We start from the raw sequence: 72,089 nt of genomic DNA, 5'->3' as shown, positions 1-72,089 counted from the left end.
TTTACCCACCTCTCCCCCTGTTCTTGAATGATCATGACCACAACTGAGCAAGTATTATTTTTGAACTGGTACTGGAGTATTAGACACACCTTGCCTGTTTTAAAAACTCAAAACAGCAACTCTTTGATCCACCTGAACCAACACAGCACACACTAACACACCATATCAGTGTCACTGCAGATCTAGGAATGATTAACCACCCAATAATAATGTCTATAATACCTGCTGTGTGGTGCTCATTTTGGGGGCCTCACCATTGCAGAATAGGGTGAAATGTGGCAGAAGGCATATGCAGAGAAACCGATATACAGCAGCTTTTTTTTTTTTGACTGATCTGTCTCTTTTTAAGCAGGAAGTTATGGAATTTGATGAACTTCATCTATACAATTTGTTGTACTGTTGGAATTTGTTGAACTTCAAGTTATACAAATGTAAAAAAAATAAAATAATTAGACACTTATCATGTTAATTTATTTATTTTATTTAATTGCAGGCTGCAGTGATAATAGACAAGGTGTCGTCAGGCTTAAATGTAAGTTTTTTGTGTCAATGAATAACACTTGTAGCTAGTTAATGTAAGGACATTCCACTATGATGTGCTTTAGTGAACCATAAGTTGTTCTACTATGTGACTGCACACTTGAATAATTGCTAATTTTTTTGATTTGCAGTTGATTCCTAAGAAATGAAAAGGTTTATGACAGAGATCTCAGCAGTTTACTTAATATTTTATTATATTTAATACACTATTTAATTAGTTTCTAACTCCTAAACACATTGTTATATATGAGAATTTCAATTTTGGAAATCATCATTGTGTGTTATTATTTTGATATGCTGTCACTGTCTTAAAAATACCATGACACTGAACTGGAGAAGCGGTTACAGATAATGAATGAATGAATGAATGTCTTAAAAATTAAAACACCATTTATTCATCATTATATCTCTCCTTCCTTAATTATATATTATAAAAAACCTTTTCAGTCATTTACTCCATTGTTACCTTTGTTTTTAGGATAATGTGAGATTACACCAGAGGAAAAGTATCTCCTGTTTTTAGTCCTTGTCTAATGGACCATTTTAATAATATAAAGGAAACCTTGAATTATTTAGTGAGGAGGATAGTAAAACGTCATTCTTTCTCTTGTTAACTGCTTTCTCATGAAGTATTCGCAAAATGCCACAAGTCCAGTTTTACATATGTTTCACTGTAAAATATTTGTTTCAAAACCCAAGAAAATTTCAATCAAGAGTGAGTTTCCAATGTCCGTTGTCTAGTAATTGTAATTTTTATGGCTGTGAAAAGTTGTTCTTAAAAATGTTAAATATAGTATTGTACTGAATATATGTGTTGTATGTGTATGTGTGTTGTGGCAGCTTTCTGAGCCTGAATCTGGAGCTGTGTCTCAGCTGAGGTTTCTGGCGAGTGGCGTCAGTGTGGAGTCTCTGTGGGGTTTGCCCTCTGATTCCTTGTTGAGGGCCCTGTCTAACTTCAGCCAGTTCACACCCCAGCTGACCCCTGCACAGCTCAATGCCATTTCTAAAAAACTATGGGTGAGCAACAAATCCTTCCCAGCTCTCCAAAACCCATCTTTCACACCCTGAACCCCTACCCCAATACATCCAGCCCAGAAAAAAAAATGCACACACTTACATCCCTTTTTGTATCGCCATTTACCATGTAAATCAGGAATGTGGAACTTTGAAATCTGTTAAACTCTGGTCTGTCACGTTTCCTCTATTTTTAATTCATTTTAAGCCGTCTGTTATTATGCAAATAAAATTTGTGCTTTTCAAATGATCCAATGAGCTGCAAGACACATGACTGTAGTTTCATCTAGTAGCTGTGTGTCTGGAATCAACTAGGTCTACTTTTGAAAAAAAGGCATAATTAATGAAAGCAGATAACATGTAGTGTCTTCAAAGAAATATGAGCAAATGTTAAAAATATATTACAAATGTGTAGAGTAATCATGTCTAAATAAATCAGCTGCACTTACGGTAATTTAATTTGCCAATAAATTATTTTCATAGGTTGGCCCCTACAGTGAGACAAATTCAGATCAGGGGCTCAAACTCAGTGAGACAAACTCAGACCAGTTATAAAACATTAACATATTCTTTAAAATTTCACATTTAAAAAAATTTATTTACGAATTAAAGGTCATGCAAATTGTTGTTTCCCACACCCTGACACTGTCATTACACACTAGCATGTGGAAGAGTGTGGAACAATGCCAGGTAAAGGCTGGAACACCTGAACTGCACCTCACACATGATTGTCTTACAAGTCATGATGTTTAGCTCTGGACTACAATTACACTCACTTGTGTGTAAATTCATTGTTTAAAAACAGACAAATTAGATAGGTGTAGTAAATTAGTGTTTTGTATATATTCATCCATTTTAATCAAAGCTTGTTCTAAAATAGGGTTGAAAACAACATTTTCAGAGTAAAAAAAAATAATGTTTCTACTCTCTGGCCGCTTTATTAAATACATCTACCTTGTAACCCCACCTTGCTGCTGAACAGATTGTAATTCATATGTGGATCCACAATTTGTGTAAGTCATACTGTAGTCCTTCATCAACTTAAAGCCATATTTGATTGGATACAGCAATAAACAGGCTTATAAAGCTTATAAAGTGGACACTTAGAAGAAGGACAAGGGATGTCTAATAATGTATGAATGTCACATAAATAAGATTTGTTCTGGATTTTTAAGATCTTGGTCTGGTGGATTCGCATTGGGTTTTTGGTAAGCTACAAATTGGCTCTCAGATGAGACATGCAAAAATCTGACTAAACTGTATTTGCAGTTTGAGATCTTGTTAATTATTTTGTTTTCAGGCCGTTCCAGCAGTAGTCACTTGGTTGAATGAGGTGGAGCCCCTGCTGTCTAGCACACCACTGCTGTGTGTGCAAGCCCACGCTCGTCGCTTGCTGACTGTAGGTTCTGCTCCATACACACGCACCTGGAACACACAACAGGTACACGCACACATACACACAGAGAAAATGTATACTGTACACAGTGACCCAAGTTGTATATAATCACTGTATCTCCAAAGATAAAATTCTTAACCTTAAGTGTCGCTTTTGGAGCATTTCTATTGGTCCATTCATCATGAAATTTTCACACAATATAAATACTTCTATTTGTTTTCTCAGGTAACGTTACCTGTCAAAGTTTGGCAAAGCATCCTTACATTCCACAGCCTCACCTGTTTAATATAAATGTTATTTGCATAATTTGCTTTACTGTATTCCCAGCATAGAATATACAATACCTGTGAAGGAACTGGACAAAAAATCTAGATTCTTACTTGATATAAAAATGCAAGATTTGCCTAAATACTTCAGGGAGGTGTTTGTTTGTTTTTTAGTATACTGTAGCATTTAATTCCCTGTCTTTTTTCCTCTGTATTGAACAGCTGTAGTATGTATTTTGAGTAATAAAGGTTTTATTTTTCAGTTTAATGCTTCTTAATTGATTGTACATTATAGATGGAGCATATATTGTTTAATTTGCAAAGCACTGAATTATTATTTTAAAATCACATTTTTCACAATAGTAACCCTATTAAGTCAAGTTTAATTATTTTCAGTTTTCACCACTATATAATCTTGACTGCAAGCATTTATTTAGCATTTTCATTTTCCATGTTTGAGAAATGTGTACACAGTACATTTCTTATCATGTCTCAGTGTCACATGGGTGTTTTAACCCTGCTAATTAAGACTTCAATAATTAATGTAGAAAGGAGCTTGCTTGTTTAGTCTCTGACAAATACACTCTCCCACTCTATCATCTCTGACATTTTGTCTCTAGCTCAGACCTAAAAAAAATGGTATTGAATTTATCCTTCAGACCTGTGTTCTGGGACACTGAGCATATCAACTTATAATATTCCCCTTTTGCATTTAGCAGAAGGTACAGAACTGCTAAATTTAGCCTGCCAGGCTTTGATTCTCACACAATAAACACTACATTTATATGTTTACCATGCAATGATCTATTTATTTAATTGTCAAAAATAGCCATTAAGTACCACCTGGATTATGGAGTCCTGGAGTGCAAAATTTGTTTCATTAAAGACACAAGGTGGGTGGCACTCACTGAGAGGCTATTGTCCTGCTACAACTAATAACTGGGCAGGAAGTTTGGAAAAGCCAAGAAAACATATAAAGAAAAGGGAACTTCTAACAAACCAACCTGGCAGATCACTGAAACATTTGCCATCAGATGAACAGTACTTAAAGCTTTCACTACTTTTGAGAGAATGCATCAAATAATGCCCTGCTTCTGCTTTAGATCTAAAAAATCCACTGTTGTGTCTGTCTGTACTTCCATTGTGAGAAGACATTGCAGTACTTCATTTTCATTTGAGCTAGTCTCGCATTGCCAGACTCTCTAGGGAGAGTCTGGTGCCTTTTATCATTTAACGTGGCCAAGAACCGCCTACTACTGCATGAAAACAAATTTGACTAACACACAAAAAAGGACCAATCACAAGTCTGTTATTTTGTACAGATGTACAGCGAGCCAGTCAGAATGCGACGGGCAGAATCCTGAGAGGGAGTCCAAATTAGTGCACTGAAAGTATCAGACACTCCATCTACTTGTGGGCAGAGCGTCTGTGGCTGAGACTACATTTGAGCTGATCTAAAATGTTTAATATTTTTTTAATTGTTTGCTGTTCTCTAGGCCAAAACCTTATTCAGTGAAGCTATGACTTCAATAAAACACCTGTCAACACAACAGTTCACGTGAGTCTTGTTGAATACCATTTTATTTCATGTTAATTCAATCAAAAATGAATTGAATTCAAATTCAGTTTTTGATTGTAATAACTCTCTAGACTAGGATTCAATGATAACACCATTGTTACTTCTTTCCCTTATTTGATGTGTTCCACTGGTGGCTGATCAATTTTTTTGTGTATGCTCAAAACTGAAAGTGTAGATACAATTTATCAGGTACACTTACCATACAGGCACAATTTGTACAGTCATAACCAAAGGTTTTGAGAATGGCCCAAATTTTGGTTTTCACAAAGTTTGCAATAAGCATTCCATACATTTGTTTTAGTTTTATTGACAAATACATCCAGTTTAAACAAAGACTTAATAATTAGTGTTGAGCCTTTTTTAAAACTTCTGCAATTTACCTCAGCATGCTGAATATCAGCTTCTGGGCAAAATCTTGAGTAATGGCAACACATTCTTGCCTGATCAGTGCTTGGAGTTGATAGAGCTTCTGGGTTTTTGTTTGTCCACCCTCTTTTTGAGGACTGACTACAGGTTCTCAGTGGGATTGAGATCTGGGGAGTTTCCTGGCATGAACCCAATATTGGCACTTGGATATCAGTTTTGCCTTGTGACATGGTGATCCATCATGTTAGAAAAGTCATTGTTCATCTTAAAATTGCTCCTGGATCGTTGGGAGAAGTTGCTCTTGGAGGATGGTTTGATACCATTCCTTATTCATGGCAGTGTTCTTAGGTAGTTTTGAGTGAACCCACTCCCTTGAATAAGAAGCAACCCCACACACGAATCTCAGTCTCAGGATGCTTCACTGTTGGCATTACACAGGACTCGTGGTAGCGCTCACCTTTTCTTCTCCGGACATTCATTTTTCCAGATGTCCCAAAATGTCTGAAGGGGGCTTCATCAGAGAAAACAACTTTATACTAGGCCTCTGAAATCCAATCCTTATAATTTTTGCAGAATATCAGTCTTTTCTTGATGTTTTTCTTGGAGAGAAGTGGTTTCTTTGCCCCCCTTCTGGATACCAAGCCATCCTCCAAAAGCCTTCATCTCACTGTGCGTTCAGATGCACTCTGCGATTCCTGAACAGGCTCTGAACTGGTGGTGACCTGATCTCGTAGCTGCATCCTCTTTAGGAGACGTTCCTGCCACTTGCTTGACTTTCTTGGGTGCCCTGAAGCCTCCTTCACTGCAGTTGAACCACTCTCCGTGAATTTCTTGATGATTCGAATAATGGTTGATTGGGGTGCTATCTTACAAGCAGCAGTGTCCTTGCCTGTGAAACCCTTTGATGCAATGCAGTGATGACTGCATGAGGTAACCATGGTTAACAGAAGAAAATTTAAAAGCACAAATACCCTTTCAAAGCAACCCATCTGCTCTTCTAATCAGCATGACAGAGTGATATCAGCTGTCTTATCCTCATTAACCTTTTCTACTGAGCTAAGTAGATCATCACTGAAACCATTTTCATGGTTTCAGTCACAAATGCAGTGGCTGCAATTCAGTAATTTTTGTGATTTTCATTGTTATTTTCATGACAGGGAATGACTTTTCAATTCATCCAATTACTATTCACACCATAAAAACTGAGGCAGCAAACTAAAATTTGTGCCATGCTCAAATCCTTTGGCCACGACTGTAGTTTTGCAATAACAGATTGTAGTTCATTATTATTAGTCTTTCTAATAATTAATCAGCTGTAGAAACTCTTTTGTACCAAGACATAATAGACTGAGAATGATCAAATAATGCAAACTAAGTTGTGGGTATATGGGTTTCCTGGCCATTGGGTAGAAAAATCTTTATTAATGCCTGTGGTATATTAATGGATTTATACATGTGTGATACTCAGTATCCATAGACTGGCCAACAAGTTTAACATGTATAGAGACATAAAACTCATCATAAAAAACAACAGCTGTCATATCTGACATCCATCTTCCATTGTATGTTGTACTGAATGAAAATATATATTAAATATTAATGTTAAAGTCTTAATGTAGTTTTCCTGATCTAGAAATGTAGGCATCTTAATGTTTGTGACAGTTCTGTTTGTAAAACAAAATAACTATATGTAAAATTAATTAGATAAAGCTGTTTTTTTTTCCAGTGTACTCATCATTTCAATTTCTGTGTAGTAAAGTTCAGTATTTTTGAATGTTACTCTTCTGTTTCTGTTATTGTAATTGTATAATTACATTGTATAATCAACATAATCATATTGTGGCTTGAGTATTGTGATAATATTGTACTGTAGTTCAGCACTGACACTCACCCCTTTTCTTTGGTGCATTGGGCAGGTCTCTGGGGACAGTTGCTCAGGGCATGAGTTGCCAAGTTTTAACGCTACTAATCAAAAGCAGTCCCACGGCATCATCCATGCGTGACATTCTGAAAGTTCTGAGAGAGCAACCCATGCCACTTCACCCATCACTGGTATATTCACTAAAAGCAATATAGCGTCTTTTACAGCAAACTGTAGACATGAGTTACATTACATTTCTAAACATGCTAAAACAGTTTATTCTATAACATCTAGAAAAACTGTGTGATTGAGGAACTTTCCAAGTTTGCATTCTTCTCCAACTTGCTTCAGGACATGGGTGCAGAGATTGCTTTGTCAATCCCGTGAGTCTATCATCTGATTAATTATTGTGTGTTTGTTCTTGATCATTAGTGATCGTTATAATTTAATTTTAATATTCTATTCTGGTCTGCAAATGAGATAGTCATGTTTTTTTGTATGTGCCTTTGTGGGTAATTATGTTATAACTGTGCAATATCACTGCTTTGTAGGATGAGTACCATTAAAAGGTTTCCCGTGCGGATGATGGACATACTGAGGAGTATGATTGTGCAGGAGCCACAGTACTTTCTGCTCATTCCCAGCAACAAACAGACAATTCTTGTGGACAAGATAGTTCAGAGACTGGTCAGCCCACTTTTTAATCATCAACTTGAATGTCACCAATCTCTCTGATAGAAACATAAAATTGCATTTAAAAAGTCCTATACCTGCTTATTCTTGGGAAAATCTTCAATACATTCTTATGCTGCAACACAGAAAATGAAAAATGGTGATTGCATATTGAAATTGACAACAGGCCTTATGATTTTAATGTTATCATTTTAACTTTAATTTTTTTTTTAAATTAGGGTACTCACATAATTAGTAACCGGAAAGGGGCTACAAAAAGATAAGTAGCATCATTCTTTGTATTTCAGGGCATGTATACTGGAACATACACAGAGGAGGAGTTCCGTTCGCTGGGTATTATGGCGTCATTTGTGATAGACGAAGTATTCGTGCAGCTGGACAGGAACTTCTTTTTGAACAGTCTAGAATTCCTTCGAGGTTTCTGTTATGATAGCAGCAAAAGAGACATAGTGGCTTCCATTCTACTAGAACCAAGAATATTTGGGTACGCATATTATGACTCCCTTAAATTTGCAATATTTTTGTCTTATGTCAGAAGTCTTGAAACAGTTAATTATTAATGTAGAAAAAATGGATTAAATCTCTTTCTGTTCTGAAAACATGTTCCTAGCAATTCCACTTATGTGTCATTTTAAATTTTAGTTGAGGTCTCCCTGAAGTTAAGATTTATCTAATAACATTTTTTAGGATTGTTCATGAAATTCTTTATGAAGCTGGTAGAATATTTCATTTTTATTTTTTTATTGTGAAAAAGGCATAGAATCCAAATCGATTTTATGTTAATCATCCTTTTGGTGGCTGTAACATATAGCTCCCTATAACTCACTGTGAATGTTAGTTCACCGGGATGCCAGGATATGGCCAGTACAGTAGGACTAGTTTTAAACAGTGTTACAACTGAGCTCTTCAGAATGAAGACAATGAAAGGTGTCATATACCCCTATATATAAAACAATTTATCTTTTGTAATTATTCATCAAAAAATATAATTTAGATTTCATGCAAATAAAATGTACAAAATCATCAATCATCTCACATTCACTTTTAATTTAATACTACAGTTTCATCCCTTTAAATAGTTTCATCCAGTTCATTTAACGGAGTTTTATGCAAATATAATGTTACCAAGTGTTGGAAAAATGCCATTTGCTAAACATTCATGTGTCTAATAATGTTGTGTTGTTTCTTGTTAACCATTGCACTAGCTCTTCTGTAGAACTTTGAACTTTCTTAGAAAAGATGCTCAGATTAACCACAATATGAGAACTTAAGTTGCATAAATTTGTGCCTTTTTTGTTCTTCTCAAAGCCCAGTTCGAAACTGGACTTCAACAACCCTCAATCAGGTCGGCAGGTTCCTGTTTTACCTGCCGGGAGAGACAATACGGCTGATTCCTCCGGTAGGCTATTATATCAGTCCTTTCAGTACCAACACCAGTCTTGCAGTGTGCATTAAACTTGTTAATTAATTAAGAATTAATACACATTTTCATCATACATACAGTAATGTTTTGTGAAAAACACATTTGCATCATGCATGTATATATGCTATTGTTTATTATCAAAATCTCAGTTATTTGTATTTGCAAATAACAGAACATATTATGAATAAAAAAATCTAAAGAATATATTTAATTAAGAATTGACTTGTAATATTAACGTCAGTGGTAACTTTAACCTCATTACTCCATCCTCAGCTAAATTTGTTGCACTAAACATCTCTTGGTGATCATCTACACCTGGAATGTACATAATGTTTTTGCCAACACCTTTTTATTGCTTTGAAAATGTCAAATATAACCAAGTAATTCATTTTCATGTACCAACAATGTGCAAAAATTTAATCTGTTTAGGGCATTTTTGATGGTTATGCTATAGAACATTTATGTAATTTGGGCATTTATATTAATGCGTTTTTTACCTATTTTTACAGTACATATATTAATATATTTGCATCTTAATATCACAGCATGTTGTTACTGATGTAATTGCGACCATTTTATTCTGACGATGTCCTCAGGATTAATTCGATAGTGGTCATGACTCATTCAGTGGCCTCCACCATTTCCTGGTGCAATGTGATTCCTGGGTTCAGGAGCAAGTGGAGATGGTGAAGGAAAAAATACTCCAAACTGTGTCAAGCTAATAAGGGTTGCAGTTTACCTATATCCATTCACACATGCATACCTTGTGTGTACGTGTGTGTGTGTGTGTGTGTGTGTGTGTGTGTGTAAATACAGGATCTGATGAGTCAGGAGCGGATCGAGCAGTTGATTGACAGCCAGCAGCAGTGGGAGAGTGGGGATGTGGGCTCACGGTGTGTACAGGAGCGTACTATGCTTTTCACCAAACAGCAGATTGTGCTTCAGTATTTCTTGGGATTCCTCAATTCTGGACGCAGTGAGTGATAATATCTCATCCAGCACTGTAAAAAAACACTTCCAGACACTATACCTGATGTATAAAATTAAAAGAAATGAGTTACCCTGCTCTCGTTAAAATGACAGTTGGCTGGAGGTAGGTAGTCTCAGACTGTAGGACTTTTTTAAAATAATGATGTAAACACAAATAAAACAAATAAATTAAAAAACAGGGCAATACTGTGGTGCAGCAGGTAGTCTGTGAGGAGTTGGTGTGTTCCCCCTCTGCTCCAGTTTACTTCCATGGTCCAAAAACACATTGGTAGGTGGATTGGCGACCCAAAATTATTACCTTTAGAGTGACCCTTAATTGTGAGTGAATGTGTGAGTGTGTGTCACAGTGTGAAAGACTGTTGCCCCTTCGAGGGTGTGGTCCAACCATGTGCCCATTGATTCAGGGTAGGCTTCGGACATACCTGGAAAAGTGGTTACAGACAATGAATGAATGAATAAAAAATTAAAAAACAAGCTGAAGAGGATTTAACATATCAGGTCCATAAAAATAATTGCTGTCACAGTTTTGCTGCAATGGAGCTTATTAGCACATCCAGCAGTCTGTTTGTTTATCAGTTTAGTCTGTCACTACATGTCAGTTTAAAAAATGAAGTTTGTAGTGCTATTAACTTTTCTTTACAAATAAGAAATAATAAATAAATAAACGTGGAAAGCACCCAAGTTGCTGAGCAAAAATAATTAAACAAAAGTATTTTTGTGAATTGGAATTGAATAAAAATGTGTTTCTTTACACTTCCAGTTACACACAAATAAAAATATATGCTTTTGAAAATATTGTAGTCAGCCAGTCACAATTGGACTTGCATGTGCTGTCTTTTAATACTAAGAATTATCTAAATATTGAGTCATTGTGTTTAAATATGTCAGTCATTTCAGTCCACTGTTCACAGATTGCCATTTTATAAATTTGTGAATATAAAATGCTTCATTTTAAGTATAAATCTGTCCTTAATTTACAGCCTTAAAATGAACTTCTTTAAAGCCTTTGTCACATTTGTTCCTGGTCATATTCCTTGAATTTCTTTTAATCTTCTATCAGAGATTGTCACCATTCACAGCAAGTGGAAAGTGATCAAAATTATAAGATCATATTTCAACTTTCAACTCCCACCTATTCTCAAGTGTAATGCATCTGAAAAATGTTAAAGTATGAAAGGGAAAAATGTCATTCTAATTCAAATTGTTCTAAGTTTCAATAACTCCTAAGCCACAGTCATTTTTCACAAAAGATTATTTCACTCAAAAAATATTTACATTTTTTTTCCTGTTTCTCTCAGCTGTCAGCCCAGTTCCAACCTGTGAGAGTTTGCATGTGATGCAGCCCTCTGTCTGGCCTATAAACAGCCTGACAGAAATGTCTTCAACCTCTTTCCGGAGGTGCCTGGAGCTCATCGGCCAGGATCCTTTCTTCAGCATCTTTCAGCTGTCTTTGCTGCTTCGCAAAACCAAACAGGTATGATTCTGACATGATGGTTTTCTCAGAAGTATTTCCTAAATGGCTAAAATATTTTCAAATAGTTTACACTGCACATACAGATATAGATTTTGCCAAAGTTCAGGACCAACCAGGCTTTCTCTAGCTTTCTTATAAACATGGCAGCAGTTAGTCTTGCTAGAGTTGGTCTCTGGAATTTGTGAATAACTCCTTACGTGGGGTCATGAAATAAGTTTGGGTAAAGTACCATGGCCAAAACTTATCCTCCTACACATTACAGACTGTGTATATCCTCCCTTGTCTCTTATGTTTCCTGTGATGAAAAACTTTGTGTCACACCACCACTCCATTACACTGTTCCATGACTCCTTTCCCCTTCTGAGTGATGGGGTTCCAGCTTCCTTGCCAACAGAGAAGACGCACAGAATTCCTCCCCAGACTTCTCCACATTCTCCTTCCCTCAGCATTCTCCTTCTCCTTAACAAAACTCATGTTAAGGGGGAATGTAGGCATTTCTGACTGTAACGGATCCAGATTCACACTAGGAATGTCTGGGAAGGCCAGCATTAAATGAGTTAGGACCATTTTTAAAACATTTCATGTAATTACTTTTTTGTGTGGCGCTTTTTGTCTGTAGAATGGAGAACCATATACTTATCAGACTGCACTGAATTTATTTTCTGCTTTAATGCAGGTGTTTGGTGCAGTCTCCTACTTGAATCCATATATAACTGCTGAGCTGGGTAACATTGCCACGCAACTGTCAGCTGACGAACTAGCCTCACTCAAACTGTCTGATATCCGTACTATCTCACCTCTGGGAGCTGTGAGTAAATGGACAAAGAAGCAGGTAATTATCAAATAGATAAATATAAGCTCTACATTTGAACAGTTTTAAGTGATTATTGGTTTACAAGTGTTCAGTGGAAGCCTTACGACAAAGAACTTTATTTTATTTTATACATTTTGGTGTCTTCATTTTTAAATAGTGTTTGGTTTATAAGGCTTTCTTTTTTTTCATTTTAACATTATCAGCATTAGGCGGCACGGTGGTGCAGCAGGTAGTGTCGCAGTCACACAGCTCCAGGGACCTGGAGGTTGTGGGTTCGATTCCCGCTCTGGGTGACTGTCTGTGAGCAGTTGGTGTGTTCTCCCCGTGTCCGCGTGGGTTTCCTCCAGGTGCTCTGGTTTCCTCCCACAGTCCAAAAACACACGTTGGTAGGTGGATTGGCGACTCAAAAGTGTCCGTAGGTGTGAGTGTGTGAGTGAATATGTGTGTGTCTGTGTTGCCCTGTGAAGGACTGGTGCCCCCTCCAGGGTGTATTCCCGCCTTGCGCCCAATGATTCCAGGTAGGCTCTGAACCCACCGCGACCCTGATTTGGATAAGTGGTTACAGATAATGAATGAATTATCAGCATTAGCAGTTTATCTCCACTGCTAAAACTGGCCAAGCAGTGCTACTAAAAAGGGGGAATGGCTGATGCATTTTGATCAGTGACATTACGGCCACCTCCCTGTTTCTGCTCTCACTGTCTATTCTCTGATCTCTACTGACCGTACAGGAGCACTTTGTATTTCAACAATTACAGGCTGGAGTTCATCTGTTGCTCTGTATACTTTTTAGTTCATGATGAGTGTAGACACAAGATGGTGGTCATTATATTTTGGTTGTTTGGTGTATGTTTTTTGTTAAAATGGCTCAGTCTTGCTTAACTAATTGTTTTGATATCTATTATGTGTATTATGCGCTTTGAAAAGCACAGGAAAACACACTTCATGTATTGCCTAAATTAAAGATTTCAGTCTTTTCAAGTGGTTTCGGTCCAGTGTTTCAATGAAATCTGTACAGATATGACAGTTCTAAAGCACTGTCACAGATGTTGTTAGCATCTGCTTCTCGCAATCTAGACATATTAATTGATTTTGTGGTGTGAGCTCTGGGGTGATCTGTCAGTTGTTTAACACTAGCATCTTGACTGATGTTTTATTTTGACTTTTTTTTCATTTTCTCAACTGTAATTTGTGGTTATCAAGATGAACAAAGTTTGTTGGTCTTTTTTTAAATTCCGTTACCTAATCCCTACTTCTAATCGAAACTGAAATATCAGTATCTTCTTGTTTGCATTTAATGGCTGATTTTAAAAGAAATGAAATCAATTTATTCGAATGTGGTCTTTTGCATTTGGGTGCTGATTTATTTATCAGACTTAAAATGGTGCTTCTGTGTCACAGTTGGGAGTGTTGTTCTCTGCTGTCCTTAACGCCACCAAACAAACCCCAAGCCAGCTGGACTCCAGCACTTTTGTCGCTCTGGGATACATAATTTGTGGAATTGATGTTGCTGTCATCCGCAGTCTCAGTCCTGTAGAGTTTAGGTGAGAAAGTCTAGCATTTTTAAAGGGCATAATTTTCAGTAAGTATTCACCTTGTTTAATGTACTTTTCACCTTCCACATCCATGTGTGATTTTTCATCTTACTTGATACTGTCACTTTTTTAAAGCTATAATTTTGAAATTTGGCCTCTAGTTCTGGGTTTAATGAATGCTCTTTTCACATATATAACACCTCAAATGTCTCGTAGAGAAATATATAAGGGCCTTCAATAAACAGGAATAATTAAATTAACTTCCATGTTGCTAGTTAGTGCAATTTAGATTTTGTTCATTTTTAGGAACAAGCTGACTTTAAAGACCAAGGTCCCCAAAAGTGACCTTTTTCTATGTTTCCAATTAGTTGCTATTAAAATTATATTAATTAAGAACTAATTTAGCTACACATTTGAAGCACACTGCACCAAAATCTCTGTAAACAATATGTTTCTGTTCGTTTTGGTAGTAAGGCAGTGCTCTCATTGGGGCATCTGAACTTATCCTGCACTGAGGACCAACTGCAGGCCATGGTCACACTGCTGAGTAACAGTCTGGCGTTTGGGCCAATCAGCTCCTGGGGTCCGGAGGTCTTCATTGAGATTGGAGTATTTGCTGGTATTATTTTTACTCACCGTCTTATGTCTTGCTGCTTTGCCCCCACCACTTTACAACATCCTTCTGATAAATGGTTTGCTGTACACTTTTCATATCTTATTTCTTGTAACCTGTTGTAAATAATGTGTCTTTTCTTGTCTTACTTCTCCCCTTCTTAGCTGGGATTCCAGATATGGCCATGTCTGCCCTGGTGAGGGAGCAAATTGAAGGAATCTCCCCACTTGCTATTTCTCTTATTCCAGCCAAAAAGTTTGTGGTGAGTACCTTAAACATTTACATTTACAACATGTGTAAGAAGCTCTTATCCAGTGCGACAAGAATATTTAACAAGTTAAGGAGGTACAGAAAAGAAGTATTTTGTCATTGTTATTCTAAGTAGGCAGGGTATTTAACCTCAGTCTAAATTATTTTAATTATAGACAGGCTAAGATGAAACAATATCCTATGCCAGTCCATTAGAGCTTCACATAGGGCCCAGCCCAGTCACTTTCTACCAGCAAACACAACATTAAAGTTATCATCTATCATTGAACATTATATCTTTGAAATGAAACTAACCATTAACCACTATCCATTTAGGTTGTTGTGGCCATTAATGATCCAATCAGCAACACATCCGTTATCATTTATTTTTTATTATTTAGCTGTTTAAAGTGAAATATTAAATCATATGCTTAACAATTAAGTTTTCTGTGGAGAATAGCAATGTTACCCACTTTCCAACACTGGAAAATGTGGAGTACTATAGAACACAGAAGATTTTAAAGCAAACAATGGAACCGTGTCTTATACTAATGTTACCAGATCATTTAAAGAGTACAATGGATATATGGATGGACTATGTTTTTGGATACTGTTGGAAACAGACATAAAAGAGAAATAGCACACTTTGAGGATGAATAGGCCATAGTTCTTTACACAGTCACACTCAAACCCTGTAACCTTGTAAACCTTGTTGAAACTTGATGTCCTCTTCTGTAGGTGGTATTTAATCAGGCACAGATCAGCCTGTTTTCCTATGAACAGGCTATAGCCGTCACAGCGGCCCAGCGTTCAGCACTGAGTTCTTTGCAAGAGACAGCACTGTCCATGGTCCTCAACCCCTGGGAAGACAAACCTGTGGATTTCAGGGGTAAATATTCCATTTACATATAAGGAGTGTGAACAAGTATACAGATGCTGTTGTATTTGTTATTTATGTATTTTTTATAAGCATGAAAAGGAAAGCATGTTTTAATATGCTTTAAAACAGTGATAGTGAAATATTTATTTGTACATAACATTTTATTAAAAGCACATAATTTTGCATAGGGTTTGTGATCTGAATACTTATTTTCATAAACATTTTGTAATTATTTTTAAACCAACTGAGGTTTTCCTGGTCTGGATATTTTATAAGGAATGGACGCAGAGAAATGTTCCAAATTTCCATTAATATATATTAAGGTTGAAGTCTTCTGATTACAAATCCTTTTAGATTATAACTAAAGGGCTTTGTTTTAACATTATATGGAATACACAGTAATGTTAAGGTAAAAAAGGCGAAGAAAAAAAGGTTTTAGGTTTATGTGTATTATTTTATTCTTTTTTTTTCTTACACTATTACAGATAAAGTGTTTCTTATTGAATTCATGTCCATTGTTTGTGTCCACAGGTAGGTCATTTGGAATAGCAACACACGTCTGTCCCATCCGCCACCTGTGCTGTCTGCTGCTGCTGATATTGACACTTCTCTGCCCTCTCTTTTGAAATGTCTCTTCAGCTCTTGGGAAGAGACCTATAAGAGACATGGACATTTTTTGCACAGTTGGCATCTGTTTAGAAGTGCAATAATCTGGTACATATTTTTTTAACAGCACTTTAAGCTGATAACTGAAGTGGATTATACTTAAATGAAAATTATACTTACATTGTCTTGTATTTGTTCTGGGTATAAGAATTGACCTATAACCTAAAAGAGTCTATGTTTGATTAATTTACTTTATCTGTGAGATTATATTTTAAATATATTTACATTCTTAGTTATAGTACAGTAGAATTCATATAATATAATTATTGCTATAAAAATTTTATATTTACATTTAAATTTATAGTTAAAAAAGATATATATATTGGGCTTATGAAAGGGATACACAAAAAACAATATAATTTGTTATTGTTAATGTAAATTATGAGTGTTGGAACACCATGTTCTGTAGAGTTAAGCTCCTTATATTTCATAACTACAGTACTCAAATGCTTGGATGCGATGCTTATTTTCCAACAGCAGGCTATTTGCTGTGACTTGTTATTACTAAGGTTTCATTTTGTTGACCACAGTGCTTTAAGCTTGTCTATTTATGTGCATTTTTATGTGCAAGTTGTAGTCATAGCTCTGAATGGGCAATATGAACTGTTCAGAAGTCAGATCTTTCACAAATTCATTTTTCAGAGTGCACATATATCACAGAAAATGACACAAAAACCTCAAACTATATTCACTAAATATTTTTTTCAGTTTCTTTGTATTTAACATTTATTTTGATATTGGCTTTTATATTTTCAGAAGACTTGCTTTATATTTTTTTAAAGTAATCTGTATTGATGTCTCTCACAATTTCAAAGTTCAGTTTGCACTGAGTGATGATGTTGAGGTCTTCTTTTAAAATACACATAGTTTAGAAGGATGGACACAAACGACTGGGATTTTTGAATCTGAAGCAAGAGAACCATTTTATTTCCTTCTGACTCTTAAAGATGAAAGCTTTAAGCATTGTTTTACTGATGATGAGAGTTTTGGAGATCTACAAGGTCTTGGATGATCTTTCCTATTTTCTCTGCATCTTTATTGCTTTTTGGAAGTAGATTATTTTATATTTAATCTAGCCAAATATCTCCTGAAAATGAGTTCATACTTAGTGGCTTATTTGGCTGGAAATTAAATAAATGAGTGTGGTATCTTCCATTTGCACAGCACTGTATGTAATGATGTAGTAGAAGTCATTCACTGTCTGTAACCGCTTATCCAGTTCCAGGTCACGGTGGGTCCGGAGCCCACCCGGAATCACTGGGTGCAATGTGGGAACACACCCTGGAGTGAGCGAGAGTCCATCAAAATACAACACACACTCACACTCACACATTAACTCACACACTCACACCTATGGACACTTTTGAGTAGTCAATTCAACTACCAATGTGTGTTTTTTTGGACTGTGGAGGGTAAATCCAGAACATCTGGAGGCAACCCACACGGACATGGCGGCAACACACCAAACTCCCCACCGACAGGGGCTCCAGGAACCTAGAGCTGTGTGATAGTGACACTACCTGTTGGACCACATTGCCGCCCTTAGTAGAAGTCATTCAAAGTTTATAAATGCTGTAGGGAGTTACTTTCAGTATGACAGTGGCATGAAAACTTTTATTCATTGACCTCAATAAGTCAGTATTAGTTCAAGCCTGATACAGTGCTTGTTGTTAAGCAGATGAATACAGTCATGTGTTGGGAGGTCAGCAATAAAATATCCACTAGTCTAGGCATTGGGTGATAAAGTAAATGTGTAATTTTCACTTTGTATATTTTCAGAAATAATTTCAGATGTGATCTATGCAAATGGTATTGTTGTGAATTTACTATGGTTTTCTGGATCATTAATAAATAAAAGGGTGCATAAAAATGTGGCATGATTACTAATAACTTATGCAGAATTAATATTTCCATTATATATTTATGAAGATGAAGGTGCAGAGATACAAGTGCATCTCAATAAATTAGAATATCATCAAAAAGCTGCTTTATTTGAGTAATTCAAATAAAAAAGTAAAACTCATAGATTCATTACAAATAGAGTGATCTATATCAAGTGTTTATTTCTTTTAATGTTGATGTTTATGACTTACAGCCAATGAAAACCCAAGAGTCATTGTCTTGGAAAATTAGAATAATTAACACAAAACCTTTGAAAAAAGCCTTTAAAATGCTCCTTTAGTCTTGCTCAGTAGGCTACACAATCACGGGGAAGACTGCTGACTTGACAGATGTCCAGAAGGCAGTCATTGACACCCTCCTGCTGTATCCAAGCTTATTAATGGAAGGTTGACTGGAAGGAAAAAGTGTGGTTGAAAAAGGTGCACAGGCAACAGGGATAACCACAGCCTTGAAAGGATTGTCAAGAAAAGCCCATTCAAAAATTTGGGGGAGATTCACAAGGAGTGGACTGCTGCTGTGACTCGCCTAACCTAAATCCCCAAGAGGAAGATGAGAGACACCAGACCCAACAATGCAGACGAGTTCTTATACTGTACATTCTTTTCACTAGGCCAACATTTCTGTATTAAAAATCATTTTTATATTGGTCTAATATAATATATATTAGCTGTAATCCATAAACATCAACATTAAAAGAAATAAATGCTTGAAATAGATCACTCTGTTTGTAATTTCTCTCTCTCTCTCTCATATATATATATATATATATATATATATATATATATATATCATTAATAATTACTGAAATCAATTAACTTTATGATGATATTCTAATTTATTGAGATTCACCTGTAAATCTAAGCCACTTTTAAAGCATCATATGATTTTTGGAGAGAATATCTTCTATATTGTCGCTCACCAGTCGCTCTGTCAGTATTTAGTTTACTACATCATTTGAACATAGAAGAGACGTGTTTCTAGGGGTTAGATCTATGTCCAGATGGGGCCTTTTGTTCTTACCTAGTGTACTAGGTAGGGAGAACGCAGCAGTGGTGAGATTGTTATGGTGTAGTAGAGCTCCACACGGGGGCGTTGTGTTTTTGAAGGTGCTGGGCTCTGCTCGGTTTCAGTTCACTGAGAGCAGGCTGCCCGAGTGAAGCGCACATGTTTTGTATGAGCCCTCACTAAAACCGCGCTGTGCTACTCCCGCACACCAGCAAGATGGCGGACTCAGACTCATGGGGTAAGAACTACACGTTCACTTCTTTTTAATAGATACGTCTTATGCTGTTCTTCATTACATACCTGGCGTATCTGTTGTTTTAACGATAGACGCGGACAACTTCGAGCCGAGCGAGCCGGTGAAGAATACTGTGGGTCTTAAGGACCGATGGGAGGGCGAGGACGAGGAAGACGACGTGAAGGTAAAGACAAGTTAGTTGGACTTGTCTTGAACTAACCTACGGCAACTGACGGAAAGTTAAACCGGCCTCCGCATGTGAGGCAAGCGTGTGAATGCAGTTTAATTTAAGGTGGAACGGAGAAATACAATCGTAGCTAACTTCAACCCCAGTGGATTACTTTTAGTCTTTAGAGAACCTACAATTGTAGAGCTGATGTATCTCACTCGCTAATGTTAGCTTAATCCGTGCTCTGCTTAAGTTTCTGCTTGAAGTTACCGTTAGCTAGGGGAGCTAAAAGACGGTGCTGTAACGTTAGTTCGGACCGGCACATTAACGTTACACAGCCGGCGCCAGTGGCTGTGTCTCAAACCACATGATACTGCATTATTCACACGTTGCTAATAAATGCGCTACCGACAGCGGTGTAGTATTTAACGGTGTAGTGCGGCTTTGAGAAATAGCCTGTATAAAGTTGGTCAGTGAGAGTTGCTCGTTAGTTCCCGAGCTTTACAGTGTGTATGGTGGTTGTCACGCAGAAACAAAATGTAATATCCTTTAAATAATATTCATACTTCGACAGTCAATCCTAACAAGTCTCATTAGATTTATATTTGACATGTTTTACCCGCACACGAAGCTGAGCTAGTGACAGGCCACGAAGCGTGTTAGCAGAGCGGCTAACTGAGTTACAGCTACCAGCAGTGTCTCTTCTGGTGGCTGATACAGTATATTTTCAAACGTTAAATAGGTTCATGCAAAGCGATAGTATCTGAAATGTAACGTTACAGAAAGTGACATGTAAATACAAAATGCCTCTTGTGTATTAAGTTGATATAAGTACAATCTATTGTCAATAAACGATAGCCTGTAACGTCAAAATAATTTTAAAACCAGTACGATAGCTAAATTCTTCCGTCTCTATTTAAGTCCGTCGAAAGGATAAAGCTTAACGTGGTTTAAATTTAAAAGCTGTGTCAGCTTTCTAGGGACACCGCTTTTCTCTCACATAGTACTGGTAATAAAAACTCAGGAAATATGCCATATGAGAGATATTTAGCAATTTTGAGCTAGTATTTTCATTTTTATCGGCTATAAAACACTGAATATTTAACTTGGCTACAGAAACTCAAGGCTAGTAGCTAAGGTTCTATCGCGGATAAATTAGTGTAAGGTGATTCTAGTCACTTTTTATGTACTTAAAGCAATTTAAAGTTTTAACATATTTTACATTACCGACGATACCAAGTACGTGAATGCCTTGCGTTTGAAGTGTTTCGTTGGTTTTTTTTAATTTACACTATCGCTTGAACACTCGCTGCTAACGTTATTTGTCACAGCTTGGCTGGTAAATGCTGACCGTTTTCTAACAGGCCTCAGTGAGGCAGATGGAGCATTTCATTCACAGCTTTAAACATGTGCTTTGTCTCATTGTCTCTCAGCTGTATAGCACAGTCAAGCTCGGTGTATTTAAACCTAATAAATAACCATGTATCGGTCTCTCAGGCTCCATGTGTAAGAGCAACTGTTAGTGTTATCTTGACTGTCAGTATCCTATGACTGAACTGAGTCATGCTGCGTCTTGCAAATTTTGCCGCTCTCTGATACTTCAGATTTATCTAGAACTCTCTCCAGTGACAGTTTCACTTCCCCCCATGTGGCTTGACTCTTTTCTGTGTTATGAATGAATAGTATTTCTATGTTTTTAAAAAATCATTTCTAGAACGGGCTGGCTGACTGGCTGTTGTCTATCACTAGGTTTTTAAAAAGCTAACATGTTGACACCACTGAACTCGAATATATGGGAACACCATTACACCACTTAAAAGATATAAACCCCCAGTATAAAGCCAGCATCTCAATGGTTTTTCATTGCTGTGGGAATGAGAGAATGCCTTTTTTATGTTGTGGCATATATTGTTTTAACATCAGGAAAAAAATTGTGTGTTTAATTTATTACATATTTTAATATTACTTTATCTTTCCTACCTCCAGCGTCAATGATACTGAGGTGTAGATAAAGACTTCATGGCAGTTTATTTCCTTGTAATTTCCCTTCAGTAATTTTTCAGAGACAGTCAATCAATGTAAACTTTTAAACATGTCAGTGTTCATGTCAGTAGTTTTAACCAATGATTAATACCAAGATTTATGTTAATTAAAACCACAAAGTAACGCTACTGCTGTTGAAAACTCGAGAAACCTACCAGTAGAAATGGTTCAAAAACAGATTCCTCAAAATAAATTCTTTATGGCTACAAAAAAGATTTAAAAAAGATTTTTTTTAGGCGGGTTTTGGCTTTTTATACTTCAGCACCGTGATCAGTGAATAAAAATAGTATTTCCCCTTACCTTGTTTACATCTGAACAAGGATACATGAGCTTTCTTTACTGAATAATTGCATTATTTGCAAGTGGTCTTATTTATATTTTACTTTTAGTGATTTATTGTTGATATGCCCTGAATTCTATTTTCTCATACAGGACAACTGGGATGACGATGAAGAGGAAGAACAGAAAGTGGTGGAGGAGGAACAAAAAACAGGTGCTATCATTTATTGAATTATTGAGATAATATGCAAAAATCTCAAGTAATTGTTAAAATAAACTGTTTTTGTAAAATGTACGGTGGTGGATTAAAATATATAATAATAATAACTATGTGGTAGATTAATCCTGGTGCAATGTATTTTTCTGATGACTAACCAGTAGGAGTGCTGCCCACAGTTTGAGCATGTTCCAGTATGTTATACTGTTGTTAAAAAAAAAAAAAAAACAGAATCAGGATGTTTTTGATTTCTGATTTGTGAATTTGGCCATGCAAGTTGACAGCTTACAAAAAAAGCCCTCTTTCCTCCAACATAAATGTTTATCCTCTCACAGAGGTGAAAGCTCCAGAGAAGAAAAAGCTCAGTGCTAAACTCAAAGAGAAAGAAAATGAGAAAGCAAGGAAACAAGAAGAACTTAAGAAAAGGGTGAGTGTCAAATCAACAGATGGAGGTCTTGCTTTCCAGATAAAACAATGTGTGTAGTGGTGTCAGAAAAAAATTGTAATCATAACATTCTGGGATTAATCGTGGTTACAATGCTAGTATTTGCTTGTTTTTTTGTTTTTTGGAAGGGAGATAAATCTGTGTAGACTGGTCTCCATGACAATCTGCTTAAAAGAAAATGTTCTTTTTATTGAATTATAACATTCAGAGTAGTTTTTTGATATTTGTAATAGAAACCCTACATTTTGGTGCCTATAAGTTTCATGGAGAGAGTTCAGATCAAACACAACAAAGCTCAGACACAAGCATAAATTGAGAAAATCGCAGCTTAAAGTTAAACATCTCCATACTCCAACTTTAAAAGAGATAAATGTGAGGAGTGGGGTGTGTTCAGATATCATTTGTGAAATCAGGTATGTTGTCTATGAAATGGATATCTGATCTACTGATGTGTGTGTGTATTTATTTATGTATGTATGTGTATATATAATATGCCCCAACTGTAAGCTTTCATCGGGTGCATTTATCATGTTTTGCTTAAGAATATAAATGTTTTCTAATGCTTTCATTGTTATGTAAATCTTTGACATTTCTAATGTTCAAATAGTTACAAGAGTCCCAGGCTGTGAATCTCACCCCTGAGGAGGAGGCAGCAGAGAAACTGCGTTTGCAGAAGCTACAGGAGGAATCAGACATGGCGCTTGCATGTGAAGCTTTTGGTACGTGCTTATCCATGCATGATCATGCAAGAGTAAATATATACACTCTGTATAAGGATGGCCTGTCTTTGACTTGTAACTCTATTAAAAAAAATACAGTATATAAACATTTCTTTATATTCTCACATCTTACTTTTTCTTTTTATTAAAGAACTATGTATTTTATGGAGTAACAAATTAGAGCTGCTCCATTAAAATATTTTTTGACTCCTTTGTTTTTGATCTTGTAAAATTGAGAATTTACTATTTTTGTTTCAATTCTGTGAATCATTGCAGCTAATTATTCTTGTTGAATGGAAAAAACCCTAACTGTGGATTATATTTTTCAATGCTTTCGTTTGTTTTCCCAGTTCTTTAAATAACTTCTGCTTTTAAATGTTTCCCTCCTGTTGAATGGATGCTATGCTGTTGATTAGAGATGAAATTGCTTGAGAGTCTCATTGATCCTGTAATTGCAGGTGTTGACGCTACTGTTACTACAAATAGTGCCTCTGGAATTGAAGCCATGTGTCCATCAACAAAAGATGACTTCATAGCTTTTGAGAAGGCACTGAAAGACAAAATATCACAGTTTGAAAAGTCTGTGCATTATTCCAGCTTTTTGGAATCACTGTTTCGGGAGCTCTGCATTACATGTGAGTGGAGTTCTTTTCCCTGTTGTTTAATAGGAAATACATTTGGGTCCATAAGTGTTTTGGCAGTGACTAATTTTTCATAATGGGAAACAAAGAAGGCAAGATTAAATTGAAGTGTAGTATTGAATTTACTATTTTGGAATTACAGCAGTTTGTGCTCTTTTAATTTTCATAGGCTCGGAACCCGTTGAAATAAAGCTGAATGTCTACATTTCAGTCATTTTGACTTTACTACCTGATCAAATACCTGTTTATTATATTTATGCCAAGTTGATTGTGGATCATGGAATTTGGATAATGGGCATGTTTTTATCCAGTAGAGGACACCGTTGAGCAATGACAATTGTAGAGTATTTACTGCAGATTTCTAAATGGATGAATTCTAATGAACAATATGGTGGAATATATAGATAGATAGATAGATAGATAGATAGATAGATGGTATTTATTTATTTTTACCAAATGTAATCAAAGTGTAGGGGAACAGTGACTAATCGTGTAGTGTACAGATTTTGCAAATTAGAAATATCTTTCAACTTTTTCATATATAAATACCACTATTAATTATTTGGGAATTTATTCATTGTGTTAATTGACAATCAATGCTGCGTTTTTCACAGTGGAAGTAGACGACTTAAAGAAAATCAGCAATTCACTCTCAGCCCTTCTGAGTGAGAAACAAAAGCAGGAAAAGGTGAGTATTACTATTAAAACAATTGTTAATACGATTTAATAATACGATAATATATTTCTAAGATTTTAGTAGACATTATGCAAAAGGCAAACGTGTAATGGTACATCTCTGCAGTAGGGGGAGCCGTTTGTCTTTTGTTTACTTTTATCCGTCAGTGCCCAGTCTTTTCTGCAAAGGGTCAGTGAGGCCACAACTTGTCATTCCATAAAAGCAGGGACTGAGGCTGGCTGACTGAACATGTAGAGTCAGGTGTGCTCCATTTTGATGGATTAAAAAAACAATTACATTCACTAATCAGCCAAAATATTAAAACTTAATACTGGTGTGGTCAAAGTAATTATGGCACCTGCAGAGAGGAGGGATATATTGGGCCACAAGTGAACAGTGCTTGAAGCTGATGTTAGAAAGAGCAGAAATGGGTAAGCCCTTAAAAAAGGTGTGTGGGGGGGGCAATCAAGGGTCCATTGTTTATGGCTAGAAGACAGTGGTAGGTGTCTACCAAAATGACAACTATTATCTGGTAAAAGTAGATGGCTCACTGATGTGTTTGGGGAGTGAAGGCCAACCTATTTGGTCCGTTCCCAGTTAAAAATGTATTGCTGACTCTGATGGAAATATATCAGAATGTATGTAATATATAAATAGGTTGCCAACAGGCTGGGGGTTGAGAATTGGTATTTTAAATCTCACTTTTTATTGTAGCGATAATGGACAGTTCCTTCTTTAAATGTGTCATGTAATGTTTTTCCACAGGAAAAAGCCAAAGGAATCAAGAAGAAAAAGAAAACTGTTCTTGCTGGAGGAGGTCTGAAAGCCAAACAGAAAGATGACTTTGACGCTTATGGAGAGTTTGATGGCGGCTACAATGAATATGATGACTTCATGTGACGAAGGCTAAACTCCACCCCCTCTCCTTTCCTAAACTTCCTGTTGGCCTCTGTATCCAGTTCGCCCCTCAGACACACACACAGCACCCCCCCTCATATTTATCAGTGCCATCCTGGAGTAAACTGAACACTGTGTCAACCCTCTACTTTTTTTGCTTCAGTGTCAAAACAATTCTTAGTGAAGCTGCTATCACCAACATTGCCCTTTGGTGACAAGGAAAAAAATATCAAATTGCCTTGCATTTTACAACTCTGCCTCCAACAAAGACTTTAGAACATGAGACATCTTTGCACAAGTGTCTTCTCTGATTGGCCTAGGTAGAATTGCAGTGTGTTTTAGAACACAATGTAAAAACCTCTGTTTGAGGTTGAACTGAAATGGATTATGGTGTTAACTTCTGAGCAATTTTATTTACATAGAATCAAATGTGCAATTCTATGCAAAAATGGTATACAGAATGTGTTGACAGTTTGGATATATTCCTTTTCTTGTGGGTGTATCTACAGAATAGTGTAAGGTATCTATACTTGCCACTCGTCAGCAACAACAGATGCACATAATTCAGTTTTCTTTCTATTGAAATTAGTGCTTTTACAGTAGACACTACACAAGATGCAGTGGTGGTACACTGAATAAAAAAGGGATGGAAAATAAGAAAATGCATTTTGAATATCTAGGATTTTCAGTTCTAATGTCAATAGGTTTTTGGATGAATCATTGGAGAATGTTTTACCGTGAGCAGTTTTTTTTTTCTTTTGGCTCATTTAAAAGTTTACTTTGCTCTCATGCTGGTAGATTTTAAATTACTACTAATGCAGGAATGTGGGGCTCAGTCTTTTATTATAGCTTCTGCAAGCTTGTATCAAGTAAGAGAAGGAGCAAGCTCTCTGGCTGAACAGATGAAATATCTGCTTATCGTCAAAAAACATTTGACATGAGGTTTTTCCTTTTTTTCTAACAGTTTGAAAAGATTTGCTTTACAAAATATATATAAAAAAACTGGTCAATGATAGAGAAATGACAAGACTCCAGCAGTGTTTTTTTGTTTTTTTTAAATATCTAATTTAATAAAATCATTGGTCGAAAGGAACTACTTGATTATATAATTTTTTTACAATGATTTTGACAACTGTTATATTTCAAGAAAATGAATCAAATACACAACATTGGTATAATTTGCATTCTGGGTGATGTAAATCTTAGGTGACAGCTAATCTTGTGTTAGCTGTGAAATAAATATCCTGTTATTTACAAATTCAAGTAGTATAATATAATCACAGTACAGGTGAATAGAATATATGATTAAAAAAAAGCAGTAAATTTGCTTTTTCTAGAAAATGTCTTCTCAAAAAATTACAAAACGTTAACAATGTTCCTGAACATATTGTATTTAAACTGAAACTTCTTGCTTTCTTCTTGACTCAAAAGTGATATTGGTGTTCTTGAGAGGTGCACCACTGAAGTACTGAGTACAGTTTAACTTTGACTTCACTGAGAGGAGTAGAATATGCTCCAATCCAATTTACACTGCTCTTCTGAAGTAATTGTGGCTGGGTCACCTCAGCGTTGTATGTTGTTTGATCGACCTTCAGCCGATTGTTTGGGATCGTTTGTTGTGATTGCGAGTGCTTCTCCTCCGACTGCTTCGCGGTGCTCCTGAGGAGTCCCCTCTCTGTCTTCTGTTGCCACGTCCTGGACGAGTGCTCCCTGCTACGGCTCTGCCAGGTGAATTCTGGAGCTGTTGGAACACACTCTGGCGGGTGACTTCTTTGTCACCACAGGTGAAGGTTAGAGCCACACCTTCATTGCCCTTCATAACTCTTGAGGTGCCATCTGATGTCCCATCAAAGCAACGTCCAAGTGCGATCTCCTTAGCTGTGCGAGGATCTTGGTCAGTCACTGTGTAGATGCCGTAGTTATGGCCAAGTGGGTCCAGTGGTGCCAGCATGGTGAATTCATTGGTGTCGTTGTTAACAGCCAGTGGTAGATGGTTTACCAAGTATTCTTGAAGCATGCTGTTTACATTGTCTCGCTTGCAGCTGCCCTGAGGGATCACCTTCACAAGGGTGCGATCAACTCTGTCCTGGTCATAGAGCATGCCGCTGCATTTGAACTCTAAACACACAGCCGAAACAGTGGACAGGTCCATGTCTCGGATGCTGCGGATGTCACGAATGCCATACAACTTACCGACAGTCCTTGGATGGGTGCCTCCCATATTTCGAGATCGTACGTTAATTTCATGTGGGCTGTTGATTTTCACTTTGATGTAGCAAGCTCTGTATTCCATTGGTTTAGGCCACCAGCTCAGGAAATCTTCTGTCCAGCTCATGGGATCATCCTCATTGAAGGGGACGGTGTTATAGTCATAGCGATCTCCTTCAACTCTTGAGAAGCGGAAGTGAGGGGCACTAAATGGAGCCTCCTCACATTCCTTCAGTTTGTCGAACGGATAAATAGGGCCGTTTGCTTCCTCAGCTGTGTTCGGACTGGGCTTGGCTACATTGATGCTGAATGCTGTCTTCTTGATCCTGAGGTCCTCGTGGTCTGTCCTCCTATAATTTAGTTTATTCAGATAGGGTTGTGGAACACCAATGCTGTTGGGATTTAATTTTGGAGCCGATGCAACTGCTTCCAGTTCTTCACCACCAAGATTGGCCATGACATAAGCGGAATATGCATCCGCTTTCTGTTCATCACAGAAGGCAGGAAGACAAGCTCCATTGGGGCCAGTTATTACACTGTCAAACCTTCCCCAAGCACGAGGATTGGTTGAGAAACCAGCCACTGGCTCCATATTGATCAGGGTCATCACAACACCCTCAACTTGCTCACTTGACATGAAGCGTTCACTGCGGAAAGCACGTGCCTTAACGTAACATCTCCTGTTTTCAGGTACGTCCAAGTTAAACAGTCGTCTTTCCCTGATTTCCATATTCCCAACGAGGAAGGTCCTCTCCTCTCGTTTTCCTCGTTGCTTCTTCTCTAGCTGGAACTGGCCCTCTTCTTCCCAAAGACCAGTCTCAGGATTGAGGGACCATAGCTTCATTGTCTTCAAGTGTTCAGACATCTTCACTTGGGATGAATCGAGACGTACTTTAACTTCCCCTGCATTTAGTGATTCCCTGCTCTCCTTGTCCCGGAAGTCAACAGAGAACATGCCATACGTTCTCAAGGGAAGTGTGTCACCTTCTGCTCCAATAAAGTTGAGGTCACTCTGAGCAGCAGCTGCTGTGGACACATCTCTCGGGTCTAAGAAGGTAATGCTGGCCTGCACATCACCTACAAACACCTCGCCATTCTCTTTGTAGAAAACGTTGGGTGGAATTTCAATCTCAGCCATAGGCTCCTCTCCCTCTACCTCTCCAAGTTCCAGTTTGTTGGTGTCTGTTGAGCGAATGGTGACTGGAGGCTTCTTCCTTAGCAATTTTATTTCATGGTACACAGCCCCACCTTTGGTATTGAACAGAAGTACTTTGGTGGTATTCACAAACTTATCCATATTGTCCACAAATGTGAGAACTAGCCTTTCAGTGCCTGTGGGTACCTGGATGGAGAATGTGCCCTTGTATCCTGTTCGACTAATCCTGGTACCGTCCATGTAGATGTGTCCAAATCGCATTGGTTCTCCAGTATCTGCAGCAATGGCGCGTCCTCGAACTATAACTTTTGTATCAACGCATTTTTTGCAGCCACACTGGGTAACCACCATTGTGGGTAACTGATAGCCTTGACATGATATCTGTCTCTCCTCCATTTTGGACACTCCACAGCAGAAGGATATGGAATCTTTGCATCGAATACCATTGTCCAGCTGGCCAGTGCATGTCCCTACTGGACATTTTCCTACATCATAATACAGTGAGTTTGTCTTGTTCTGGAAGCAATCATGAGGAAGACGGATCAAGTGGGGTTCAGGTTTTGGGTTGCAGGATGGTTCATCTTGACCTTAAATGGAAAGAGGTAAATAAAGATGAAAAGAGTCATAAGATGCACTGCAAATATATACAGCATAAAAATGGTAAATTAGAATTTATTTTTGTACTCACCTATAACGGTGAGAGTAGCAGGCTTTGATTTAATTGCTCCATTCTCGTTACTTGCTCTGCAGTAATACTCTCCAGCCTGATCTATCCGCAGATTCCTCAAAACCAGAGTATCATAGTACTGATATCTACTCTTCTCAAGCAGGCTTCCATTGTGAAACCTGAGGAAATAATTAATAATTTAATTATCAATATATAATTTGCACAGAAATAATATGTTGGCTGATAGTGGTGCATAAGGTGTCAAGCTGATATTATAATGTTCTATAATGTCTAAGATACATTTATTACACCTGGATAGATGGATAAAGAAACTGTGTGTATGTATTGCTCTGTATGAAAATTATGAAAAGACGTGACACCGAAAGATATTGTGATGCTTGAATGTGGTATCTGATTTACTCAGACACTTATGGCTTACCACGTTTATCACTTATCTTACCACTGATACTCTTCAGGTTCAGGTGACCCAGAAATCTTGCAGCAAAAGGCAGCTGTTTGACCCTCTCTCCTTGCTTTGGACTCTGGATTCTTTTGCAAATAGAGTTTTTCTGGGAGAAATCAGTGGTAAGATTATTTTCTGCATCACTTAAACATGGTGAAATTTTATATTATTGTGGAAACACCATAAAATATTTGAACTGTGATTCATGAGTTTCTGGACCATTTACAATGGTTCAATTATTTTAATCATACAACAATTACTGATCTATACTTGTGTGTGTATATAGGCTCATACTTGCTCTCTCCAGCTTCAGGTGAAGTACAGTTGTTTGTTCAGAACTCAGCGGCACAGTGACCTTCAGAGGACTGTGGTTTTGCATCTTTATCAGCAGTGTGGTATTGCCATCTGGACAGATGCCTGGCACACGGAAGTGTCCATTGTGATCGGTTAGTGTGAGAAGTTTGGGGCTTTTGTCAGAGAGGAAAATAGCTGCCCCAGGAGCTGGGAGACTCCCAGCACTGCGAACTGACCCGAGAACGGTGTGGTCCTGACACAGGCAGGCATTGCATTCTGCATTCACCTTGCCCATTACACACTTCAGATCACAACCTACAGAAACAACAGAAAGAATGCTCAGAACAATGCAACGCCAGTGAAAGCACATCATACCTCTACGAGAAGCTTTCCCAATTGCATTTGAACTGGATCATTACCTGGACATGTGGGTCCTTTGCAATTCCTGCCCTCTATGGCTGGACCAGTACATGGCCTGGATGTGGTTTTGCAGGTTCTGGTGCGCACCTGAACTGCTACCTGACCACAAGGTGCCGAGCAGGGGCTCCAGTCCGACCACTGACCCCAAACTCCATGAATTTCTGGCTGATCATCTGAAGACCAAGAGATTACTAATTAGATTCTGTTTCAGGCATTCTCAATTCCTCATTTAAAGAGATCTGTATCTGGAAATAAGCCTTATATATTTCCTAGTGCTGCTGAAACTGGAATCAAAAATGTTCTTTAGCTAAGAGGTGTGAAACTGGTTCCTTCTCAGGCCAAAGCTCAGCAAATTTCTGCCATATTCAAACAGCTGATTCAGATTAGCAAGGCCTTCAAGAGGAAATGTTCATTTCTAGTCATGGCCTATTTGGAGCATTTGCAGCCTTGCAATACCTTATTTGATGTGCCTGTAAGGATCACATGGCTGTAGGTTAGGTTCTTCAAATCCATTCACAGTTCATTGAAATATTGATACAACAGATTTGATTGCTCATGTCATAACTACCCGTTTAAAAATCCACAAGTAGAAACTTGATTTAAAAGTGATGTTCAAGATTTTCATCCAGAACACATTTTGCTGGCTGTCAGGCTTGTTTGCAAGCTGAGAAAAGTTCTTGTGTTTGTACAAAACATTAGCTTGGTAAATGGGGAAAAATAGCAAGGATCCGAAATGACTCAGGCTTCCCCTTGCTGCGTTTCTGGCTGAGCCAAGACAGAGAAACCGCATCTGGTGCTTGAACATTCAACAAGCATGAAAAGAAATGAGGATTTTGCTCTATATCTGCTCCATAGGTGCATAATATTGACTTATTTTTGCTTCATGTATTACTAAGGGGGAACAGACTCCAAATTCAGGAGACTGCTAATCGCATGAAAGTAAACACAGATGGCTATAATACAACTTGGGTTACCAAATAAAAAACTTTAGACGAGGTGAACAACCACAAATAAGGTACAGTCAGTTTCTTACCCAAACATAAAGTTTCTGAGCGAAAACCAACACAAACGGATGTTCAGAAATGTTGACAATGCCTTAAAGATTTTCAGGGTGTCCAATTTATAGTTTGGAGTTTAAAGTGACACTAAAAGCACTTTCTGTGTGCCCTTAGTGTGGCCTTGGGCAAGTGCCACTCAAAAGTGGTATCTTCCTAAATGTTTTGAGAAACATGTTTGGAGCGATTTGTTTATTACCATCTGACCAACACGAGACCTGAGGTAGATATTTAGATTTGCATTGCCATTGAGTTATATCATGCCTGTAATGTAGTTTGCAAACTGGACAAACAGTTTAGTGTTGTAGCCTACCATCATGATATATTCTGCTCTTCCAGGATATAATGAGTACATCAAGACCACACATTATTCAATATATATTCAAACTGTTTTTTTTTTTGTTTTTTTTTTTTTGCAGATGCTGATATAATTTCGATATTGTTGTGCATCATTTTACCCAACATCCTTATGCATAAGGCAGCATGTGCTATACTAACCTCTTGGGCAGAGGAAGCGAACAGCATAATTGGAGCAGTTTTTTCCTGCAGGCTGCTCTGCATTGATGCACCAGAATCCCAACACAGGATCAGCATGCACACGCTCCCCAGTTGAGCGTGCTGGGATCCAGTCTGTAGTGCGAGCGTCCAGAGCCTGTGGAGAGTCGCACACACGTGCTCTATAATAGAAACGAATGGCATCCAGCTGTTCAAAGTCCCCCTTCCCTCCAGGGTGATCAACATTAAACCAAGTGGTCCACTTGTAATTATCTGGAAAGAGGAAGAGGAATATGCTTAGACAAGCATTGAAATTTGATTTTTAGATGCTACACACCTCATGAGTTGGTGTGTAACCCACTCACATGCAGACGCCCTCACTCACATTTAGTTCATCACAAGAGGTTATACTTCTTACATACTGATGTTTAGAAACAGATTCATAAGGGGGTGCCATTCAGTGCTTCTCATCCAAGACAGTTTTTGTTCTTTTTATATATATATTTCAATATCTGTCATTTCATAAACATATCATCTGTTTTTCCTGTTAACTTTCAGACCACGTTTTTGTGTCATTTCAACATACAACACATGCCACTTTGAACCAATTTACCCAAGTTTAACATTAATAGTAGAACAAGTCGTAATGGTCAGTGACTTTGTATGTTATTGTACCTTTGCCACAAGTTAAATGAAATGACTGCCCCACTAGATCTGCCCATGTAACCTCTAGGTGCTATAGTTGTGAAATTAAAGCATCTAGGAGAAACAACAGCTCGTGCCAGATTTCATAATTCCAAGAGTAAAATTTGGTGGAGAAGAGATGATGTTCTGAGCCTGTTTTTTATGCTTCCATTTTGTGGCAGTGGTTTGGGGAATGACATTTCCTGTTCTATTATGGCTATGTCCTGTAGATAAGGGAAGGTAAAGACCACACAGATCATCCCTACTGAACACATTTGGAATAAAGGGAATGGGCAGAAATGGCCACAAACACATACCAAAATATTGTGGAGAGCATCACCAGAATACTGGAGACTGCTATAGTCACAAAAGTAGGCCAACTCCATCTTAATAGAAATAAATATGCAATGTCCAACATGTTCCTATAGGTCAGGTGTGCACTTGTGATAATCAGAATACAGCAGACATGAAACATTCAAGAACATGACAGGCAGCCGTCTATGTGAATAAGCATTAATGAAAATGAGCTTATGCTGTTTTGATTATGTTCACCTTCATCATACAAGTCAGCTGGATTCTGGCTCCCAAAACTTCCACTCTCTGCTCTCTGTGGTCCTATAAAAAATGAAGCTTTTTAAGAGAAACAGTCAAGAAATTGACCTTCGTTTGTATATTTTCATGCCATAATGTTTTTATAATGTGTGCTAAATAAATCACTTCAACTATTGTTTGTTGAAGACTGTAGAATGATCATTATTCAAAATGACTTTACCTCAATTTTGCAAGGCACAACTGGTCTATTTACATGCAATTTGGCACCCAATGAGCAATTTTAGCCAATGATAAACATTGTTCTCTTTATCTGTATATTATAAAGCAATTGCACTTATATAGAAATGAACTTGTACTCTAGTGTGAAAAATGTGATGCCCCAACTGTACTTTACTGAAAAATCAATATAAATATTGCCATTAGAAAACAACATTTTCTGCCCATCTGTTAGCCATTAACCTGCGCTCTGGGTTCTCATTATCGAGCTTGATAGCTTTTCATTTTTCATTTTGTTGCATTAGATCACAACATGATCTAATGTTAGATCACAAAATGCTTGTCTAATTGCTTCTAAAGCAGCTAAAGCTCACTCTCCTAATTTACACTCTAAAGTATGCTAGTAGTATACATCTGGCCAAATTCTGCTTAAGAAAGTCTGTCAAATCTGCGGCCTTCTTGGTAATTCACCCAAGTAGTTTCTGCTCATACCATGGGAGGCAATTCCAGGCAAAATTGGAATTGAGATGAAAACAACTAAATGAAATGCAAATACCTTTTTTGGCAGTTGTTTTCCACATGAAAATTAAGAGATTAGCAATTGTGCTTTTTCCATGTTCAGTGGAACATATTTGCTAATTCATTTTTCAAATTGTGAATTGTGAATTGGCTGTGTTATAACATCTCTAACCTGGCACAAACACTCAAGTGTGGCCAATTGCTGACAGGTGGCTCTGCAGCCTCTAGCTTACATGCATAACTTCCAGTCGACCTCTGGATATAAGTGGGGGAAATACAACAATGAAGCTATTCATCTACCAATGACTCTACTTAACTGGGATGAGTGGAATTTCATGGGTTCATATGACCACAAGGCAGCTGTTAATGTCCTATTAGGGGCTCCGCTTACAGTAAAATGTCTTGTGGAAAGAAAAAAAGAGCGTTTGCTATAATCTTTGTTAATGCTACAACACAGCATGGGCTTCCACCCAGATCACTTTGCTACTGTGTCCAGGATGATACATGTTTATTATTCAATGTTAATTAAAATTTAAGATTAAAATTTAGCTATTTTATTGAAAGAGATAATCTCTGCTTAGCCAAAATAAAAGTCTCTCTCTATTGAAAATGTAAACAATAAAAAGACATGTCTGAATTGGTCCCTTTTATAGGAACCAGATTCATGAAAGTAGTAAACAGTTTCAGACACAAATTTACTCAGTTTTTCTCATTACCACAGAAACATTTGGCCACTTAGTCCAGTGACATACAGAAGTTGAAATACAAGCTAAGTGGTGCATTATGGGTAGCAATTGTTCACCACAGCTATCTTGAGTCCACTGTGTGTTATGCACTCTTTTTTGAGCAACACTATAAATTGGCCTGTGATGGACTGGTGCCATGTCCAGGGTTTGTCCCTGCTTTGCACCCAGTGATTCAGGGTAGGCCTTGGACCCACCATGACCCAGAACCAGATGAAAGCATTTACAGAATGTAAATGAATAAACTGCATATTAGCAGAAATCCAAAATTCTCATTTCGCTTTTATCAATAGAAAATTATCTAATGATATCAAATTGCATTGATCTCTCATTAAACATGATGATTAAGGACTTAAATTTACAGAGAGGTCAGATATGTACTACCCTAAGCCAGAGACTGGGCCAGAATTTCCATGTATGATCATAGACTTGTCTCACTTTAAGACAGAGACTGAATTTTGTGTGCTGTATTTTGAGAGAGATAACTGAAGGTGTTTGTCTTCAACTGTGTGGAAAAAAGGGCAAGTGAAACGTACCTTGAGTGAAGATGCCAGTAATTCCACAGAGAAGGAGAAATGCCCCTCTTAATGGGCTGCCCATTCTGGCTTTGTACTTGTGATCTTTGGTCTCCGGTAATGACCTTTTGCTCTGTTCACGTTAATTATAGTCCAGCCACTGAACTCCTGCAGGTCAGAGAGAAGCCAAAGGCATTTGTCAACAGCTCAGAATGCAATGTGATTCTGTCTTAGTTAATTTTCCTCCAAAAATGGTTGCTTTAATTAAACTTTTAAACCACCAATTGTGTATATATACAGCTGAAAATTATTATTCAGAGCATGATCCTAGTAATATTGCTATTGAAAAATCTTGTTAATTCTTCCATTTGTAAGAGTATAATGTATTGTGCCAAAGGCCACACTTCATGTTTTTAATTTCCAGTTTAATTTTACAATAAGGGTACATTAATAAACTGTACTTAAGTCATTATTAAATAATAAGGCAGTAATAAGTATTACTAAAGTCACAATTAATAATTACATAATGATAACTAACATTATTTCAGGATTTTATGAAATCATAAAAGAATGCTATTGCTGCTTGTTCTTATTATTACTTAATGATTAATTGTAACATTGATCATTTAACCTGTAATGTTTGAACTGACACAACAAATATAAAACATTGCAGTATAATATTTTGATATCTGTGTAGCTGTCTGTTAAATTGTATTTTTTCCTGACATTAAATAGAACAAATTGTACTTAATGGCCGTTTGCACGGTACTGATTATCTCAGATGTTAGCAGTGCGCTTTCAAAACTGGTTGGTAAGAGGGTTTAAAATCTTGATGCTGGAAACATGTTCTTTTAAAAGAGTTCAGGCAGGGCAAAATCAACTATGGAAGCAGACTTTAGCACTCAGATAACACATCTGTAAGAACCATCAGGAAGTGTCAAGGGAATGTAAAAATGTTTCTGTGTTCATCAAGAAAACACAGTGCTCCCTACATATATTCCATATGTTCCAGATGGTACACACACCCACAGAGTTCCACATTTCATTTGCACATAATATCTTAATCATGTATCATTTAAGCAAGTAAATTAAATTTCAAATAACTAACTTATCAAGTTCCATGCAGAAATGATAAAACATGTCATCACTGTCAGAACAAAGCAAGCCCCCCACCACCACCACACACACAGAATTTCATAATGCCAGAAATGGCATAAAATTTAACTTTAAAAAAGTTAAAAATATTTTCCTTTGCATGTAAACTTACAACTCTGGAGATTTAGATGGTAATTTAAAAAAATGGAGATACAATGTTTTGTGCCCACTGTGGTAGTATGTAAAATATATTAAAAATGCACTCCATTTCATTCCAAACTCTGCTGTAAATAAATAAATGAATTAAAAAAACTATTTTTATACATTACAAAATAAAAGCACTTTTCTTATTTTAAGCTTAACACCTAATTGTTCCCCATTGTTGAAAAGCTGTACATATGATAAATTGGCCTATATAAATGGTCAAAAAAATCTTGTTATATTAAATTTCATTCTCTAACAAAGTCATCATTAGCAAGATTCAAAGTAATGAGAGCAAGATCACACTGTGCACACAGATGGATAAAGAGACAAGATAAAGCATTATTGTTGATAATGATTCTAAAGGAAAAAAATGATAAAAACACAAAATGAAAAAGAGCAGTGACCGTGTGAAGCTGTCAGTCTTACCCAGGTCAGGGTCTCGGAGGTGAAGAGGCTATTATCGGTGTTCTGTGGCTCTGTGGACTGTACAGAGTTGCAGAGTGTGTGTGTGCATGTGTGTGTGCACACTTATATAGCTCTGCCCTGCCTTGAGTTCGGCTCCATGCCACTGTCAGGAAACCAGATGACAGCGTAAGGAAACAACAGCAATGAGCCCACCTCTGTTTTAAGACTGGGTTGTGATTTAAAGCATTGCACTTTGTGTTTGACTGTGAGACTACAAGTTCTTATATACTGCTTGTAAAATTTCCATAGAAAAGTGTGAAATGAAACGGGATTATGTGACTCACTGTAACCCAGCTTAATGCAGATTATCAGCTAGATATGAAATACTAAATATTTATTTTGGGTTTCCAAAAACGTATGTAAGAAGTGTTCGCACAAGGAATGATTTATCTTCTACAAACTCTAACTTGAATGCATGATCTTAATTCTGCTCGATCAGTGTGTTTGAGGCTCAACCATTGTGTTAGTAGCATATTTTGACATCAATTCCATTGGCAAATTAATCCTCCCCTACTTGACTGTTACTCATCCAAAGCCAAACATCCAAGAGAACATATTTGACGGTATTATTGGCCTTGCTCTGTCTGTGTGTAAAGGATAGCCCTTTCCTACTCCCATCACTCAGTGTGATTCTAGCCCAATGTAGGTATCTAAAAGATCTTTGCAGTTGGTGTTCTCCTTCAAGTGTGTTCAGCTTCTCCGCGGCATTACCTTAGTGGCCGCCTGAAAAGGATTAATGAATGGTTTTACATATCTCAGAGAAAAATATTACCTACTTTCTCTCTCCCAGCTTGTTGCATTGTGAGACTGTGTGGGTTATCTATTAAATGGGTGGAACATAGGGTTGGCCGATATAACGATAATACCGTATACCACGGTATTTAAAAATGTGGACGGTATCTTAAAATGAGGGCGTTATTTATGAAATGTGCATGGTGTGTCAAATTTTGGTTCTGTCTCTTTAAAAGTCGGCTAAAATGTTCATGTGCATTTAACAGAGTCACAGGGAGGGGGTGCTGTGGAGCTCAATGACTGCTGATATCACGGTCTGAAAACTGGTGGAGAAAAGCACAAGCCCAGTAGCCCACCGCAGTTGTAAGTTTAGTGCTGAGTTTGGGTTAAAAAAGAAAGGAATTAAGATGTAAATAGACATAATTCTCAGAAAAACCTTCACTCGACTTTGTGCTCACACGTATATGGCTTTAACCTCTATATGTGTTTTGAGCCTCAATTAACTGAAAAATCTGCTGTGATGTGCTAAACCACAAGTGCCCTTTAGCGCCAGCTGTGCTTCTAAACAGGCTCAGCGCAGCCTGACAGAGCACCCCCTCCCCACAGTAATACTGTATACCAAGATATTATTTTGAGATGGTATTACGGTATGAAAAATGTAGATACTGCCCATCCCTAGTGGAACGACTAAATGGCTTTATTGGAGAGATCTGTGATCTTCTATATTTACACAAAAGAAAACTAATTTGAACTTAGATATGCACTTTATGTTTAGGAAAAATTTGTCATTAAAATAAATAGGATTTTTACCAATGTGAAGATTGTCCAAAATAGGCTTCACATTTCCACCTCATTGAATCTTAAGGTAAAACTCTGAGATGAAGTGACAATGTAAATTTGTAACCTTCAATCTCTTGTTACTTTCAGTTTGTGGTAAAATAAGATCACACACACACTCACACACACACACACACACACACACTCACAGAGGAAATTATCCTAATGATTTACAGTTGTCTCAACTGTAGAGCAGGAATATTTTTGTGTTTCAGTCCATGTGGTGTCTGGGTGATGTGGTGTACAACGTTTACAACGATAAGTCATTTCTCTGAAGCTGCTCCCATGAACAATTTACATTACCAGTCAAAGAACCATCATTTATAAGAAATGCCATATGATGGCGGTTAACATTTGTTGAGAGAAGCCTTTATTACATCTCATTCATCTTGTCCTTTGGGTCTGTTTATAAACTATGTCCATGAGCTGCCACAGCGGAGAGCCAGTAACAACACACTGAAATGTGACTGCATTGCAAGCTGTAAACGGCCATTTTGAGTTTCCGTGCATGAATGAGTGGGCTACATAACAAACACCCGCCAGCAAGGAAATATCGAAAAACCTCTTGAATGACAGCTGATGTTTTAATATTTGTTTAATGTTTGGTGTTTATTTATTTACTTATATAACAAAGCTTCCAATTTTAAAAGTAGTGTCTACAGTGACAACAATACACATCTACAAAACATGGAAACTAGAATGCACATCAGTTCTTCATAGTCAGATTTAAATGGGCCTTAAAAACATAATAAGTACCTCAACACTTCTGGAGCAAATCACTTCACTATGCAATGAAGCAGAGTCCTATTTACTGTTGGTGACAATATGAAAATCTACAAAATGAAACCCAAAAGACAACAGAATACACCCTTCTCTTCACAATTTCAATGAAGAATGATAGCTGGATAGCTGTGGTTTCCTAAAGTCGCAAATTTCAATGATGATAAAATCTAGCAAAATTTAAATGAACTATTTTATCTATTAGCTCCAGCAATGCCTTACATTCTTTTGTAATGTACTTTTTTTCTTCTACAATTTATTTCCTAAATGTTTTTTATGTCTTTGTGATAACAAATGGCCAATATATCCCTGATGATTTGGAATATAAATGAAACTCACTGTTTTTGTATGTTACTACTTATATTATACTACTTATACTACTACTTATACTTAATGGTTGTTAAATAAAAAAAAAAATCTCAATTTCTAAAAAGGCATCATACAGACTTTGTACTTTTAATTACATTGTACTACTCAATGTCATTTGTATATGATTCTGTATAAATTCATGTTTTTATTTTATACATGCAATGTATAAAATAAAAAATTGGACTGTATGTCCAAAATGAGTAAAAAACAAAAATGATAGAGAATATTATGAATTTTTTACCAGAGGGATATACATCACCATCATCTGTACAAACAATGTGATAGTCATTGGAGTGGCTCATGGCTCAGGAGATTTTCTGGTTTATCTTACTCCATTAAACATGACCAGCGAAGATTTGGAAAAAAATATATTAGTTCATGGAATCTGGAAAAATGCATTGTACAGTAGAAGGCTTGTGGACACCTGCTCATTGCTACTGATAGATTGTTTGATCCACTTTGCTACAATAACATTTTCTTCTGATCTGGGAAGGCCTTTATCCAGGTTTTTGGACTCTGTCCGGAATGAGTCGATCGTATTCAGTAACAAAAACATGGGTGAGATAAGGTACTGATGTCGGATGATTAGTTCTGGATCACAAATGCCACAAAATTATTGTGTGTTGCTTCACCGCTCCCATAGCCCACCCCTTCCACTGTATCATAGTTCAGTTCAGGGGTGCTACATATCGCTCTAATGCTTATCATTGAGCATGGCGACCTTAAAGTTAGGTGCAGATGCTTCATTTTGTTGCTTCTTGTCCCAATTTTGATAACATTAGCTGTGTGTCCATGACTGAATATCAGTGAACAATAAACAAACAAACAAACAAAAACATGCAAACAAAAAACCTTTCAGCTGAACTTGGTAGACTTTTGAATATGCAGTGTTCCATGGTCTACTTTTACTAAATAATCTTATATTAAATACATTCTCCAAGGTTCTCTAAAGGAACTCCATAAAACTCACAGCCACAGCTTTGCAAACAATCTTGACCTTATAACTTGCTGGCACAACATATGAAAAAAGAAATAAAATAAATATGGCCTGTCACTTTATGCTTTGTATAAAACAGGCATTTCAGGTTTAAACATCTGAGATCAATTACAGTCCAAACGGTCTGTTGGTTGAGAGACACAACAACATTATTACTTGATGACTTTGTTTTAGGCACATTAGCACAGAAAGTCATAAACGGGCCAATTTCTTCCAGACTCAGACCAAATGAAACACTCAGCAATCTTGTGAATTTTAATGAAACCATTTGGGTATGGTTTGACTCCTGAGAGATTATCTCACATTGGTTATGTATAGAAGGAGATGCAATGTTCTGCATATTTTCAAGCTTCCAAATATTTTTTACTTGTGATTAAAAGGTGAGTTTTACTTTTCATTCTGCATTTCCAAAAACAGGACATTTTCTGATCTTCAAGTGCGGCACGGTGGCTTAGTGGTTAGTACGTTCGCCTCTCAGCGCTGGGATCTTGGGTTCAAGTCCCATCTGGGTGGAGTTTCCATGTTCTCCCCATGTCTGCGTGGGTTTCCTCTGGGGTCTCCAGTTTCCTCCCACAGTGCAAAAACATGGAGGGTAGGTGATTTGGCTTCTCTAATAACTGTCCTGGTGTGTGAATGAATGTGTGTGTGCCCAGATATGGATTGGCGCTCTATCCTGGGTGAAATGCAGTCCTCCAGGTGGATGGTCGTTCCTGGTTGAGAGTATGCTGTGTGCGTTTGGCTGCCGCTTCTCACCAGTGTGTGTGGATTGAGTGTTCTGAGCGTCCTTGGGTGTCTAGAAAGGCGCTATATAAGTGTAAGTGTAACAATAAAAGTGCAAACAGAAAGCAGGATAAAATCCACTGAAACCTGTATTCAAACAATTTTATATGAAGATGTTACTTTGGAGGATTTACCTTCAATTCTCCAATGATTTTTCTTCACCATGAGAAAGAGCTGATATACCGACAGCAAGTGACCTGGAAAGATCAGAAATTCCATATTAAACTTACAAACCCTATTTCCAAAAAACAGTGCTGATGCAGTGCAAAATATAAGTAATAACAAAATACAATGTTGTGCAAATCATTTAAACCTTATATTTGATCAAAAAGAGTAAAGCCCACATTTCAAATGTTGAAAATAAGAAGTGTTGTTCATTTTTTTCAAATAAATTTGACAGTAGGTGACCACAGGATAATTTTCCCTTCACCTCAGCTCAGGCCCAGAGAAGGTGGTGGCATTTCTGAATGAATCCTGTTTATAAGGTTTCTACTTTACATTTGTGAGTTTTAACTTATTTGTAGATGCAGAGACAAACTGTATTCACAGACAGCAGTTTTGTGAAGTGTTTCTGAGTCCATGCAGTGATTTCCACTACAGAATCATTTCTGTTTTTAATGCAGTGCCTCCTGAGTGCCCTGAGATCTCAGCCCGTTTTTGTGTGTTCTCCCCATGTCCACGTGGGTTTCCTCCAGGTGCTCTGGTTTCCTCCCACAGTCCAAAAACACACATTGGTAGGTGGATTGGCGACTCAAAAAGTGTCCGTAAGTGTGAGTGTGTGAGTGAATGTGTGTGTCTGTGTTGCCCTGTGAAGGACAGGCGCCCCCTCTAGGGTGTATTCCTGCCCAATGATTCTAGGTAGGCTCTGGACTCACCGCGACCCTGAACTGGATAAGCGGTTACAGATAATGAATGAATGAATGAATGAATAATATTATGTATTATGTATTTCTTCCCTATATGGTGTGTATTGTATTTAAATGTTCTGCCAATTCAGAGAATGCTCACTGTGAAGATGACAAAACCCCAACTTAATGTTTTTAATCACTGACTGCACATAAATATCTGCTTATTGATTTGATAGATATCACATGGGCTCAGGATCACTTCGACACATCACATTAATTGATATCAATTAATACTAGCATGAACAAATTAAATACTGTGTTAGGCACTGTAAAATTGCTTATGGAAATAATGTATTTGTTCTAAAAACCCTTATTTGGCAACCTTCCTTTGGATATGGATATAAAATGTAGCAGTGATTTTATGTTGGTTTTATGTCTAATGTAGTTACATAACTAGCTTTTTAGGTTTTTAGGAACAGAATGAAAATTCATTCAGAAATACTTTAATGCCTACCATTTTTTACATCAGTCAGTGTTGGGTTGGTTTAAGGTATCACTGGCAGCTTGATGACTTGGTCCACTGAGTCTGAAGAGTAAAACACCACCAGATGTTTGAGGGCCAGGGGCTCTTCCTAAAAGTGTCCGTCAGGGTGTTAAAATGTCCAGGTCTCTTTCTTGTGTCTGAAAACCCTCCAAACCACATTCATCATCTTGCCTCACCTCATCATGTGAATTAGAAGGCAGAGTTTGCACAGCAGGAGATGAACAAATGACCCCACTTGCCACTAAGTTCCATCAGACTGCATCTGCACCAGACCAGAAGTGATTTTAAAGATATTCACCTGCAGATCCTCTGCCAAACACAAGTGTAAAGCTGATTGTGTCATGGTTGTCTGTTGAATAATTTGAATCAGAATTAAATTTGGTACACTTAGTGGTAGGCACACCAAAGGAATACCCCATAATCCATACACACCAGTGTGTAGCACTAAACACATTTTTTTAAATACAACATGGATTTGGATGCCAATGACAGACTCATTTTTCCTTCTGTTTTAAGTCTGAACGGAAAAAGCTAACAGCATCAAATAAAGTCTTACCTCATGTTTACCAGGTGCCAATTACTGCATTTCCTTCTCAGTGGTGATCTGGGAGTGTGTAAGGTCATTAGTACAAATGTGGATGAAGAAGCACTTAATAGCTGGGACTGAGAGAGTCCATGAAATGTGTATCTAGAGGGATTAAAATCAGTTCTTAACAGGCAGGTGATAATAAGAGGGAATGGACAGTACCCCATGGCAGATGGGAAGGCAAACACAGTAGCTTATATAATCATGAACTGCTTTTTGAGACAACACATTAGGCCTATAATTCTTTGAAATGGCCTATCAATTTGAATGAAAACTTAGTTAACACCTCCTCCTTGAATTTGTGCTGAAACACCAGATAATTACTGAATTACACTCAGGCTAAATGTGCTCATACTGTGCATATAGAATTTTACTCAGACGTATTGTATAATTTCCAGAGAAAATCTTGTAATGAAACGACAAAATTTGGAATTGCTGCACATCTTGTTGTCACCATGCCCAGTGCCAAGTGTTGGCTAGGAGGGTTTAAAGCCACAGCATTGTGTTTTGAAGCAGTGAAACTTCTCTGGAGTAATGGAGCTACATACGAATGGCATTGTGCACTAGCATTAAACTATTACTAAATTCCCGTTTTTAAACTTAATGAAAATTTTGGTTTCCCAAGTCAACACACTAATTGTCAACAATGAGTTTAGCTCAAACTGAATGAAAATTTGGTTAATGTACAGCAGGGTACATGTATAATTTGTTCATGACTTACATGTGTGGCCAAACATGTTAGAACACATTTCAGAAAAGACTATTCAATCCACATTGAAACACTGATCTATTATTATTTATTTCTTAGGGGAAAGGATTATGTCACATTACGTAAGAAATTAATCAGGCAGGAAATTCTTGTTAATGTGTTGGAAAATGTGAAACTACATTATTTTCTAACATCATCTTAAATTATTGTATGATTTAGGATACATTTCTCTACAGTGTATTTTAAGTTACACCCACAGAGCTATTTAGCATTTTCACCGCACAAATTAAACAATAACAGAGGTCACAAAAGCACAGTTACTGAACAAAGTTGCCCTTGAAACAGTTTAAGGCCAAAAGGATAGGAGCTCATGCTCATTTTTCAGTCATATAATTGAATTGATTTGAAAGTGTAATCTAATTCATACAGTACAGAGTCACATGATTTATATGCCTAAAGAAAATGGAAATGTTGCCTGATGTTTCCTGATGAGTAATTTCTTTGGAACAAAGGAAGACTGAATAAGCATAATGAGGTGAGCAGTTTCCCCCAAAACAGCGTCTATTCTGTGTGTTGGTGGTCTGACTTTAAACAAACGCCATGAATTTCTTAATGGGTGCCCTACACACATGCACGCTTACACACAACACTCTACACCCACCTTACATGCTTCAGGGGCATGCATTATACAGTGTGTCCCTCTCTACACACACACTCCTTAGATGCTGCACTGTTTTCACACATACAAAAACACAGCACACATGCTTCCCATACTTCTGATCCCACATCGATGGCAGCTTAACAGACGAGCCACGGCGTAGTCCTCTAAACTGCATCTGTTTATGAGGCAGACAAGACCAGGGCATTTTATGACATTCTGCTGCTCTTCAAAGCAGGTAATCTGCTGCTAAATGGAAAAGGACAGGAGGGAACAGAGGCAGAAGGGGGAAAGGTAAACAAACACAAGTAAACAACAGTTTGTCCGTCTCATAGCAACAGACCAGGGCAAAGGGCTTTTACCACTGAGGATGGCATAGACTAGGGTTATGTTTGGTCAAATTTGGGATTATTGGCATAGTAATTAAATTATGAAAGTAAATTCCATTCTTTCCTTTAGAAAACATGGAGGGTAGGTGAATTGGCTTGTCTAATAACTGTCCTGGTGTGTGAGTGAATGAGTGTGTATGTGAATGAAAGTCTGTATGTTTGAGTGAGTGTGTGTGAGCCCAGATATGGATTGGCACTCTATCCTGGGTTAAACCCTAGTGTCCGACGCAGTCCTCCAGGTGGACGGTCGTTCCTGGTTGAGAGTACACTGTGAGCGTCTGGCTGCCGCTTCTCACCAGTGTGTGTGTGGATTGAGTGTTCTGAGCGTTCTGAGCAGTGTGGATTGTAAAGCGTCCTTGGGTGTATAGAAAGGCGCTATATAAGTGTAAAAATACATACACATACATATATACAAATCCGCTAATTTGCTGAATATATATTCATATATAAGAAAGGGGAATGTTACTTTCAGAAGTAAAAAATCCCCCATAAATTATTTTAATACTTTGAGTTACTGCCTCTGTTACATTCTGTGTTTAAGTGTAAGGTGAATGTACCTTCTTTAAAATGAGCAGAAAATAGACACCTTGGATGTTGTTAGCTGCAAGTTAATAATAGCAGGTATTTACCAGTCAAGTTTAGATATCATTTCATAACCACATTTTGTTTTGTGTTTTTTTTTTGTATACTTTTAATAATATTCATTTCTTTGTGAACCCATTAACTGTGACACCCTGTAAACTAAGTACAGGAAGTAAGTGATCGTTATCAGGGTAAAGAAAATCAGCAGCTAAAATGTACTAAGTTTATTGATTATCTACATGTTAGATTGTTTCAATAAAGGAACACCAGATAGGATTTGGTATTTTTTGCCCGTGGGCCCACCTACAGTTATAGCTGTGTAATTTCTTTTATAAAGCACTGTCCTGAAATCAAGAGGGATGAGAAGGGGAGTTGTTTCCTACACTCAACCAAAAGTTACATAAAGCGATTTTCCACCAACTTAGGAACCGGAACGGCTCCTGTTCATTAACCTAATTTATAAATGTTCAGCTTGTTTCCACCAATATAAGTTTGTCCTTAGCTTGAACCAAAGAGAAAATCTTTTTCCTCAGCGTGAGCTGTGATGGTGTCTGACGGTGTGTCAAGCTTAAGAAACACCAGAAAGACACAAAGTCTCAAATAAAGTATTATCCCAGTGGAGCTGGACGGGTCATTAACAGTGTGTTATATAAATATTTAATAGGAAATAAAACAGGAAAATGCATGTGTGTTTTCTGGGGCTGTGTTCAGTGTGTCATGAGGTGTGTTTGCTACATTTCTCCATTGTTCACAAGCTCCTCAAGACGTTAATCTACAGCTGAAGCTAGAGCAGAACAACCCCTCAACACCCCCGTTGATGTTGTATTCTTGTTCTCATCTAAACTGGTGGAAACGTGGGCCAGTTCCCTGGAGTGCAGTTTCTGCTGTGCTGAGTCTGGAGTAGAAACAAGAGACACTAGGCACTATTTCCCCTATTACAGGTCAGTGAAGCTTCACAATGATTTTGAAGCTGTAATTTGAAAGAAAACATACTACTTAGTTTCTCTTTATATTGAGTACAAATTCATATTTTCCATGGAATTGTTTTATTTGCCCTTCAACATCCTGCTGTGTTGGGCTACTTGGATTTAAATGAAAACTCAGTTAACACCTCCTCCTGGAATTTGTGTTGAAACACCGGATAATTACTGAATTATGCTCACACTGTGCATATAGGTGTTGAATTGTGCTCAGACGTATTGCATAATTTACATAGAAAATCTTGAAATTAAACGACAAAGTTTGGAATTGCTGCACATCTTATTGTTACCATGCCCAGTGCCAAGTATCAGCTTGTCAGAAGGGTTTAAAGCCACAGCATTGTGTTTTGAAGCAGTGAAACTGTGTTCTCTGGAGTAATGGAGCTACATACGAACGACATTGTGCACTAGCATTAAACGATTCCTAAATTCCAGTTTTTAAACTTGGAATTGATAAACTTGGAATGAAAATGTTGGTTTCCCAAGTCAACACACTAATTGTCAACAATGAGTTTAGCTCAAACTGAATGACAACTTGGTTAATGTGCAGAAGGGTGCATGTATAATTTGTTCATGACTTGTATGTGTGGCCAAACATGTTAGAAGACATTTCAGAAAAGACTATTCAATCCACATTGACGTCCTTCCAGGCAAATGAAACACTGATCTATTATTATTTATTTCTTAGGGGAAAGGATTAAGTCATATTACGTAAGAAGTAAATCAAGCAGGAAATTCTTGTTGTTCTGTGTTGGAAAATGTGAAAGTACATTATTTTCTAATATTGTGATATATCGTTGTTTGATTTAGGACAAAAAGTGTATTGTAAGCTACTCCTACAGAGCTATATCTGAAGTGAAATGAGTATTTTCACAGAACATATTGAACAATAAATGGATGCCACAAAAAGCACAGTTACTGAACATAATTGCTCTTGAAATTTTTTAAGGTCAAAAGGATAGAAGCTTATGCTCATTTTTCAGTAATACAATTGAATTTAATTAATTGATAATTCTATCAGGGCGGCACGGTGGCTCAGCAGGTAGTGTCACAGCTCCACAGACCTGGAGGTTGTGGGTTCAAGTCCCTCTCCTGGTGATTGTCTGTGAGGAGTTTGGTGTGTTCTCACTGTGACTGTCCAAAAACACAGTGTTTGTAGAAGTGAGAGAGTATCGCACTGTGAAGGACTGGCTCCCCCTCCAGGGTGTGTTCCTGCCTTGTTCCCAATAATTCTGGGTAGGCTCTGGACCCACCAAGACCCTGAACTGGATAAGCGGTTACAGACAATGATGATGAATAATATGATAGTATTATCTGGTAACAGTATCACATGAACTATACACGTAAAAAAATGAAAATATTGCCTGATGTTTCTTTTGGAGTCATCTCTTTGGATTAAAGCAAGAGATAATAAACAAGAAAGCAGAAAAAAACGTATGTTTTTTCACAAAAAATAAACTTGAATCAACATGAATCAACAAAACAAAAAAGTAAAAAAAGCAACTTATGTCATGAATCATAAATTCAAATAAAAAAAAAAGTCATAAATGTAATTACATAACTGTCCAGCCCAATTACAGATGTAACAAAAAGTAAAATTATAAGGACCTGAAAGTACATGGCCCCATATGTTTTCATTATCAGAAATGCATTTTATAAATATTTTATTTTTCTTGAAGAAAATGCTGTCTTCAAAGTCTTTACACTAAAATACATTTCCTGGAACTCAGAAAATCAGAATAGATACATCTTATTCTCAAAGTGTTTGTGTTTCAAGCCCATGCTGTAACAGAAAGAGGCCAGGGTGGTTAGAGGTTCTCCTCTGGGGACTGTGGAGAACCTCAGCTTAATGGCTCCAGCAGTGAAAGTATGCAAAGCCGCTTCTGTTACTGTCATTAGGGGGCCTGCAACCTTAAGAAAAGGAGAGGGAGAGGTTTGTGTCTTCCGCTCATCTACCCAGAGAGATGTGTCTATTCTTGAAAGCAGAAAATGTCTTTGTGTTTTGTACAAAAACAAGAGATCCATTTTAAATATATGGGTGTCACAAGGCAAGGATGTCTATCGAACATATTAACTTCAGTATGTGTGTCTCTTTGCATCGGATAGCCCTAGGTCTGTAAATCTCATCTAGCCTTGGAAGATTTGGAATCCAGACAAGCCAATACTGTTACTCCAGTCAAACAGCACTTACTGAAAACTCTGGGAGATCACAGAGGGATCAAGAGTAATTTGTCACTCCTTAGAAAAAGTGACATGTAAATCAAACCTCGGACCCTAGGACCCTGGAGCTGTGTGTCAGGCAACTGCTGCCCTTTCTATTTGATTTTACAAAATGAAACATAGTCTACCTGATTTCATGGTTTAGACAGAACAGCTTGAAGCTTGCCTAGAGCAGAGGCTCAATACATTCATACCAAACATTCACTGTCCCCCAGGTCTGTCCTGCACTTGTATAACATAGACCACTAGGGTATGTTAAAAACAGATTGAAATCCAGAGAAGGCTTTAAGGCCAGCTATATCAGTACTCTACTGCCTGTAGTTTATATAATGAAGCTAAAAATCTGAAGACCTTGAGAACTCACCAAGTCTGTCTCATTCTGTATTTGAATTGGTGACCAACCAGTGACCTTCATCCTACAGTCTCTAATGGAAGAGATGAGACATAAGGGCAAGTTTCTCATAAATTCCAGTGGAACCACCCACACTCTATTGAATTCTTACAAACAACATCAGTGTCAGTATTCATAAAGCTCCTCAAGAGTAGAAGTGTTGATCTAGGATCAGTTTCCTTTTTTATTTACAATGACCTTACTGAGAGGAGCAGATCCTAGATCAAGGATTTACCATTCTCAGGGAGCTTTAAGAACATAGTTGTGAGGAATATTATAAAGAATATTTGTGTGATAGCTCACAAACACCACTTCAACTACTGTATAGAACTCCACAGCTCCACAGGCCATCGTTTTATTCATAAGCTGTTTAATAGCCTTTGACATTGCCTTCCGGAGTCCCTGGACACCTGTGAATTGTCCTGATCTGCCCCTCCTATGTTCAACCCAATATTACACCCCAGAGTTCACAGTGTTGTCTGAACAAAGCACTGCAGTCTTGTAGTCTAATAGTTTTGTAGGGCCAGTGACGCTAGCTTACAGCTTGCTCTCGCTCTCACTTTTTTTTTCATCACTGTACTCTGTCTGTGTTTCTTGTCATATCTCCAAGCAATGATTCAAAATTTCTCCAGCACACAACACAGCACAGGTTTTCAACCAAAAGTTAAGCGTAATAAATTCAGCTGTGTAAAAGCAGGCCCTGTTACACAAGTAATGATCCAAAGATGTGGTTCAGCATCAAGCATTTTATAAGGACATGACTGCAACAAAACTAGGTGAAGCAAGAGCTATAAAAAGGTGAGACAGAATAAAGAACAAGTGTAGGGTTGAGAAACATGTTAAAAATGTGAAAAGGTGATAGCGTTAATATTAAAAAGAATTCTATCACTCCATTAAAGCCACTTTTTCCAATATGACACATTGCTAAATGTCACATAGCGGAGCAGTGACACATGAGTCATACAGTTTCTGGCAAGTATTTGAACGGCTGTAACATCCTTACATAATGTGTCTATTTTTTAAATGAACAGAAGACAACATTTGCAGCAATATTTTCCACAAATATTACAGCATAGATATTTCATATTCAATTAAAGAATATAATTATAGAAGAACAATAAATATGACAAAAGAATTGCCACTGTACAATCTACATATTATATATTGCAATTATATATTTCTACTTCCTTGCATGATAGTTGTAGACCTGTGATATTCTTGGGCCGTTTTATATGCACAGTGTCTTTACATTTCAATGAATATCCAACTCAGATGACCGCAAGAGCCATTTTCAACACTTTTGCTTGCACTTTGTTAAATAGTTTTTGGTGGACTTTGGGGTAAGTTTTGGACAGCTGTCCTGTTGTAAATTTTTGTCTAGGTACTTTTCAGCTTTACTTCATTGTCATATTTGCTTCCAGAGTGTTCTGATATATATTAGAATCTATTACTCCATCTACAATTACTTTGGTGCCCTTTACTTTGTCCTTCTGTCAAGTACAGTTTATCTGACTTGCTCTTCCAGATCTTGTCTCAACCTCTAGTTTTTATTTACTCTTTACATTTTAATGACATTGTGGACAGTGGAAAAAGTACTTTGCTTTTTACAGCTTTCCACTACTTTTTAAACATTAGGTAGTTACAGATCCTTCTGACAGATGCTCAGAGATTTGAAGAGTCAATGAAGTGGATTTCTGATCAATCAATCTGAACCTAATGATAATTCCAGATTTTTTATTGTCTTAATTAAGTTGCATTAAATAAGTAAGTTTAGATATTTACACAATACTCCGGGTAGGCTCCGGACCCACCACGACCCTGAACTAGCTAACCAGTTACAGACAATGAATGAATGAATGAATGAATGAATTAAAATTTACATGATTTACTGTAAAGGAAACAGTAAACTTTGCTCCAAGACACTGTTTCACATCAAATGACACAAACTGACTTAACAATACTCAAAACATTTGTTTTAAAAAGGGTGGAATTCTGAAGCAAAATCCTAGACTTTGTTTACATTGGTTTAAAAAGCTCTGCCAAGGATTAAAAAACTTTCATTTCATTTCAGCATCTGGAAATCTTCTGTAGAAGATTATCCAAATAAACCTGCAATACAAGATCTATGCAACAGTTATGGAGTTATGCTCTATGTTAATTTTCTGAATTGTCTGCATCCCTTGCAATGTGAAAAGATCAATAGGAAGAATCAGTGGAAAAAGTAATTTTGTAGGCTACATCCACTTACAAGCCTGACTTAGCTTTGTTATTTAGAGAGCTTGTTTAACATGCACATTCTTACATGTATGCAAGCTGTATAGGTGCAGCATGGTGCAGCACTGGGGCTATAACATTCAGAATGACCCATGAGATTGAAAACATGTGGGTGACCTGCATGATGAATAAGACATGGTGAGCCACTTCTGAGGAGACAAAGTCTTCCCTGTCTTTACACGACAGAATTCTCATAAATGTAATTGCACAGACAGAATTTCATTTTATTATGGGCTGGAGTAAAAGTTGGCTGCCTGGTTTGGAAGGAATTTGTCTCAAAAATATCACTACAGCAACACTGAGATAGGCTACTAATATATTAATCCATAGATAGATCACTAGATAAATACATTCTATTACTGTAAACAATAAAGAAAAAGGTACTTTTTAAGCAAAAGCATGATGACTGATGTTGCATTTAATTGTGTATAAATGTAAGGAAAATGGTGGAAGATGGCACTTTCTTTTCATTCTTTTTGATTCTTCTTCGTTTTTCATAGTGTAACAGTCAATCACAAGGCATCACGCACTTACCCAGTCACTTCCTCTCACCACCACCTGTGAACAGTTTTGCACAGCCAATCCTCCTACCAACATGTTTTTTGGATTGTGGAAGGATACCAGAGCAGCCATAGAAAATCCATGCAGACACAGAGAGAACAAACAACCAACTCCTCTGAGGCAGTGACCCAAATCTGGGACAGAGTCATTACAAAACAAACAAATGTTTAATTTTTTTGTTAGTTGTCCTTATAACAGGGTAACTAAAATGTTGCATTTATGAATACACTCCTGTAAAATTGGTGATAATACATTTTAGAATGAGCACAGACAGACCTATGTGAAAGTACATCAAGGAAGCATAAGACTCTTTCACATATGGACAGCAGAGATATTCCAGAATATCAGTTCCAGTGATTTAGCTGCATTGTCCTTTCATACATGCAGCTCACAGACGCATTCTCACAGCAGGAAATATTTAAAAAGCTTTAGGAATGGGGCAGCACCAGTGTAGCACATACAGGAGATTCAGCATTATTATCCAGAACCTTAGCAGCTCTGTTTACACATGCACTCACTTGGATATTTATTGGAGTCTGGTTAGCAGGATAAAGTCAGCAACAGATGTTGAGGGTGTTTGTGTAAACACATACAAATCCTCTGAGTAAAGTCCGGAAAATTTCTGGGTTACGGTGCATATGTTAAAGGGGCTTCTGTAAGGTAAATAAACCAGGTAAGCTTCTACTGGAACTCATAAAAAAATGCAATTCAGAAAATAATATTCTTTAAATTTTATATTGTTGTAACCAAAATATTTTGTAAAAACAAAATAGTTTTATTTAAATACCAACCGGATTCCAAAAAAGTTGGGACACTAAACAAATTGTGAATAAAAACTGCATGCAATGATGTGGAGATGGCAAATCTCAATATTTTATTCGTAATAGAACATAGATGACAAGTAAATGTAACATTTTAAAGGAAAAATATGTTGATTCAAAATTTCATAGTTCCAACAAATCCCAAAAAAGTTGGGACAAGTAGCAATAAGTGGCTGGAAAAAGGAAATTGAGCATATAACGAACAGCTGGAAGACCAGTTAACACTAATTAGGTCAATTGACAACATGATTGGGTATAAAAAGAGCTTCTCAAAGTGTCAGTGTCTCTCTGAAGCCAAGATGGTAAGAGGATCACCAATTCCACCATTGTTGCGCAGAAAGATAGTGTAGCAATACCAGAATGGTGTTACCCAGCATAAAATAGCAAAGACTTTTCAGTTATCATCATCAACCGTGCATTACATCATCAAAAGATTCAGAGAATCTGGAACAATTGCTGTGCGTAAGGGTCAAGGCCGCAAAACTCTACTGGATGCTCGTGATCTCCGGGCCCTTAAACGTCACTGCACCTCAAACAGGAATGGCACTGTCAAGGAAATAACAGAATGGGCTCAGGAATACTTCCAGAAAGCATTGTCAGTGAACACAATCCACCGTGCCATGCGCCGTTGCCAGCTGAAACTCTACAGTGCAAAGAGGAAGCCATTTCTAAGCAAGCTCCAAAAGCTCAGACGTTTGCACTGGGCCAGGGGTCTTTTAAAATGGAGGGTGGCAAAATGGAAGACTGTTCTGCGGTCAGATGAGTCACGATTTGAAGTTCTTTACGGAACACTGGGACGTCATGTCATCCAGACCAGAGAGGACAAGGATAACCCAAGTTGTTATCAACGCTCTGTTCAGAAGCCTGCATCACTGATGGTATGGGGGTGCATGAGTGCTTGTGGCATGGGCAGCTTGCATGTCTGGAAAGGCACCATTAATGCAGAGAACTATGTTCAGGTTCTAGAACAACATATGCTCCCATCTAGACGTCATCTCTTTCAGGGAAGACCCTGCATTTTTCAACAAGATTATGCCAGACCACATTCTGCAGCTATCACAACATCATGGCTATGTAGGAGAAGGATCTGGGTACTGAAATGGCAGCCTGCAGTCCAGATCTTTCACCCATAGAGAACATTTGGCAAGTCATAAAGAGGAAGGTGCGACAAAGAAGGCCCAAGCGATTGAACAGTTAGAGGCCCGTATTAGACATGAATGGGAGAGCATTCCTATTTCTAAACTTGAGAAACTGGTCTCCTCTTTCCCCAGACGTCTGTTGAGTGTTGTAAGAAGGAGGGGGGATGCCACACAGTGGTAAAAAATGGCCTTGTCCCAACTTTTTTGGGATTTGTTGATGCCATAAAATTTTGAAACAACATATTTTTCCCTTAAAATGATACATTCTCTCAGTTTAAACTTTTGATCTGTGATTTGTGTTCTATTCTGAATAAAATATTAGATGTTGGCACCTCCACATCATTGCATTCAGTTTTTATTCAAAATTTGTTTAGTGTCCCAACTTTTTTGGAATCCGGTTTGTAAAACATATCATGTAAGTTGTTATTTTCTATTAAAATTAACAATGTAACAACTCATTTCAGAGTCTGGGGTATCTACACAGTCTGGGCATGCCCCTGTCTATAGGAATATTAGTTTTGACAGTTTTGGGGAAAAAACTCTTTACTCTGAAGTTATTTTATTTTCTTTTTTATTTCTTGGTAAGAATATTTGCAAATTGTACATTTCTAAATTTAATTAAGTTTTATTCATGTTCAAGTAACCTCTATTACCCTTGAGCCCCTGCCCTCCAAACTGTCTGTGCCTGGATTTTAACATAGTAAAAATTTCAAATCAGCCTGTCTTTAGTCATCCATTTCTTTCCTCACAATGTGCCAAGACTCTCAACAGTCTACAGCTGCTACATTTGGCTGGAACTAGAGTGAGGTAACAGTTGTGATTCAAAGCGTCTTCTGAAGAAATTAATTACTTTTTCGCAGCGGTGATGATGGACTCAGTCCTTGTGTATGTATTTCACGGGTCACCACTGAGTCATGTGCATGAGGGGGCAGCACAATGCACGAATAATCTTTTTCTTCTCCATCTTCATTCCAGCCCACTTAAAGGACAGCCGCTTCTGTGCAGTGTGAAGACACCCCAGTGGGAGAAATGGGAAGGAGGGCTTTCATGCCTTTCTTTCATGGAGAAAGAAAGAGTAAAAGAGCCAGAGGTGTCCTTTTGGTTGATATATCACTGCCCCATCAATGCACAATCTCAATACTCAGGAGGATGGCATGCCCAAACAGATGCTCCTGTCTGTCATTCTTAAGAGAAAATCAATACTGTTACATCTTGAACAATAGAGTTCACAGTTATTATCAGTGGTACGAAAAGCATAACTCAGGTAATAGCTTGAGGAAACCAGCCTAGAGGACATGTGGAAAATGCTGTTTTGCATGTAGAAAAGGAAAGAATTATTTATACCTTGAATATGATGACAAGGGATTTATATTGTTAAAATATAAATAATAGTTTATATTTAACGAACAGAATAAGGTTTGTCACTGAAAATATGTGTTTAAGTGAATTAACAAGTTATATATTTCAGTTTTTATTGCAGTTTGGATATGTCTCAACCTTTCTGAAAATGGCGTTTGAAGAAAGAACAAAAAGTAAAGAATTGTTCTAACTGTCACACTCTGGCATAACAAACTGATGAATACCAACCCTAATACAACATGTAAACACAGAGCTACATTACGAATGTTTTTCTTCTTGGTTCACAGAAACAGCAGCATGCAATAATCACTCTGAATATAATGGTGGTGAATAATTGCAAAGCACAAGTGCCAAAGTCTTAAATATGGAACAATATTTAAACTGGGAAGAAAACAGAATCAGTTAATTTCCCATTTGTGGTCACATTTTGGACATGTTTTTGAATAAAATGTTTTTGAATATTAGTGCCGAAGGTATCTAAAATGATCTCATTTGAGAACATATTAAAAACTGATTCAATGAAAACTGTGTGGGAATTATAGTGAGGCTTTTCTCCCCTTTGGAATTCATAGTTATTCCCAAAATAAATAAATATATATATATGGCAAAGCTTATGTTGCTGCAGACTCCTCTGTACAACTGCTCTCTGAAGACTGCATAAGTTTCCAGGTCGCACAGATAAAACCAATCGCCAGCAATCACCTGATCCTTCCAAGTTTGATAGGTGATAGCTATAACATGCATTGGTGCAGATGTAATGCCAGCATCTTTTCAAACGGACTTAAACACTGTATCACCGGACAGCTGAACATTCTTGAAAGAGAACACTTACTGCTCAGGTAAGTAAGGCCATAATGACTCATGGGCACATGGGCAAGTTAATGCCAGGGATTGAACCCACAATGGAATGAACATCAATTACATTGTCTGAATTAGATTAAATTTTAGAGGTTGTGGGTCCGAGTCCCGCTCCGGCTGACTGTCTGTGAGGAGTGGGTGTGTTCTCCCCATGTTCGCGCTCCAGTTTCCTCCGACAGTCCAAAAACACACGTTGGTAGGTGGACTGGCGACTCAAAAGTGTCCGTAGGTGTGAGTGTGTGAGTGAATGTGTGAGTGTGTGTGTTGCCCTGTGAAGGACTGGCACCCCCTCCAGGGTGTATTCCCGCCTTGTGCCCAATGATTGCAGGTAGGCTCTGGACCCACCTTGACTCTGAATTGGATAAGCAGTTACAGATAATGGATGGATGGATGGATGGATGACTGAAACTAATCACAGGGTAAGACACACTCACTCACATCTATGGACACTTTTGTGTAGCCAATAAACCTATCAACATGTGTTTTTCCTGGAAACCCTCAAAGACATGAGAAGAGCACACCAAACTCCTCACAGACAGTGACCTTGAACCTACAATTCCAGGACAACGGCACTAACTCTTGCACCACCATGCCACCCCTCTCTGATTAACAGAGAAGAATATCATCCTCATCCTCACACATGGAATGTAGGCATTTTTCCACACGACTTAAACATTTGGAGTTACATACTCCTGTTCACAGAGTTGTATCTATGCTGGTAAATGTGCTCTTTGTCTGGATATCAGTTGTGCTTATCCTGAACCCTCAGCCACACAAATATCCTGAACCCATGCATGAGCACAGATGTGAGCTGAGGAGAAAACTACCCTCTTTACTGTACGTACTAGATTTTCTCTGTACTGCAAGTCAGCTGATGTATTAATTTTGAAACACCATGGTGCTCTCCAATGAACAATATGTTTTATCTCCATTTTTGTGGATTTTTATTTTACTACTAGAAATTGGGACAATAGAAATGCTCCAAAATGATTTGGAATAAAATCTTTACATTAACTTTCATTGGAAGTTAAGAAGGGTTTTTTTATTCTCCTGTAATGTTACTATTTGTCTTTGGACCAGGATGATATACACAGTGAAAAATTGAGCACTGAACAAGCTAAACTTCCTAAAACCAAAAGAGTGAAGCATGTAAAATTGTGAATGGTGAAGCCAGTCCACTTCTGACCATACACTGCGATGTAGACATCCTAGTCATTTTGTTAGTGTTTTTCATCAACACATTACATCATTGTCTAGGCTCTCTTGGCTAGTCTGGCTTCCAGTTCCTTACCTCAGCAACAGACCCCCGTCTCTCAACCCACCAACTTATCAAACATGCTCTGAGGGGGGAAAACTGGAAAACTGATATTCCGGGAACGGGAACGCTGCACACTTGTCTCTCTCACACACATCAAACACAGCAATGTTCACTGTCCAACACAGAACAAAGAGAAGAAGCTAAAAAAGGAGACATGGGGAGAGAAAAGAGGACAAATGAGAGAGACAGGAGAGAGAAAATGGGGAAAGACAGCAAGAAAGCAAGAGAAAGAAAAGGAGAGTACAAGCAAGAACAAGGGAGAGTAAAGAATGCAAGAAAAAGGAGCATAAAGAAAAAAGGGAGGGAGAATATACTAGAATATGAATTAGAGTGAGAGTGAGAGTTAGAGAGAGAGGGAGAGACAGAGAGAGAAAGAGAGAGAGATAGAGTCCTAGAGAACATCTGTTCCTCATTTTCACATTGGGTTTGTGCTTCTGGCTTCATATCAACAGTAGAAATGCTAATCTCACATTAGCTCTACTCTGCTGTGGAGAATGATATTCACTGGGATATAAAAAGTAAACACTGATCTTAGATCAGCACTTCTGCTTTAAGACCCTGGTGACCTCTGGATGGAGAATTTATGACCTAAGACTAAGGTGGTCTTCAGAAAGTGATGCTTTTTATGTCAAGCCAAGTGTACAGTATCAACTGTTACACAACACATCTCATACATAAATGATGCAGTTCAAAACGCTTTGAGAAAAACGAACATGAGATAAATCGTACCTTGTGCATAATTCAAACACTCTTCCATATTTCATTTATTCCTATGTGTAATAATTCATAGTTTCTATAGCATTTTTGCACCTTAGATATGGGAGCTTGAAGTTGCTGGCTTCAAAAGACCATGGCACATTTGAAGGTGTCTTCAGATCTAATAAATATCCAGACTTGAAAGGTAACACTTTGTACTTTCTTCTTACATTCATCTTTTTTTTATATCTTAAACCAGTGCCACTGTGGATATAACAAATTTAAACATTTCCTTTGTGGTCACGTCATATAAACTAACACAAAAAGATCAAAAGGATTTTCTCATGAAATATATTATGCAACATACATAATGCTTTGTACACTGCATAAGTCTCTTGAATTACTTTGAATTAAGTTAGTAGGCCTTCTAGTCAGAGAGAAAAGCCACTGTTGACATTAGCAGGCTAAGATCTGGAAAGAACAGTTCAAAGTACATTTACTGACAATTATAAAAAATGCTGTAAATCATATGTAATAATATGTTGTGTCCTTTCCTGTCACTAGACTGCAACTCCACTGGAATCTTATGGGAGGGTTTGGACTGAAATATTTAACACCTTTCACCACCATCATCAAAACACAAAATGAATATATTTTGGAAGAACAGGGTAAAATCCCTCCATTACCGATGTTGTTGTGGTGTTTCGATTTTCCCCAGAACGAGATGGGGGCAGCCATGTTCTAAAGCTTAGAGAAGTGGGTTTTGGACCAAAAGGTCACTGGTTTATGTCCCTTGACTAGCAGGAGAAACTGGGGTAGGGGGTGTGAAGGACCAGCACTTTTTTGTCCCCCCAACATTCATGTCTGAAGTGCCTTTGAGCAAACCTGAACTGCCCCCAGGGTGCTGAGGTGCCTGCTGGGCATGTGTCACTGCCCCGTGTGTGTGTGTGTGTGTGTGTGGAATATGGAGCCTTAGTAGTAGTAAATTATTACTTCTGTTTCACCATTCCAAGACACTATGAAAGATTCAGTTTAATTCATCAACTGTCTGTGCGTTGCAATATTAGACAAAATTGTGTTCCACATCAGAGGTCTTTTCAGACTGGTGAATATCAAGAGAATCAGACTGTGCCATGAAAACAACTTGTCAGTCAAAGAGAGCAGGAAGAGAGTCCTTATAACATCCCCTACATAAGCTCATATACAGGGCGTCTGGTAAAGCCATTAGGGCTTTGAAATCTCCTCTTGCTCTCTTCCAGCTCTCAGTGTGAGCACAATGTTCTAAGACTCACTGCACACACACCCATACAAACACAAACACCCACACAGACATGCCCAACATTACAACATGTCAGAGAAAAAAAGAAAACCACAAGAGTGCTAACACTCTGACAGGCCCAACTTTTATACACAGCACCTTCATGGCAAGGTCTGCTTATGATAGTTTTCACTGGGCTTATGTATTTAATGTGCAGTTATACTGGGGTCCTGGGAAATATTGAGGCTGCCTTTGAACCGACTGGCAAAATGCTTGACACTGGAAGTTGAGAAACTTCCATAAGCCATTTAAACATAAGCCAGGTGATTTATATTCCAGCCTGAATATTACATCATTAGCTGGCAGTTAAACAACAACTTATAATAAAAATAAAAAAAATATGTGAAATAAATAGGAAGTTATTCCATACACAAAAAGACAGGTATAGGCTACACTATATGCTAAAATTCACCGTTTCTTTTTACAGGACGAGTATCACTAGGTAGCTGCTGTTATTCTTCTGGGAAGACATCACACTAGATGATGGAACAACTGACAATCTGAAGACATTTAGGCTTCTTGTTTCTATGGACATTATACATAAGTTGTATGAGCACAGCCTGTGTCCACATCTTAAAACAGTTTTCACTAAAGGATGGTCTACATATATTTGAACTTAAAGTATGTGATCCAAAAACAAGAGCATATCTTAACTTGCCAAGATAAGGGTGCATTTTAAAAGCATTTTAATCAAGGTATCCTCATGACTATGACCTGCAGCAAATCTATTGGAAAAGAAAGAAGAAATGTCATGTCATTAGCTGTACTAGAATCCCAATTATTGAACTGATGACTATTCCTAGAGAGGCTAAGGATAAATTCCCTTTACTGAGCCATGTTTCATACATGGTCCACGGCTAAGAACCCCTTCAAATAATCACCTGTTCCATAAGCCCCCTTGTGGCAAAACGGTAATTATTCGTGGCCATCTGGGAAAATTACATTACAACTCATCTTCTAGTGACCTTTATTCACCTCTTCGGTGCAATGTTTGACATGCTTATAATGACACGAAATGAACATAAAGAACACCCCGTCTATTAAATGTCACATCTTGACCTATTACATGTGATGTCTCGTCCATTTTTATTCTGCCATTGGGATATGTGTGAAAGGTAAATAGTAAATGTCACAATATATCGATGTCACATTACAGAGGGTTCACTACAGTCCAGCAGACAGCTGAGAGATTATTCTCACAATAAATGTCCATAATGAGTGAAGAAACCTACATAAATAAAAACAACAAAAAAACTTTTGCATTAATAGTAAATAGAGAACATTTGAAGAGACCCCTTTATTCGACATGTTGGTTTCTCACCTTCTAATTTTAGTTCCCTGTTTCACCATAACGTAATGAGGCTTTACCTGAGGAATTACCCAATTAAATGGGGAATTGAAGTGAAATCGATTAATGTTCTGTTCTTTCACGCAAAACGACTTTTCGAGGATGTATTTTCTTATTAAAATTCCGTACCATAAATAGGACATGGCTCTACTAAGGTACATGGCTAATTTGCTAGCTAAGTTACTAAGGTACAAGGCCCTTTTACGCCGAATTAGAATTTCAGCTCCACGTTAAATTGTCCAACGTATAACGTTTGTAGCATTTAAGGTGGAACGGAAACGTCCGTGTTACGTACACTCAATTACAACAAAAGAACTTCACCTTCTAGACTACCACACGCTGTATAATTTAAGGTGGAATGAAAAATTCTAATAAGAAGTCAACCTCAGCCTCAAATGGACTGCAATGCATTACAATCTGCACTCACATAAACCCACCTGTAAAGTAAAAGTTTAAAAGAAGGAGTTAAATAATTTTAAAGTTGATACTGATACCCAAATACATTTAGCTGTTTTAGAAGGGCAAACCACAATGAGCGCTTTTACCTAGACCTGTACCTGTAGTAACCTGATCTACATATTTAAATAGACAGGACCATGATTGGTTCAAACTGGCATAAAAAAAAGATTCTGTTGTTGTTGTTGTTGCATAGTTGAGGGAATAGTGTGTGTTTGTGTTGTTTGGTTTATGAGGATGGTTTTGGGTATTGTGAAGTAGGCTAAGTCACCATTACTCTCTAGGTAGAATTTTACCGTACATTAGAAAATACATTATGTAAATTTTGGAGGAGGGTAGGAAACCGACCCCACTCTCTCACCCTCCTATCTGGATTCTATTCTAAAAGAAGAAAGGTCAATCTAAAAGTATTGCCTTCTTTTTTACAAACACTACAATATTATAAAATATATTATTCCATAATGATTGTAAATATCTTGCTGTGGAATTCCTGACCTTTTAAGATTTTGTTTCTCCCGAGAGACATTAAACAGGCAGGAGATGTGTGGGAACATTAGATCAGCGAGCAGTCCCTAATTCTATCCACCAGAGAGGGTCCAGACTGTTGTTCCAAAGAATCAATAACATGTCTGATTCACCTGATTGTAATCAGTATGTGAAGATCTCTGCTTGATTAGTTGGGTCAGGTCTATTACTCTCTGAGGCTTTGTACTCACTCCAATTCAGTCTAGACTAGACTAGAACCTGCTGTGCTCTGGTCCATTGGCAGTTCTTTAGTTAAGGAATTTCATGGGCTGAACTTGGTTTCCACCCAACATGGTAAACTTAAGCTTAGGTACAACTGCTCCAGGACATCCTATCCTATTGGTCAGTGATTTTCTATAGAGATATAAGATGGGTAAGAATTAGATGCCTCTTAAAATAGCTGAAACCAGCTACATGTTGAGGATTTAGATCTGGTCTTAGTGATTTGCTCAGCAGTAACTTGAATTATATCAATCTGATTCTCCAGTACAAAGACTAAAATCAGTGGGGTTCTGTTAGAAACACACACACACACACACACACACACACACACACTGCTCTGCATAAGGAGTTTTTATTTTGTCAGAAAAACTGAGTACCGTAAAGTTGTATTTTGTACAGACTGTGTAACTGAAGTTATGGAAGGCCTTGAGGGTATATCCTCTGAAAGTTTGGTCAGACATGCTTTGTTTATCTATTCCCCACTAGATGTCAATGTTGAGCTTACTGCTGAACCCATGTGGAAGCATGTTCCCTGCACTAGTGGTGGTGTGTGACAAATGAATTGTCAGACGATATCCATCAGTCAAACAAAAAGCCATTTCCCCCCACAGCTCGGCCTTGCGATACGAGCACTTTGAGCCAAACAAAGCACACGAACAGAGGAAAGAACACTGGGCCCATTTAAAATGAATGGGAACAGTGTCGTGTTAAGGCCTAATAGGTTTTAAAGGTTGAGCTGGGTGGGATTTAAAGGTCAGGAAGGCAATGGCTGTAGCTGGCAGAGAAGAGAAAGTAGTGGCCTTTTTAAACACATGAGATCATTACAGCCTGTAACATCAGCTCCTCCATATTATAACAGGGTCATAAGCAAAATGGCCTCTGGCAACAGTCGCTCATCCAGGATATGGATGGCTGAAGGATGGCTAAGGCAGTGCCATTGATTCAGAGTGTTATTCCAGGGATGTGCTCCATTGCGTGCTTGTTTGCTCCTCTCCATGCTCCCTCAGCACACTGGGGCTAATTTGCTGGCCCTAGTCCTGCTTTATGATGGCTCAGAGTGTCCCAGAGCACTGCATAAGTAATAGCCTCGCTGAAGACAAGCGTAGAATAATGGCTAATTCACTTCCCATTTGGGGCTGTAAAAGCCTCATTCCCACTTTGTGTAATTACCCAATTAAAGCTTATTCTGCAGATTTGTCTCTGTCCCCACCTCCCCACACACACACACACACACTCCCTCTCTCTCTTTCCTTTTGTCTCTCAGCCCCCTCCCTAACTAAAACTGACAGATTTGCTCTCAGTCCTGTCATTGAAAAAACAAACCCACATGAGTGCCGGTCTGGTTTTAGATTAAGGTTTAATTAGTATGAAAACTCATTTCATCACATCTGGCAATTGAATGGTAATTCTCAAATACTTGTCGCTCTATCTCTGTGCTGTTCTGTTTACCTGGGTGACATTATACAAAGACATCAGGCTAGAATAGTGAGCTAGAGCTGAATAAACCCCATTCTATTGTTAGGATGTACAGTATATGCCGAAAGGATTGACACCCTTGATTATTAGTGACTTTTGTTTCTTTAAATTGCACTCATTGTAAGATTATAATTATTTTAGCACCACAAAGAAAACATGAAATTCTCCGGAGTAGCCACACATGAGCTTAAGGTCAACCATACCCAGTGTCAAGTGTCAGCTCATGGGGCATTGGAACATGGAGCAGTGAAACTGTGTTTCATGCCATTCAGAACAATTTCCAGTACATTTTCAAATATATGTGAGAGCGAATCATGAGAGCATATATGGCTAAAAGTAATCAAAACCTCACAGCAATATTTCAGCATCTAGTGTAAAGACCTCCTACAGGAGTAGAAGCGGTTACTGTTGCTGCAGCAAATGAGGAACACTGTCTATCAATTTAAAACAACAATAAGTAATGCTATTTCTGCTCTACAGAGCCCAGGAGTTGCAGAGTATATTACTCTTACAGAACTGTCATGAAATCAAGTTGGGAATGAGGAAAAAGTGTTTTTATACCCACCTTCATAAGTTACATAGTGCAGTTTTTGCAGTGCTGAGCCCAGAGCAAGCAAAACAAAGGCTCTGTTATATTACAGGTCACTGAAACATCACAATGATTTGTAGCTGAAATTGTAAGTCAAATCAAATCAAATCAAATTTATTATAGTTTCAGAACAGAACATTTAAATCAAAGCCCAATGCAAGCAAGCCGAAGGCGACAGTGGCAAGGAAAAACTCCCTCGAGGCTGGAGGAAGAAACCTTGGGAGGAACCAAGACTCACAAAGGGGACCCATCCTCCTCTGATCAAACTATAGATTGAATTTTAAATGATCACCAATGAAGTGTCATTATGCTACATAATAATAATAAGGTGAGCAGCTGGTCTGGTCTGGTCTGGGCCGCAGGAGAATCCAGCAAACAATCTTCCATCAGTGGGCCACCATTTTCTCAGAAAACAGTAAAAGGAAGCAGTTAGTTTAGTTGAGTGCAGCAGAGAATAAGAGCATGTGAATATTTTCATTAGTATAGTGACGGATCTGACAGACTGGGAGGAGGGAAACCAGAAGGAGCTCAAGCAAAGACATCCTTCCGCTCCAAACAAGAGAAATTGTGAGCACATCATCTGGGTTTACCCTGATTCTCCATGTCCATGAGTTCCTGAAACGCCAACCTTAAACTAGACAGAGGTTAGTTGCCAAAGGCTAAACTGAACAAGTGTGTTTTGAGCCTAGACTTAAACATAGTAACTGTGTCTGCGCCCCGAACACTAGCTGGAAGATTGTTCCAGAGCTGAGGGGCTTTGTAGGAGAAAGCTTTCCCCCCTGCTGAAGGTAAAAGGTAAAAATACTACCTAGTGTGGCTTAAATAAAAAATATTTGATGAGCAGGTGTCCCCAAATGCTGGGCCATGTAAAGTATCTCAAAAGGATACTCAACTAGTTTTATGGTGCACCATGAGGACCATGACAAGGACAGAGTGTTTGCAAGTTGCTTTAATAGGACAGATGTACTCAGCACTGGAAAGAATAAGTACAAATTACACAAATCATATATGATAAGTGGACATGATGTAAATGGACAGTGACAGTGTCCAGTGAGGATATAATGCTATATCTTGAAAGAAACATGTTCAAATTAGTGATTTCTGCTACATAAAATGTACAAATTGTGGCCATAGATGCACAGCTATGCATGCTCATATTTTATAATCTCCATAGAAAAGCACTGACCAATAGAACACCACTCTGACAAGCAGCCTAAGGTCACCATGCTCAGTGCTAAGCCTTTTCTAGAGGGCTATAAAGCCCTTCAGCATTGAGCTGGAACTGTATTCTCTGGAGCACTATCTAATACCTCTGGGATGAGTTGGAGTGGACTTTGTGATCCAGAACTAATCTCAGTTATGTTCTCATCCTCAGAGCAATGTTCGTACATCTGGAGTAAAAACGTCTTAGAAGAGCAGAGGCTTTTACTTCAGCCAAGGGGAACAAACTATATACTAATATCCTTCATTTCAGAATAAATGTTGGATGAACAGATGTCCAAAAATTTTGCTTGTGTAGTGTAGACCTGGCCTACTGTATTTACTGTTTTCTGTGTTTCTAATTCAGTGCATCATCCTCAGATTCTATGTTTGGGAGCACAAAACGTGGGCTGTAATTCAAGAGTGAGTTTTTCCACTTTGATTTTTAAACAGCAAAACAAGGCGCCGTGATTACTGAGTATATCCAAATTGATATGCGCTGTGTGTGACTGCACCGTACGTTTTAAAACAGCTTTAGGTTTCCACTGTATTATTATAATTAGAGAGTTGGAGCATAATGGAAAGGTGTGCAGGGGAGGTGAACAGATAATAGATTTATATATATATATATATATATATATATATATATATATATATATAAATGATATTTTAAGTTGAACATGTGTTATGGTTAAGATTAGTTTCAGGTTACATTTATGCATGTAGAATTTATGATTAAGTTAGGGTAAATCTCCATGTATTTTTATAATGTATAAAAATAGATGTGCATGTGTGTATGTATACGTTTAAGAGAGCATGCTGAGTGGCATTATGAGGAAATGAGCACTCTATACATTTGCTGTTTTTTTTAATCCAACCCCATGAATGTTATAAATGACCTTGTAACATATTATCCCCGAGTGTATTGAACACAAGTACTATACAGTGGTTAAACACATGATTATCAATAGGACTGATTGATACTTTCATTATCAATAAAGAAATAATGGCTTCAGTGTTCTGGAATAATGCCACAGGACTGTCTACAGTGTTTTACAAATGCAAAATATGGAGGATTAGCTACTATTGCTATATAAAACTAGGTATTGCAACTGTACTAACCCTTGTATTATACATCATACAACATGTTTTTAATACAACCCCAATTCCAATGAAGTTGGGACATTGTGTAACACATAAATAAAAACAGAATACGATAATTTGCAAATTTTTCATCCTATATTCAATTGAATACACTACAAAGACAAAATATTTTATGTTCAAAAGGATAAACATTTTTTTTTGTGCAAATATTCACTCATTTTGAATTTGAAGCCAGCAAAACGTTCCAAGAGTTCGGATAGGGGCAACAAAACACTGGGAAAGTTGAGGAATGCTCAAAAAACACCTGTTTGGAACATTCCACAGGTGAACAGGTTAATTGGAAACAGGTGAGTGTCATGATTGTGTATAAAGGGAGCATCCCCGAAGCGCTCAATCGTTTACAAGCAAGGATGGTGCGAGGTTCACCGCTTTGTGAACAACTGCATGAGCAAATATCCAACAGTTTATGAAAATTTCTCAACGTACAATTACAAGGAATTTAGGTATTTCATCATCTACAGTCCATAATATCATCAAAAGGTTCAGAGAATCTGGAGAAATCTCTGCAAGTAAGCAGCAAGGCCGCAAACCAACGTTGAATACCCGTGACCTACAATCCCTCAGGGGGCACTGCATTACAAACCGACATCATTCTGTAACAGACATTACCACATGGGCTCAGGAACACTTCAGAAAACCATGGTTAGTGAACACAGTTCATCGCTCCATCTACAAGTGCAAGTTAAAACTCCAATCCATGCAAAGCGAAAGACATATATCAACTACACCCAGAAATGAGCTCATCTGAGATAGACTGACGCAAAGTGGAAAAGTGTCCTGTGGTCTGACGAGTCCATGTTTGAAATTGTTTTTGGAAATCATGGACCATCATGGAAATTGTGTCCTCTGGGCCAAAAAGGAATAGATCTGTCTGGATTGTTATTAGCGCAAAGGTCAAAGCTAGCATCTCTGATGGTATGGGGGTGTGTTAGTGCCCATGGCATGGGTAACTTGCACATCTGTGAAGGCACCATTAATGATAAAAGGTACATACGGGTTTTGGAGCAACATATGCTGCCATCCAAGCAACGTCTTTTTCAGGGACATCCCTGCTTATTTCAGCAAGACAATGCCAAACCACATTCTGCACGTGGTACAACAGCGTGGTTTTGTAGTAAAAGATTGCGGGTATTAGATTGGCCTGCCTGCAGTCCAGACCTGTCTCCCATTGAAAATGTGTGACGCATTATGAAGCGCAAAATACAACAACGGAGATCCTGGACTGTTGAGTTGTACATCAAGCAACAATGGGAAAGAATTCCACCTACAAAACTTCAGTTCCCAAATGCCTATTGAGTGTTGTTAAAAGGAAAGGTGATGTAACACAGTGGTAAACATGCCCCTGTCACAACACTTTTGGAACGTGTTGCAGGCCTCAAAGTCATAATGAGTGAATATTTGCAAAAAACCCCAACAAAATTTATCTGTTTAAATATTAAATATCTTGTCTTTGTAGTGTATTCAATTGAATATAGGTTGAAAAGGACTTGCAAATCATTGTATTCTGCTTTTATTTATGTTTTAAACAACGTCCTAACTTCATTGAAATTGGGGTTGTGTTAAAAAAAATGTTGTTGGATCAATATTCTGATGGACAAATCTGGCCAGTTGAATGACATTAATACCTTGATTCAAAAAACAATAGCACACTTGAAACCATGATTGGTCACAGCTCAGTCACACCTTGAGTGGCAACTTATGAATAAATTTGAATAAAGGAGGGGAAAAATGCAATATATATCTAAACGTTTGGTCATCAAACAGTTTTTTTCCATATTGTCTGAAATCAACAGTATTAATAAGTAGTTTGAGATTTAATGGCATTCATCCACAAGAATCAGTCATGTCTGGTACAGATGCTGGATGATTCTGAATCACATTCACATATCAGGTTCAGGGTGGCGGTGGGTCCAGAGCTTACCCAGAATCACTGGGCACAAGGTGGGGACACACCCTGGAGGGGGCACCAGTCCTTCACAGGGTGATACCCACTCACACATTCATTAATACCTATGACACTTTTGAGTTGCCAAACTACCTACCAAGGTGTGTTTTTGGACCGTGGGAGGAAACCGGAGCACCCGGAGGAAACCCAATGCGACATGGGGAGAACACACCAAACTCCTCACAGGCAGTCACCCGGAGCAGGACTTGAACCCACAACCTCCAGGTCCCTGGACGTTTCATTGCACCAGAGAAGAGCGCTGATTGCTGGGTCCATCACATTAGCCAATGAATAGGGAAGATATGGGGTCATCCAACCAGAGAGAGCAAGAACTTACAAATAAACTCCTGTGTAGGACACAGAAGCAGGCAGCAAGCCATTTCAGTGACCTTTTATTGGTGTAACCACATTTATAGCATTAACAAGCAGACAGTATAGACATTAACCCAGACATGGCTATTGTCCTCAGAGCTGAACTCTACACTGGAGGTTATTTACCACAGGGAATGGAAAGCATGACGAGAAAAAACACACAATGAGCGAAACAAGCAGAAACACAAATAACGTAACATAAACACATCATAATAAACCAAAAAATTGAATAAACAACATCCATAAACTAATGCATCATGGGATCATGCATAATGCCAAGTTCTTCTCTCTCCCACTCCCTTCACTCCCACACATCCACAACTCAGCGTGTGCTGCTATACATGTGCTGACGAGCACCGCTATAGGGTGCTGACAGAAAGGAGCTGTGTGGCTGATTATGGACTGGAAGGCAGCTAGTTTGAGGTTAAGGCTGATGAGGGAGGCCTGGGCTCTGACTTTGAAGTGTGGGACTCCATTACTGTGCCAGGCTTTTTAATGCATCTGTGAGGTGTGCCGGCTGTGTGTTAGAGATAATGGCGAACAACCTAATGAAGTGAGCAAGAAGTCAGGGGGAACATGCATTTTGTGTGTGTGTGTGTGCGTTTGAAGGAGGCAGTATGTTCATAATATGAATTGCCAAGATTTGCTTTGGTTTGGAACCTTTAATTTATTTATTTATTTATTTATTTTATTTATTTTTGGACAGAGGGAAATTGCCTCATTGAAATATACTATACTTTACATACCATATATATATTTTTTTAATGCCACAAGCTGAAACCTGGACCACACCCATATTTCTTTCATTTGATGGTACTTTTATTGATTCTTTCAAAGAAATCTCTATAATCACAATATAATCCTATTTATTTTCCATACATTGTGAATTAAAGAGGTAGAATGTATATTAAGAGCCATCTTGCAGAGGGAAAGTATTCAGGGACAGGGACATACTGGTATTAAACGATCATATTATGAAAACTAACTTAGTGCAAATAATAAATATTCATGTTTAGATTTTAAGGGCATAAATGAAAGAGAAAATAGAAGCTGGCTTTGTATTAAATAAAAAAAAAAAAGTGAGCTGGGAGACTAATTCAGTAGCAATAAACTAACACACACTGGATAAAGAAACTCAGTCTGAGTGAACACCTCTGCCTCTTGTCTATCCCTAAAGAAAACATAATTTTGTTGCCATTTATTTGAATTCTCTTCATATAAATCCCAGTGTTTATTTCTTCACAATACATAATACATTTCTAAAAGCACTCTATAAATATGTCTCACAAGAATTAAAACATTTCATTGCAACTAACAAACAAGCATTTCATCAAAGCAGAGTTCAAGGACCTAAAAACCATCAAGCGTTTGTCAAAACAACCCCTGTTTTAATTAAAATACTAAACCTGCTCTTATCTAATGTACATTTACATATATGGCACACACTCTTACACAGATCCTGTCACAGAGCCCAAGGATTCTTACTGGTGTGGCATACTTTTACCTGCTTACATTTCAGTACCATTACTTACATTTCAGAGAACATTTTAAAACACAGTGGCACACTGGTGCAAGGGTTGTCCTAAAGGTTGTGGATTTACTCCTGAAAAATTGGTCCCGTTTTCCAGCAGTCACTGAATGTGCACCCTTTTCCCACAATTTGGCCGGGACAAAAACTTGTCCAGTAGATAATAATGAATACAGACAGATAGCATTGACTTTAATTATGATTAAAAAATGATTTTCCATTCAAAAGCGTCCCTACACTCTTAGAAATAAGGGTGCTACAAAGGATTCTGTGAGCGATGCCACTTCTGGTTCCATAAAGAAATATCTTTGATAATGAGTTAAAATGGGCAAAGAACCTAAAGATCTAGTCATGGGTTTTTAAACTTTGAACCAATGTTCTTTATGAAACCAGAAGCGGCTCTGCTATACATTGCTAAAATAATATATTGTGACTCTTATGTTTAAGAGTGTAGGAGTGAGTGTGTGGTCCCATGTGCTGGACTGGCACCCTATCGAGTTTATGTTCCTGCCTGGCACCCAGTGATTAAAGGTAAGCTCCAGACCCATTCTGACCCTGAACAGGATGGAGCAGATACAGAATATAAGTGAATAATGAACATACGAACTTACTTAAATTTCATGGAAATATGTGACAGGAAGCAAAGGAACATTTCTATAGTGCCAGTTGTGCTGTACATGCCCAAGCAGATTGAAAGAAGTATCCACATTCTGCAAATAAGTGGTATGTGGTAGGGGGTCCAATGACACTTATTTGTATAGCAGTGGCATTCCTGCCTGGACAGAGAATCATATTTTCAGCATTTCATGTGCTGGGTGATGGGGTTATCCTCTAATGCATTCACTGCTCTATCATTTGTAACGCAGCTGTGAACTGTTTGGGTATTCAGTTCCCCCAACAGGACCCTTTATTGAGTCTAAGACTGAGGTAAATCCATATATTGTCTGAAAAATTCTGAGATGAATGCATTCTGAATTAAAGTTTTACATGGAGACTGGCAGCAGTGCAAAGACACTAGGTTTTAGTGTGTTGTTTTGTCTCCTGGCTCAGTAATGCTACTTCTTGTAAGCAGTGCAGCATATGTGATGGATAGGCAAAAACAAACACTCCCGAGAGATGGAAACAAAAGTCGGTGAGGTGTTCCGGCTGTGTGTTACAGATAATGGACGCATGGCCTAAT

The 72,089-nt window shown here is 37.8% G+C and overlaps 2 protein-coding genes across 2 annotated transcripts; one reads left to right on the top strand and one right to left on the bottom strand.

Annotated features, from left to right (window-relative positions):
• The first annotated feature begins 19,307 nt into the window (after positions 1-19,307).
• LOC136676813 (eukaryotic translation initiation factor 3 subunit J-B-like) lies at positions 19,308-26,648 on the top strand. The gene is made up of 8 exons (XM_066654047.1): positions 19,308-19,504; positions 19,594-19,685; positions 22,146-22,206; positions 22,545-22,636; positions 23,262-23,373; positions 23,832-24,008; positions 24,629-24,702; positions 25,456-26,648. The coding sequence occupies exons 1-8, from the start codon at positions 19,483-19,485 to the stop codon at positions 25,588-25,590; spliced, it is 765 nt and encodes a 254-aa protein (XP_066510144.1). The 5' UTR covers positions 19,308-19,482; the 3' UTR covers positions 25,591-26,648.
• Positions 26,649-26,937: 289 nt separating this feature from the next.
• LOC136677316 (cartilage intermediate layer protein 1-like) lies at positions 26,938-37,309 on the bottom strand. Its single transcript, XM_066654829.1, has 9 exons — positions 37,300-37,309; positions 35,596-35,742; positions 33,582-33,644; positions 32,349-32,618; positions 30,795-30,968; positions 30,376-30,690; positions 30,079-30,187; positions 29,640-29,797; positions 26,938-29,538 (listed from the first exon to the last, which is right to left on the bottom strand). The coding sequence occupies exons 2-9, from the start codon at positions 35,657-35,659 to the stop codon at positions 27,179-27,181; spliced, it is 3,513 nt and encodes a 1,170-aa protein (XP_066510926.1). The 5' UTR covers positions 35,660-35,742; positions 37,300-37,309; the 3' UTR covers positions 26,938-27,178.
• Between the last annotated feature and the right edge of the window lie 34,780 nt (positions 37,310-72,089).

The sequence above is a fragment of the Hoplias malabaricus genome, chromosome X2 (genome assembly GCF_029633855.1).
Source record: "Hoplias malabaricus isolate fHopMal1 chromosome X2, fHopMal1.hap1, whole genome shotgun sequence".
Classification (NCBI taxonomy): Eukaryota; Metazoa; Chordata; class Actinopteri; order Characiformes; family Erythrinidae; genus Hoplias; species Hoplias malabaricus.
The sequence above is the reverse complement of the archived record's forward strand: the minus strand, read 5'-3'. Positions and strand labels throughout refer to the sequence as shown.

Excerpts from the sequence above, each read along its gene's own strand:
- LOC136676813 (XM_066654047.1), top strand. The coding sequence starts at position 19,483 with ATGGCGGACTCAGACTCATGGG. Across the intron at positions 19,505-19,593 it reads GGCGGACTCAGACTCATGGG|ACGCGGACAACTTCGAGCCG; the intron begins GTAAGAACTACA and ends TTTTAACGATAG. Across the intron at positions 22,637-23,261 it reads AAGAAGAACTTAAGAAAAGG|TTACAAGAGTCCCAGGCTGT; the intron begins GTGAGTGTCAAA and ends ATGTTCAAATAG.
- LOC136677316 (XM_066654829.1), bottom strand. The coding sequence starts at position 35,659 with ATGGGCAGCCCATTAAGAGGGGCATTTCTCCTTCTCTGTGGAATTACT. Across the intron at positions 30,691-30,794 it reads CAAAGGACCCACATGTCCAG|GTTGTGATCTGAAGTGTGTA; the intron begins GTAATGATCCAG and ends TTGTTTCTGTAG. Across the intron at positions 29,539-29,639 it reads TGCTACTCTCACCGTTATAG|GTCAAGATGAACCATCCTGC; the intron begins GTGAGTACAAAA and ends TTTCCATTTAAG.